At 41.0% G+C, this 72,089-nt stretch overlaps 1 protein-coding gene and 1 pseudogene across 1 annotated transcript; one reads left to right on the top strand and one right to left on the bottom strand.

The window, feature by feature from the left end:
* The first annotated feature begins 33,106 nt into the window (after positions 1-33,106).
* LOC109876226 (protein crumbs homolog 1-like) lies at positions 33,107-37,947 on the top strand (annotated as a pseudogene).
* Positions 37,286-61,107, bottom strand: LOC109876225 (DENN domain-containing protein 1A). Its single transcript, XM_031808712.1, has 8 exons — positions 61,003-61,107; positions 60,326-60,380; positions 60,219-60,242; positions 59,008-59,048; positions 53,275-53,345; positions 41,491-41,785; positions 37,794-41,373; positions 37,286-37,605 (listed from the first exon to the last, which is right to left on the bottom strand). The coding sequence occupies exons 1-7, from the start codon at positions 61,105-61,107 to the stop codon at positions 40,924-40,926; spliced, it is 1,041 nt and encodes a 346-aa protein (XP_031664572.1). The 3' UTR covers positions 37,286-37,605; positions 37,794-40,923.
* Between the last annotated feature and the right edge of the window lie 10,982 nt (positions 61,108-72,089).

Here is a 72,089-nt window from a genome sequence, read left to right as displayed (position 1 = left end):
CCTTACTAAGTGTAACATCTTATTAACTGTACCATCTTACTAAGTGTACCTTTCTAACTGTACCACCTTCTAACTGCACCACCTTACTAACTGCACCACCTTACTAACTGCACCACCTTACTAACTGCACCACCTTACTAACTGCACCACCTTACTAACTTACCACCTTACTAACTGTACCACCTTACTAAGTGTACCACCTTACTAAGTGTACCTTTCTAACTGTACCATCTTACTAACTGTACCACCTTACTAAGTGTACCATCTTACCAACTGTACCACCTTACTAAGTGTACCATCTTACTAAGTGTACCTTACTAACTGTACCACCTTAGTAACTGTACCACCTTAGTAACTGTACCACCTTAGTAACTGTACCACCTTAGTAACTGTACCACCTTAGTAACTGTACCATCTTACTAAGTTTACCTTACTAACTGTACCATCTTAGTAACTGTACCACCTTACTAACTGTACCAACTTACTAACTGTACCAACTTACTAACTGTACCAACTTACTAAGTGTACCATTTTACTAACTGTACCACCTTACTAACTGTACCACCTTACTAACTGTACCACCTTACTAAGTGTACCATCTTACTAAGTGTACCACCTTACTAACTGTACCACCTTACTAACTGTACCACCTTACTAAGTGTACCATCTTACTAAGTGTACCATCTTACTAACTGGACCACCTTACTAAGTTTACCTTTCTAACTGTACTAACTGTACCACCTTACTAAGTGTACCTTACTAACTGTACCATCTTACTAAATGTACCTTTCTAACTGTACCACCTTACTAACTGTCCCACCTTACTAACTGTCCCACCTTACTAACTGTACCTCCTTACTAACACTACCACCTTACTAACTGTACCTCCTTACTAACTGTACCTCCTTACTAACTGTACCTCCTACTAACTGTACCACCTTACTAACTGTACCACCTTACTAACTGTACCATCTTACTAAGTGTACCTTACTAACTGTACCACCTTACTACGTGTACCACCTTACTAACTGTACCACCTTACTAACTGTACCAACTTACTAACTGTACCATCTTATTAAGTGTACCTTTCTAACTGTACCACCTTACTAAGTGTCCCTTACTAACTGTACCATCTTACTAAGTGTACCACCTTACTAACTGTACCACCTTACTAAGTGTACCACCTTACTAACTGTACCACCTTACTAAGTGTACCTTACTAAGTGTACCACCTTACTAAGTGTACCACCTTACTAACTGTCCCACCTTACTAACTGTACCACATTACTAACTGTACCATCTTACTAAGTGTACCTTTCTAAACATACCACCTTACTAACTGTACCACCTTACTAAGTGTACCTTACTAACTGTCCCACCTTACTAACTGTACCTCCTTACTAACTGTACCTCCTTACTAACTGTACCACCTTACTAACTGTACCACCTTACTAACTGTACCACCTTACTAAGTGTACCACCTTACTAAGTGTACCACCTTACTAAGTGTACCACCTTACTAACTGTACCATCTGTACCATATTACTAACTGTACCATCTTACTAACTGTTCCATCTGTACCATCTTACTAACTGTACCACCTTACTAACTGTACCACCTTAACTGTACCACCTTACTAACTGTACCACCTTACTAACTGTACCACCTTACTAAGTGTACCATCTTACTAAGTGTACCATCTTACTAACTGTACCACCTTACTAAGTTTACCTAACTAACTGTACCATCTTAGTAACTGTACCAACTTACTAACTGTATCATCTTACTAAGTGTACCACCTTACTAACTGTACCATCTTATTAACTGTACCACCTTACTAAGTGTACCATCTTACTAACTGTACCACCTTTCTAACTGCACCACCTTACTAACTGCACCACCTTACTAACTGCACCACCTTACTAACTGCACCACCTTACTAACTGCACCACCTTACTAACTGCACCACCTTACTAACTGCACCACCTTACTAACTTACCACCTTACTAACTTACCACCTTACTAACTGTACCACCTTACTAAGTGTACCTTTCTAACTGTACCATCTTACTAACTGTACCACCTTACTAAGTGTACCATCTTACCAACTGTACCACCTTACTAAGTGTACCATCTTACTAAGTGTACCTTACTAACTGTACCACCTTAGTAACTGTACCACCTTAGTAACTGTACCACCTTAGTAACTGTACCATCTTAGTAACTGTACCATCTTACTAAGTTTACCTTACTAACTGTACCATCTTAGTAACTGTACCACCTTACTAACTGTACCAACTTACTAACTGTACCAACTTACTAACTGTACCACCTTACTAACTGTACCACCTTACTAAGTGTACCATCTTACTAAGTGTACCACCTTACTAACTGTACCACCTTACTAACTGTACCACCTTACTAAGTGTACCATCTTACTAAGTGTACCATCTTACTAACTGGACCACCTTACTAAGTTTACCTAACTAACTGTACCATCTTAGTAACTGTACCAACTTACTAAGTGTACCACCTTACTAACTGTAACATCTTATTAACTGTACCATCTTACTAAGTGTACCTTTCTAACTGTACCACCTTTCTAACTGCACCACCTTACTAACTGCACCACCTTACTAACTGCACCACCTTACTAACTGCACCACCTTACTAACTGCACCACCTTACTAACTGCACCACCTTACTAACTGCACCACCTTACTAACTGCACCACCTTACTAACTGCACCACCTTACTAACTGCACCACCTTACTAACTGCACCACCTTACTAACTGCACCACCTTACTAAGTGTACCTTACTAACTGTACCATCTTACTAAATGTACCTTTCTAACTGTACCACCTTACTAAGTGTACCTTTCTAACTGTACCAACTTACTAACTGTCCCAACTTACTAACTGTACCACCTTTCTAACTGTACCATCTTACTAACTGTACCACCTTACTAACTGTACCATCTTAGTAGCTGTACCATCTTAGTAGCTGTACCATCTTAGTAACTGTACCATCTTAGTAACTGTACCATCTTAGTAACTGTACCACCTTACTAACTGTACCACCTTACTAAGTGTACCATCTTACTAACTCTACCACCTTACTAAGTGTACCACCTTACTAAGTGTACCATTTTACTAAGTGTACCACCTTACTAACTGTACCACCTTACTAAATGTACCTTACTAACTATACCACCTTACTAACTGTACCACCTTACTAAGTGTAGCATCTAATCAACTGTACCTTACTAAGTGTACCATCTTACTAAGTGTACCTTACTAAGTGTACCACCTTACTAAGTGTACCACCTTACTAACTGTACCACCTTACTAAGTGTACCTTACTAACTGTACCATCTTAGTAACTGTACCACCTTACTAACTGTACCATCTTACTAAGTTTACCTTTCTAACTGTACCAACTTACTAACTGTACCACCTTAGTAACTGTACCACCTTAGTAACTGTACCACCTTACTAAGTGTACCTTACTAACTGTACCACCTTACTAACTGTAATACCTTACTAACTGTACCACCTTACTAACTGTACCACCTTACTAAATGTACCTTTAACTGTACCACCTTACAAAGTGTACTTTACTAACTGCATCATCTTACTAAGTGTACCACCTTACTAACTGTACCACCTTACAAAGTGTACTTTACTAACTGCATCATCTTACTAAGTGTACCACCTTACTAACTGTACCACCTTACTAAGTGTACTTTACTAACTGCACCATCTTAGTAACTGTACCATCTTACTAAGTGTACCACCTTACTAACTGTACCACCTTACTAAGTGTACTTTACTAACTGCATCATCTTACTAACTGTACCACCTTACTAAGTGTACTTTACTAACTGCATCATCTTACTAACTGTACCACCTTACTAAGTGTACCACCTTACTAACTGTACCACCTTACTAACTGTACCACCTTACTAACTGTACCATCTTACTAACTGTACCATCTTACTAAGTGTACCTTACTAACTTTACCATCTTACTAAATGTACCTTACTAACTGCATCATCTTACTAACTGTACCACTTTATTTACTGTACCACCTTACTAAGTGTACCTTACTAAGTGTACCTTACTAACTGTACCACTTTATTTACTGTACCACCTTACTAAGTGTACCACCTTACTAACTGTACCACCTTACTAACTGTACCACCTTACTAACTGTACCACCTTACTAACTGTACCACCTTACTAAGTGTACCACCTTACTAAGTGTACCACCTTACTAAGTGTACCACCTTACTAACTGTACCACCTAACTAAGTACCACCTTACTAAGTGTACCACCTTACTAAGTGTACCACCTTACTAATTGTACCACCTTACTAACTGTACCACCTTACTAACTGTACCATCTTACTAAGTGTACCTTTCTAACTGTACCACCTTACTAAGTGTACCACTTTACTAAGTGTACCACCTTACTAACTGTACCACCTTACTAAGTGTACCACCTTACTAAGTGTTCCACCTTACTAAGTGTACCACCTTACTAACTGTACCACCTTACTAACTGTACCACCTTACTAACTGTACCACCTTACTAAGTGTACCACCTTACTAAGTGTACCACCTTACTAAGTGTACCACCTTACTAACTGTACCACCTTACTAACTGTACCACCTAACTAAGTACCACCTTACTAAGTGTACCACCTTACTAAGTGTACCACCTTACTAATTGTACCACCTTACTAACTGTACCACCTTACTAACTGTACCACCTTACTAAGTGCACCACCTTACTAAGTGTACCACTTTACTAACTGTACCACCTTACTAACTGTACCACCTTACTAACTGTACCATCTTACTAAGTGTACCTTTCTAACTGTACCACCTTACTAACTGTACCACCTTACTAATGTACTTTACTAACTGCATCATCTTACTAACTGTACCACCTTACTAAGTGTACCACCTTACTAAGTGTACCACATTACTAACTGTACCACCTTACTAAGTGTACCATTTTACTATCTGTACCACCTTACTAACTGTACCATCTTACTAACTGTACCTTACTAGCTGTACCATCTTAGTAACTGTACCACCTTACTAACTACCACCTTACTAAGTGTACCATCTTACTAACTGTACCACCTTACTAAGTGTACCATTTTACTAACTGTACCACCTTACTAACTGTACCACCTTACTAAGTGTACCTTACTAACTGTACCACCTTACTAAGTGTACCTTACAAACTGTACCACCTTACTAACTGTACCACCTTACTAACTGTACCACCTTACTAATTGTACCACCTTACTAATTGTACCACCTTACTAATTGTACCACCTTACTAACTGTACCACCTTACTAACTGTACCACCTTACTAAGTGTACCACCTTACTAAGTGTACCACCTTACTAACTGCACCACCTACTAACTGTACCACCTTACTAACTGTACCACCTTACTAACTGTACCATCTTACTAAGTGTACCTTTCTAACTGTACCACCTTACTAACTGTATCACCTTACTAACTGTACCACCTTACTAAGTGTACCACCTTACTAAGTGTACCACCTTACTAAGTGTACCACCTTACTAAGTGTACCTTACTAAGTGTACCACCTTACTAAGTGTACCACCTTACTAACTGTACCACCTTACTAACTGTACAACCTTACTAACTGTACCACCTTACTAACTGTACCACCTTACTAACTGTACCACTTTACTAACTGTACCACCTTACTAAGTGTACCAACTTACTAACTGTATCATCTTACTAAGTGTACCACCTTACTAACTGTACCATCTTACTAAGTGTACCACCTTACTAAGTGTACCTTTCTAACTGTACCATCTTACTAACTGTACCACCTTACTAAGTGTACCATCTTACCAACTGTACCACTTTACTAACTGTACCATCTTACTAAGTGTACCTTAGTAACTGTACCACCTTAGTAACTGTGCCACCTTAGTAACTGTGCCACCTTAGTAACTGTACCACCTTAGTAACTGTACCACCTTAGTAACTGTACCACCTTACTAAGTGTACCACCTTACTAAGTGTACCATCTTACTAAGTGTACCTTACTAACTGTACCATCTTACTAAGTTTACCTTACTAACTGTACCACCTTACTAACTGTACCACCTTACTAACTGTACCACCTTACTAACTGTACCACCTTACTAAGTGTATCATCTTACTAACTGTACCATCTTACTAACTGGACCACCTTACTAAGTTTACCTTTCTAACTGTACCATCTTACTAAATGTACCTTTCTAACTGTACCACCTTACTAAGTGTACCTTACTAACTGTACCATCTTACTAAGTGTACCTTACTAACTGTACCACATTACTAAGTGTGCCACCTTACTAACTGTACCACCTTACTAAGTGTACCTTACTAACTGTACCATCTTACTAAATGTACCTTTCTAACTGTACCACCTTACTAAGTGTACCTTACTAAGTGTACCACCTTACTAAGTGTACCACCTTAGTAACTGTACCACCTAACTAAGTGTACCACCTTAGTAACTGTACCACCTTACTAAGTTTACCTTTCTAACTGTACCAACTTACTAACTGTCCCAACTTACTAACTGTACCACCTTTCTAACTGTACCATCTTACTAAGTGTACCTTACTAACTGTACCATCTTAGTAGCTGTACCATCTTAGTAGCTGTACCATCTTAGTAACTGTACCATCTTAGTAACTGTACCACCTTACTAACTGTACCACCTTACTAACTGTACCACCTTACTAACTGTACCACCTTACTAACTGTACCACCTTACTAACTGTACCACCTTACTAAGTGTACCATCTTACTAAGTGTACCATCTTACTAACTGTACCACCTTACTAACTGTACCACTTTACTAACTGTACCACCTTACTAACTGTACCACCTTACTAAGTGTACCACCTTACTAAGTGTACCTTTCTAACTGTACCACCTTACTAACTGTACAATCTTACTAAGTGTACCTTTCTAACTGTACCACCTTACTAACTGTACCACCTTACTAACTGTACCACCTTACTAACTGTACCACCTTACTAAGTGTACCATCTTACTAAGTGTACCACCTTACTAACTGTACCACCTTACTAAGTGTACCTTACTAACTGTACCACCTTACTAAGTGTACCTTACAAACTGTACCACCTTACTAACTGTACCACCTTACTAACTGTACCACCTTACTAATTGTACCACCTTACTAATTGTACCACCTTACTAATTGTACCACCTTACTAACTGTACCACCTTACTAACTGTACCACCTTACTAAGTGTACCACCTTACTAAGTGTACCACCTTACTAAGTGTACCACCTTACTAACTGTACCACCTTACTAACTGTACCACCTTACTAACTGTACCATCTTACTAAGTGTACCTTTCTAACTGTACCACCTTACTAACTGTATCACCTTACTAACTGTACCACCTTACTAAGTGTACCACCTTACTAAGTGTACCACCTTACTAAGTGTACCACCTTACTAAGTGTACCTTACTAAGTGTACCACCTTACTAAGTGTACCACCTTACTAACTGTACCACCTTACTAACTGTACAACCTTACTAACTGTACCACCTTACTAACTGTACCACCTTACTAACTGTACCACTTTACTAATTGTACCACCTTACTAAGTGTACCAACTTACTAACTGTATCATCTTACTAAGTGTACCACCTTACTAACTGTACCATCTTACTAAGTGTACCACCTTACTAAGTGTACCTTTCTAACTGTACCATCTTACTAACTGTACCACCTTACTAAGTGTACCATCTTACCAACTGTACCACTTTACTAACTGTACCATCTTACTAAGTGTACCTTAGTAACTGTACCACCTTAGTAACTGTGCCACCTTAGTAACTGTGCCACCTTAGTAACTGTACCACCTTAGTAACTGTACCACCTTAGTAACTGTACCACCTTACTAAGTGTACCACCTTACTAAGTGTACCTTACTAACTGTACCATCTTACTAATTTTACCTTACTAACTGTACCACCTTACTAACTGTACCACCTTACTAACTGTACCACCTTACTAACTGTACCACCTTACTAAGTGTATCATCTTACTAACTGTACCATCTTACTAACTGGACCACCTTACTAAGTTTACCTTTCTAACTGTACCATCTTACTAAATGTACCTTTCTAACTGTACCACCTTACTAAGTGTACCTTACTAACTGTACCATCTTACTAAGTGTACCTTACTAACTGTACCACATTACTAAGTGTGCCACCTTACTAACTGTACCACCTTACTAAGTGTACCTTACTAACTGTACCATCTTACTAAATGTACCTTTCTAACTGTACCACCTTACTAAGTGTACCTTACTAAGTGTACCACCTTACTAAGTGTACCACCTTAGTAACTGTACCACCTAACTAAGTGTACCACCTTAGTAACTGTACCACCTTACTAAGTTTACCTTTCTAACTGTACCAACTTACTAACTGTCCCAACTTACTAACTGTACCACCTTTCTAACTGTACCATCTTACTAAGTGTACCTTACTAACTGTACCATCTTAGTAGCTGTACCATCTTAGTAGCTGTACCATCTTAGTAACTGTACCATCTTAGTAACTGTACCACCTTACTAACTGTACCACCTTACTAACTGTACCACCTTACTAACTGTACCACCTTACTAACTGTACCACCTTACTAAGTGTACCATCTTACTAAGTGTACCATCTTACTAACTGTACCACCTTACTAACTGTACCACTTTACTAACTGTACCACCTTACTAACTGTACCACCTTACTAAGTGTACCACCTTACTAAGTGTACCTTTCTAACTGTACCACCTTACTAACTGTACAATCTTACTAAGTGTACCTTTCTAACTGTACCACCTTACTAACTGTACCACCTTACTAACTGTACCACCTTACTAACTGTACCACCTTACTAAGTGTACCATCTTACTAAGTGTACCATCTTACTAACTGTACCACCTTACTAACTGTACCACTTTACTAACTGTACTACCTTACTAACTGTACCACCTTACTAAGTGTACCTTTCTAACTGTACCACCTTACTAACTGTACCACCTTACTAAGTGTACCTTTCTAACTGTACCACCTTACTAACTGTACCACCTTACTAACTGTACCACCTTACTAACTGTACCACCTTACTAAATGTACCTTACTAACTATACCACCTTACTGACTGTACCACCTTACTAAGTGTACCACCTTACTAACTGTACCACCTTACTAACTGTACCACCTTACTAAATGTACCTTACTAACTGTACCACCTTACTAACTGTACCACCTTACTAACTGTACCACCTTACTAACTGTACCACCTTACTAACTGTACCACCTTACTAAGTGTACCATTTTACTAAGTGTACCACCTTACTAACTGTACCACCTTACTAAGTGTACCTTACTAACTGTACCATCTTAGTAACTGTACCACCTTACTAAGTTTACCTTACTAACTGTTCCACCTTACTAACTGTACCACCTTACTAACTGTACCACCTTACTAAGTGTACCACCTTACTAAGTGTACCACCTTACTAAGTGTACCATCTTACCAACTGTACCTTACTAAGTGTACCATCTTACTAAGTGTACCTTACTAAGTGTACCACCTTACTAAGTGTACCACCTTACTAAGTGTACCACCTTACTAACTGTACCACCTTACTAACTGTACCACCTTACTAAGTGTACCATTTTACTAAGTGTACCACCTTACTAACTGTACCACCTTACTAAGTGTACCTTACTAACTGTACCATCTTAGTAACTGTACCACCTTACTAAGTTTACCTTTCTAACTGTTCCACCTTACTAACTGTACCACCTTACTAAGTGTACCACCTTACTAAGTGTACCACCTTACTAAGTGTACCACCTTACTAACTGTACCACCTTACTATCTGTACCACCTTACTAACTGTACCACCTTACTAACTGTACCACCTTACTAAGTGTATCATCTTAGTAACTGTACCACCTTACTAACTGTACCACCTTACTAACTGTACCACCTTACAAAGTGTATCATCTTACTAACTGTACCAACTTACTAAGTGTACCTTTCTAACTGTATCACCTTACTAAGTGTACCACCTTACTAACTGTACCACCTTACTAACTGTACCATCTTACTAACTGTACCACCTTACTAACTGCACCACCTTACTAACTGTACCACCTTACTAATTGTACCACCTTACTAATTGTACCACCTTACTAATTGTACCACCTTACTAATTGTACCACCTTGCTAATTGTACCACCTTACTAACTGTACCACCTTACTAAGTGTACCACCTTACTAACTGTACCACCTTACTAACTGTACCATCTTACTAAGTGTACCTTTCTAACTGTACCACCTTACTAACTGTATCACCTTACTAACTGTACCACCTTACTAAGTGTACCTTACTAAGTGTACCACCTTACTAAGTGTACCACCTTACTAAGTGTACCACCTTACTAAGTGTAACACCTTACTAAGTGTAACACCTTACTAATTGTACCACCTTACTAAGTGTACCACCTTACTAAGTGTACCACCTTAGTAACTGTACCACCTTAGTAACTGTACCACCTTACTAACTGTACCACCTTACTAACTGTATCATCTTACTAAGTGTACCACCTTACTAAGTGCATCATCTTAGTAACTGTACCACCTTACTAACTGTACCACCTTACTATCTGTACCACCTTACAAAGTGTATCATCTTACTAACTGTACCAACTTACTAAGTGTACCTTTCTAACTGTATCACCTTACTAAGTGTACCACCTTACTAACTGTACCACCTTACTAACTGTACCATCTTACTAACTGTACCACCTTACTAACTGCACCACCTTACTAACTGTACCACCTTACTAATTGTACCACCTTACTAATTGTACCACCTTACTAATTGTACCACCTTACTAATTGTACCACCTTACTAATTGTACCACCTTACTAACTGTACCACCTTACTAACTGTACCACCTTACTAACTGTACCACCTTACTAACTGTACCACCTTACTAACTGTACCATCTTACTAAGTGTACCTTTCTAACTGTACCACCTTACTAACTGTATCACCTTACTAACTGTACCACCTTACTAACTGTACCTTACTAAGTGTACCACCTTACTAAGTGTACCACCTTACTAAGTGTACCACCTTACCAAATGTACCACCTTACTAACTGTACCACCTTACTAAGTGTACCACCTTACTAACTGTACCACCTTACTAACTGTACCACCTTACTAAGTGTACCACCTTACTAAGTGTACCACCTTAGTAACTGTATCATCTTACTAAGTGTACCACCTTACTAACTGTACCATCTTACTAAGTGTACCATCTTACTAAGTGTACCTTTCTAACTGTACCACCTTTCTAACTGTACCACCTTTCTAACTGTACCACCTTACTAACTGCACCACCTTACTAACTGCACCACCTTACTAACTGCACCACCTTACTAACTGCACCACCTTACTAACTGCACCACCTTACTAACTGCACCACCTTACTAAGTGTACCACCTTACTAAGTGTACCACATTACTAACTGTACCATCTTACTAAGTGTACCTTAGTAACTGTACCACCTTAGTAACTGTACCACCTTAGTAACTGTACCACCTTAGTAACTGTACCACCTTAGTAACTGTACCACCTTAGTAACTGTACCACCTTAGTAACTGTACCGCCTTACTAAGTGTACCACCTTACTAAGTGTACCATCTTACTAAGTTTACCTTACTAACTGTACCACCTTACTAACTGGACCACCTTACTAAGTTTACCTTTCTAACTGTACCATCTTACTAAATGTACCTTTCTAACTGTACCACCTTACTAAGTGTACCTTACTAACTGTACCATCTTACTAAATGTACCTTTCTAACTGTACCACCTTACTAAGTGTACCACCTTACTAAGTGTACCACCTTACTAAGTGTACCACCTTACTAAGTGTACCACCTTACTAACTGTACCACCTTACTAAGTGTACCTTACTAACTGTACCATCTTACTAAATGTACCTTTCTAACTGTACCATCTTACTAAATGTACCTTTCTAACTGTACCACCTTACTAAGTGTACCTTACTAAGTGTACCACCTTACTAAGTGTACCACCTTACTAAGTGTACCACCTTACTAAGTGCACCACCTTAGTAACTGTACCACCTAACTAAGTGTACCACCTTAGTAACTGTACCACCTTACTAAGTTTACCTTTCTAACTGTACCAACTTACTAACTGTCCCAACTTACTAACTGTACCACCTTTCTAACTGTACCATCTTACTAAGTGTACCTTAGTAGCTGTACCATCTTAGTACCTGTACCATCTTAGTACCTGTACCATCTTAGTAGCTGTACCATCTTAGTAACTGTACCATCTTAGTAACTGTACCACCTTACTAACTGTACCACCTTACTAAGTGTACCACCTTACTAAGTGTACCATCTTACTAAGTGTACCATCTTACTAACTGTACCACTTTACTAACTGTACCACCTTACTAATTGTACCACCTTACTAAGTGTACCTTTCTAACTGTACCACCTTACTAACTGTACAATCTTACTAAGTGTACCACCTTACTAAGTGTACCACCTTACTAAGTGTACCATCTTACTAAGTGTACCATCTTACTAACTGTACCACTTTACTAACTGTACCACCTTACTAATTGTACCACCTTACTAATTGTACCACCTTACTAAGTGTACCTTACTAACTGTACCACCTTACTAACTGTACCACCTTACTAACTGTACCACCTTACTAAGTGTACCATCTTACTAAGTGTACCATCTTACCAACTGTACCTTACTAAGTGTACCATACTAAGTGTACCACCTTACTAAGTGTACCACCTTACTAAGTGTACCACCTTACTAACTGTACCACCTTACTAACTGTACCACCTTATTAACTGTACCACCTTACTAAGTGTACCATTTTACTAAGTGTACCACCTTACTAACTGTACCACCTTACTAAGTGTACCTTACTAACTGTACCATCTTAGTAACTGTACCACCTTACTAACTGTACCATCTTACTAAGTTTACCTTTCTAACTGTTCCACCTTACTAACTGTACCACCTTACTAAGTGTACCACCTTACTAAGTGTACCACCTTACTAAGTGTACCACCTTACTAAGTGTACCACCTTACTAAGTGTACCATTTTACTATCTGTACCACCTTACTAACTGTACCATCTTACTAACTGTACCAACTTACTAAGTGTACCTTTCTAACTGTATCACCTTACTAAGTGTACCACCTTACTAACTGTACCACCTTACTAACTGTACCATCTTACTAACTGCACCACCTTACTAACTGCACCACCTTACTAACTGCACCACCTTACTAACTGCACCCTACTACTGCACCTAAACTGCACCACCTCACTAACTGTACCACCTTACTAACTGTACCACCTTACTAAGTGGTACACCTTACTAAGTGTACCTTACTAAGTGTACCTTACTAACTGTACCACCTTACTAAGTGTACCACCCTTACTAATTGTACCACCTTACTAATTGTACCACCTTACTAACTGTACCACCTTACTAACTGTACCACCTTACTAAGTGTACCACCTTACTAACTGTACCACCTTACTAACTGTACCACCTTACTAACTGTACCACCTTACTAACTGTACCATCTTACTAAGTGTACCTTTCTAACTGTACCACCTTACTAACTGTATCACCTTACTAACTGTACCACCTTACTAAGTGTACCACCTTACTAAGTGTACCACCTTACTAAGTGTACCACCTTACTAAGTGTACCACCTTACTAAGTGTACCACCTTACTAACTGTACCACCTTACTAACTGTACAACCTTACTAACTGTACCACCTTACTAACTGTACCACCTTACTAACTGTACCTCCTTACTAAGTGTACCACCTTACTAACTGTACCACTTTACTAACTGTACCACCTTACTAAGTGTACCAACTTACTAACTGTATCATCTTACTAAGTGTACCACCTTACTAACTGTACCATCTTACTAAGTGTACCACCTTACTAAGTGTACCTTTCTAACTGTACCATCTTACTAACTGTACCACCTTACTAAGTGTACCATCTTACCAACTGTACCACTTTACTAACTGTACCATCTTACTAAGTGGTACCTTAGTAACTGTACCACCTTAGTAACTGTGCCACCTTAGTAACTGTGCCACCTTAGTAACTGTACCACCTTAGTAACTGTACCACCTTAGTAACTGTACCACCTTACTAAGTGTACCACCTTACTAAGTGTACCATCTTACTAAGTGTACCTTACTAACTGTACCATCTTACTAAGTTTACCTTACTAACTGTACCACCTTACTAACTGTACCACCTTACTAACTGTACCACCTTACTAACTGTACCACCTTACTAAGTGTATCATCTTACTAACTGTACCATCTTACTAACTGGACCACCTTACTAAGTTTACCTTTCTAACTGTACCATCTTACTAAATGTACCTTTCTAACTGTACCACCTTACTAAGTGTACCTTACTAACTGTACCATCTTACTAAGTGTACCTTACTAACTGTACCACATTACTAAGTGTGCCACCTTAGTAACTGTACCACCTTACTAAGTTTACCTTCTAACTGTACCAACTTACTAAACTGTCCCAACTTACTAACTGTACCACCTTTCTAACTGTACCATCTTACTAAGTGTACCTTAGTAGCTGTACCATCTTAGTACCTGTACCATCTTAGTACCCTGTACCATCTTAGTAGCTGTACCATCTTAGTAACTGTACCATCTTAGTAACTGTACCACCTTACTAACTGTACCACCTTACTAAGTGTACCACCTTACTAAGTGTACCATCTTACTAAGTGTACCATCTTACTAACTGTACCACTTTACTAACTGTACCACCTTACTAATTGTACCACCTTACTAAGTGTACCACCTTACTAAGTGTACCTTACTAACTGTACCACCTTACTAACTGTACCACCTTACTAACTGTACCACCTTACTAAGTGTACCATCTTACTAAGTGTACCATCTTACCAACTGTACCTTACTAAGTGTACCATACTAAGTGTACCACCTTACTAAGTGTACCACCTTACTAAGTGTACCACCTTACTAACTGTACCACCTACTAACTGTACCACCTTATTAACTGTACCACCTTACTAAGTGTACCATTTTACTAAGTGTACCACCTTACTAACTGTACCACCTTACTAAGTGTACCTTACTAACTGTACCACCTTACTAACTGTACCATCTTACTAAGTTTACCTTTCTAACTGTTCCACCTTACTAACTGTACCACCTTACTAAGTGTACCACCTTACTAAGTGTACCACCTTACTAAGTGTACCACCTTACTAAGTGTACCACCTTACTAAGTGTACCACTTACTAAGTGTACCATTTTACTATCTGTACCACCTTACTAACTGTACCATCTTACTAACTGTACCAACTTACTAAGTGTACCTTTCTAACTGTATCACCTTACTAAGTGTACCACCTTACTAACTGTACCACCTTACTAACTGTACCATCTTACTAACTGCACCACCTTACTAACTGCACCACCTTACTAACTGCACCACCTTACTAACTGCACCACCTTACTAACTGCACCACCTCACTAACTGCACCACCTCACTAACTGTACCACCTTACTAACTGTACCACCTTACTAAGTGTACCCACCTTACTAAGTGTACCTTACTAAGTGTACCTTACTAACTTGTACCACCTTACTAAGTGTACCACCTTACTAATTGTACCACCTTACTAATTGTACCACCTTACTAACTGTACCACCTTACTACTGTACCACCTACTAAGTGTACCACCTTACTAACTGTACCACCTTACTAACTGTACCACCTTACTAACTGTACCACCTTACTAACTGTACCATCTTACTAAGTGTAACCTTTCTAACTGTACCACCTTACTAACTGTATCACCTTACTAACTGTACCCACCTTACTAAGTGTACCACCTTACTAAGTGTACCACCTTACTAAGTGTACCACCTTACTAAGTGTACCACCTTACTAAGTGTACCTTACTAAGTGTACCACCTTACTAAGTGTACCACCTTACTAACTGTACCACCTTACTAACTGTACAACCTTACTAACTGTACCACCTTACTAACTGTACCTCCTTACTAAGTGTACCACCTTACTAACTGTACCACTTTACTAACTGTACCACCTTACTAAGTGTACCAACTTACTAACTGTATCATCTTACTAAGTGTACCACCTTACTAACTGTACCATCTTACTAAGTGTACCACCTTACTAAGTGTACCTTTCTAACTGTACCATCTTACTAACTGTACCACCTTACTAAGTGTACCATCTTACCAACTGTACCACTTTACTAACTGTACCATCTTACTAAGTGTACCTTAGTAACTGTACCACCTTAGTAACTGTGCCACCTTAGTAACTGTGCCACCTTAGTAACTGTACCACCTTAGTAACTGTACCACCTTACTAACTGTACCACCTTACTAAGTGTACCACCTTACTAAGTGTACCATCTTACTAAGTGTACCTTTACTAACTGTACCATCTTACTAAGTTTACCTTACTAACTGTACCACCTTACTAACTGTACCACCTTACTAACTGTACCACCTTACTAACTGTACCACCTTACTAAGTGTACCACCTTACTAAGTGTACCATCTTACCAACTGTACCTTACTAAGTGTACCATCTTACTAAGTGTACCTTACTAAGTGTACCACCTTACTAAGTGTACCACCTTACTAAGTGTACCACCTTACTAACTGTACCACCTTACTAACTGTACCACCTTACTAAGTGTACCATTTTACTAAGTGTACCACCTTACTAACTGTACCACCTTACTAAGTGTACCTTACTAACTGTACCATCTTAGTAACTGTACCACCTTACTAACTGTACCTTTCTAACTGTACCACCTTACTAACTGTACCACCTTACTAAGTGTACCACCTTACTAAGTGTACCACCTTACTAAGTGTACCACCTTACTAAGTGTACCACCTTACTAAGTGTACCACCTTACTAAGTGTACCACCTTACTAACTGTACCACCTTACTAAGTGTACCATCTTACTAACTGTACCACCTTACTAACTGTACCACCTTACTAACTGTACCACCTTACTAAGTGTACCATCTTACTAACTGTACCACCTTACTAAGTGTACCTTTACTAACTGTACCACCTTACTAACTGTACCACCTTACTAACTGCACCACCTTACTAACTGTACCACCTTACTAACTGTACCACCTTACTAACTGCACCACCTTACTAACTGTACCACCTTACTAACTGTACCACCTTACTAACTGTACCACCTTACTAACTGTACCACCTTACTAAGTGTACCACCTTACTAAGTGTACCCTTACTAACTGTACCACCTTACTAAGTGTACCACCTTACTAACTGTACCACCTTACTAACTGTACCACCTTACTAAGTGTACCACCTTACTAACTGTACCACCTTACTAACTGTACCACCTTACTAACTGTACCACCTTACTAACTGTACCACCTTACTAACTGTACCACCTTACTAACTGTACCACCTTACTAAGTGTACCACCTTACTAAGTGTACCACCTTACTAACTGTACCACCTTACTAACTGTACCACCTTACTAAGTGTACCACCTTACTAAGTGTACCACCTTACTAAGTGTACCACCTTACTAAGTGTACCACCTTACTAAGTGTACCACCTTACTAACTGTACCACCTTACTAACTGTACCACCTTACTAACTGTACCACCTTACTAACTGTACCACCTTACTAACTGTACCACCTTACTAACTGTACCACCTTACTAAGTGTACCACCTTACTAACTGTACCACCTTACTAACTGTACCTTTACTAACTGTACCACCTTACTAACTGTACATCTTACTAAGTGTACCACCTTACTAACTGTACCATCTTACTAAGTGTACCACCTTACTAAGTGTACCTTTTCTAACTGTACCATCTTACTAACTGTACCACCCTTACTAAGTGTACCATCTTACCAACTGTACACACTTTACTAACTGTACCATCTTACTAAGTGTACCTTAGTAACTGTACCACCTTAGTAACTGTGCCACCTTAGTAACTGTGCCACCTTAGTAACTGTACCACCTTAGTAACTGTACCACCTTAGTAACTGTACCACCTTACTAAGTGTACCACCTTACTAAGTGTACCATCTTACTAAGTGTACCTTACTAACTGTACCATCTTACTAAGTTTACCTTACTAACTGTACCACCTTACTAACTGTACCACCTTACTAACTGTACCACCTTACTAACTGTACCACCTTACTAAGTGTATCATCTTACTAACTGTACCATCTTACTAACTGGACCACCTTACTAAGTTTACCTTTCTAACTGTACCATCTTACTAAATGTACCTTTCTAACTGTACCACCTTACTAAGTGTACCTTACTAACTGTACCATCTTACTAAGTGTACCTTACTAACTGTACCACATTACTAAGTGTGCCACCTTAGTAACTGTACCACCTTACTAAGTTTACCTTTCTAACTGTACCAACTTACTAACTGTCCCAACTTACTAACTGTACCACCTTTCTAACTGTACCATCTTACTAAGTGTACCTTAGTAGCTGTACCATCTTAGTACCTGTACCATCTTAGTACCTGTACCATCTTAGTAGCTGTACCATCTTAGTAACTGTACCATCTTAGTAACTGTACCACCTTACTAACTGTACCACCTTACTAAGTGTACCACCTTACTAAGTGTACCATCTTACTAAGTGTACCATCTTACTAACTGTACCACTTTACTAACTGTACCACCTTACTAATTGTACCACCTTACTAAGTGTACCACCTTACTAAGTGTACCTTACTAACTGTACCACCTTACTAACTGTACCACCTTACTAACTGTACCACCTTACTAAGTGTACCATCTTACTAAGTGTACCATCTTACCAACTGTACCTTACTAAGTGTACCATACTAAGTGTACCACCTTACTAAGTGTACCACCTTACTAAGTGTACCACCTTACTAACTGTACCACCTTACTAACTGTACCACCTTATTAACTGTACCACCTTACTAAGTGTACCATTTTACTAAGTGTACCACCTTACTAACTGTACCACCTTACTAAGTGTACCTTACTAACTGTACCATCTTAGTAACTGTACCACCTTACTAACTGTACCATCTTACTAAGTTTACCTTTCTAACTGTTCCACCTTACTAACTGTACCACCTTACTAAGTGTACCACCTTACTAAGTGTACCACCTTACTAAGTGTACCACCTTACTAAGTGTACCACCTTACTAAGTGTACCACCTTACTAAGTGTACCATTTTACTATCTGTACCACCTTACTAACTGTACCATCTTACTAACTGTACCAACTTACTAAGTGTACCTTTCTAACTGTATCACCTTACTAAGTGTACCACCTTACTAACTGTACCACCTTACTAACTGTACCATCTTACTAACTGCACCACCTTACTAACTGCACCACCTTACTAACTGCACCACCTTACTAACTGCACCACCTTACTAACTGCACCACCTCACTACGCACCCCTCACTAACTGTACCACCTTACTAAACTGTACCACCTTACTAAGTGTACCACCTTACTAAGTGTACCTTACTAAGTGTACCTTACTAACTGTACCACCTTACTAAGTGTACCACCTTACTAATTGTACCACCTTACTAATTGTACCACCTTACTAACTGTACCACCTTACTAACTGTACCACCTTACTACTGTACCACCTTACTAACTGTACCACCTTACTAACTGTACCCTACACTGTACCACCCCTACAACTGTACCATCTTACTAAGTGTACCTTTCTAACTGTACCACCTTACTAACTGTATCACCTTACTAACTGTACCACCTTACTAAGTGTACCACCTTACTAAGTGTACCACCTTACTAAGTGTACCACCTTACTAAGTGTACCACCTTACTAAGTGTACCTTACTAAGTGTACCACCTTACTAAGTGTACCACCTTACTAACTGTACCACCTTACTAACTGTACAACCTTACTAACTGTACCACCTTACTAACTGTACCTCCTTACTACGTGTACCACCTTACTAACTGTACCACTTTACTACTGTACCACCTTACTAAGTGTACCAACTTACTAACTGTATCATCTTACTAAGTGTACCACCTTACTAACTGTACCATCTTACTAAGTGTACCACCTTACTAAGTGTACCTTTCTAACTGTACCAATCTTACTAACTGTACCACCTTACTAAGTGTACCATCTTACCAACTGTACCACTTACTAACTGTACCATCTTACTAAGTGTACCTTAGTAACTGTACCACCTTAGTAACTGTGCCACCTTAGTAACTGTGCCACCTTAGTAACTGTACCACCTTAGTAACTGTACCACCTTAGTAACTGTACCACCTTACTAAGTGTACCACCTTACTAAGTGTACCATCTTACTAAGTGTACCTTACTAACTGTACCATCTTACTAAGTTTACCTTACTAACTGTACCACCTTACTAACTGTACCACCTTACTAACTGTACCACCTTACTAACTGTACCACCTTACTAAGTGTATCATCTTACTAACTGTACCATCTTACTAACTGGACCACCTTACTAAGTTTACCTTTCTAACTGTACCATCTTACTAAATGTACCTTCTAACTGTACCACCTTACTAAGTGTACCTTACTAACTGTACCATCTTACTAAGTGTACCTTACTAACTGTACCACATTACTAAGTGTGCCACCTTACTAACTGTACCACCTTACTAAGTGTACCTTACTAACTGTACCATCTTACTAAATGTACCTTTCTAACTGTACCACCTTACTAAGTGTACCTACTAAGTGTACCACCTACTAAGTGTACCACCTTACTAAGTGTACCACCTTAGTAACTGTACCACCTAACTAAGTGTACCACCTTAGTAACTGTACCACCTTACTAAGTTTACCTTTCTAACTGTACCAACTTACTAACTGTCCCAACTTACTAACTGTACCATCTTACTAAGTGTACCTTACTAACTGTACCATCTTAGTAGCTGTACCATCTTAGTAGCTGTACCATCTTAGTAACTGTACCATCTTAGTAACTGTACCACCTTACTAACTGTACCACCTTACTAACTGTACCACCTTACTAACTGTACCACCTTACTAAGTGTACCATCTTACTAAGTGTACCATCTTACTAACTGTACCACCTTACTAACTGTACCACTTTACTAACTGTACCACCTTACTAACTGTACCACCTTACTAAGTGTACCACCTTACTAAGTGTACCTTTCTAACTGTACCACCTTACTAACTGTACAATCTTACTAAGTGTACCTTTCTAACTGTACCACCTTACTAACTGTACCACCTTACTAACTGTACCACCTTACTAACTGTACCACCTTACTAAGTGTACCATCTTACTAAGTGTACCATCTTACTAAGTGTACCATCTTACTAACTGTACCACCTTACTAACTGTACCACTTTACTAACTGTACCACCTTACTAACTGTACCACCTTACTAAGTGTACCTTTCTAACTGTACCACCTTACTAACTGTACCACCTTACTAAGTGTACCTTTCTAACTGTACCACCTTACTAACTGTACCACCTTACTAACTGTACCACCTTACTAACTGTACCACCTTACTAAATGTACCTTACTAACTATACCACCTTACTGACTGTACCACCTTACTAAGTGTACCACCTTACTAACTGTACCACCTTACTAACTGTACCACCTTACTAAATGTACCTTACTAACTGTACCACCTTACTAACTGTACCACCTTACTAACTGTACCACCTTACTAACTGTACCACCTTACTAACTGTACCATTTTACTAAGTGTACCACCTTACTAACTGTACCACCTTACTAAGTGTACCTTACTAACTGTACCATCTTAGTAACTGTACCACCTTACTAAGTTTACCTTACTAACTGTTCCACCTTACTAACTGTACCACCTTACTAACTGTACCACCTTACTAAGTGTACCACCTTACTAAGTGTACCACCTTACTAAGTGTACCATCTTACCAACTGTACCTTACTAAGTGTACCATCTTACTAAGTGTACCTTACTAAGTGTACCACCTTACTAAGTGTACCACCTTACTAAGTGTACCACCTTACTAACTGTACCACCTTACTAACTGTACCACCTTACTAAGTGTACCATTTTACTAAGTGTACCACCTTACTAACTGTACCACCTTACTAAGTGTACCTTACTAACTGTACCATCTTAGTAACTGTACCACCTTACTAAGTTTACCTTTCTAACTGTTCCACCTTACTAACTGTACCACCTTACTAAGTGTACCACCTTACTAAGTGTACCACCTTACTAAGTGTACCACCTTACTAACTGTACCACCTTACTATCTGTACCACCTTACTAACTGTACCACCTTACTAACTGTACCCCTTACTAAGTGTATCATCTTAGTAACTGTACCACCTTACTAACTGTACCACCTTACTAACTGTACCACCTTACAAAGTGTATCATCTTACTAACTGTACCAACTTACTAAGTGTACCTTTCTAACTGTATCACCTTACTAAGTGTACCACCTTACTAACTGTACCACCTTACTAACTGTACCATCTTACTAACTGTACCACCTTACTAACTGCACCACCTTACTAACTGTACCACCTTACTAATTGTACCACCTTACTAATTGTACCACCTTACTAATTGTACCACCTTACTAATTGTACCACCTTGCTAATTGTACCACCTTACTAACTGTACCACCTTACTAAGTGTACCACCTTACTAACTGTACCACCTTACTAACTGTACCATCTTACTAAGTGTACCTTTCTAACTGTACCACCTTACTAACTGTATCACCTTACTAACTGTACCACCTTACTAAGTGTACCTTACTAAGTGTACCACCTTACTAAGTGTACCACCTTACTAAGTGTACCACCTTACTAAGTGTACCACCTTACTAAGTGTAACACCTTACTAAGTGTAACACCTTACTAAGTGTACCACCTTACTAAGTGTACCACCTTAGTAACTGTACCACCTTAGTAACTGTACCACCTTACTAACTGTACCACCTTACTAACTGTATCATCTTACTAAGTGTACCACCTTACTAAGTGCATCATCTTAGTAACTGTACCACCTTACTAACTGTACCACCTTACAAAGTGTATCATCTTACTAACTGTACCAACTTACTAAGTGTACCTTTCTAACTGTATCACCTTACTAAGTGTACCACCTTACTAACTGTACCACCTTACTAACTGTACCATCTTACTAACTGTACCACCTTACTAACTGCACCACCTTACTAACTGTACCACCTTACTAATTGTACCACCTTACTAATTGTACCACCTTACTAATTGTACCACCTTACTAATTGTACCACCTTACTAATTGTACCACCTTACTAACTGTACCACCTTACTAACTGTACCACCTTACTAACTGTACCACCTTACTAACTGTACCACCTTACTAACTGTACCACCTTACTAACTGTACCACCTTACTAACTGTACCATCTTACTAAGTGTACCTTTCTAACTGTACCACCTTACTAACTGTATCACCTTACTAACTGTACCACCTTACTAACTGTACCTTACTAAGTGTACCACCTTACTAAGTGTACCACCTTACTAAGTGTACCACCTTACTAAGTGTACCACCTTACTAAGTGTAACACCTTACTAAGTGTACCACCTTACTAAGTGTACCACCTTACTAAGTGTACCACCTTAGTAACTGTACCACCTTAGTAAGTGTACCTTACTAAGTGTACCACCTTACTAAGTGTACCACCTTACTAAGTGTACCACCTTACCAAATGTACCACCTTACTAACTGTACCACCTTACTAAGTGTACCACCTTACTAACTGTACCACCTTACTAACTGTACCACCTTACTAAGTGTACCACCTTACTAAGTGTACCACCTTAGTAACTGTACCAACTTACTAACTGTATCATCTTACTAAGTGTACCACCTTACTAACTGTACCACCTTACTAACTGTACCACCTTACTAACTGTACCACCTTACTAACTGTACCACCTTACTAACTGTACCACCTTACTAACTGTACCACCTTACTAACTGTACCATCTTACTAAGTGTACCTTTCTAACTGTACCACCTTACTAACTGTATCACCTTACTAACTGTACCACCTTACTAACTGTACCTTACTAAGTGTACCACCTTACTAAGTGTACCACCTTACTAAGTGTACCACCTTACTAAGTGTACCACCTTACTAAGTGTAACACCTTACTAAGTGTACCACCTTACTAAGTGTACCACCTTACTAAGTGTACCACCTTAGTAACTGTACCACCTTAGTAAGTGTACCTTACTAAGTGTACCACCTTACTAAGTGTACCACCTTACTAAGTGTACCACCTTACCAAATGTACCACCTTACTAACTGTACCACCTTACTAAGTGTACCACCTTACTAACTGTACCACCTTACTAACTGTACCACCTTACTAAGTGTACCACCTTACTAAGTGTACCACCTTAGTAACTGTACCAACTTACTAACTGTATCATCTTACTAAGTGTACCACCTTACTAACTGTACCATCTTACTAAGTGTACCATCTTACTAAGTGTACCTTTCTAACTGTACCACCTTTCTAACTGTACCACCTTTCTAACTGTACCACCTTACTAACTGCACCACCTTACTAACTGCACCACCTTACTAACTGCACCACCTTACTAACTGCACCACCTACTAAGTGTACCACCTTACTAAGTGTACCACATTACTAACTGTACCATCTTACTAAGTGTACCTAGTAACTGTACCACCTTAGTAACTGTACCACCTTAGTAACTGTACCACCTTAGTAACTGTACCACCTTAGTAACTGTACCACCTTACTAAGTGTACCATCTTACTAGTTTACCTTACTAACTGTACCACCTTACTAACTGGACCACCTTACTAAGTTTACCTTCTAACTGTACCATCTTACTAAATGTACCTTTCTAACTGTACCACCTTACTAAGTGTACCTTACTAACTGTACCATCTTACTAAGAGTACCTTACTAACTGTACCACCTTACTAATGTGCCACCTTACTAACTGTACCACCTTACTAAGTGTACCTTACTAACTGTACCATCTTACTAAATGTACCTTTCTAACTGTACCACCTTACTAAGTGTACCTTACTAAGTGTACCACCTTACTAAGTGTACCACCTTACTAAGTGTACCACCTTACTAAGTGTACCACCTTACTAACTGTACCACCTTACTAAGTGTACCTTACTAACTGTACCATCTTACTAAATGTACCTTTCTAACTGTACCATCTTACTAAATGTACCTTTCTAACTGTACCACCTTACTAAGTGTACCTTACTAAGTGTACCACCTTACTAAGTGTACCACCTTACTAAGTGTACCACCTTACTAAGTGCACCACCTTAGTAACTGTACCACCTAACTAAGTGTACCACCTTAGTAACTGTACCACCTTACTAAGTTTACCTTTCTAACTGTACCAACTTACTAACTGTCCCAACTTACTAACTGTACCACCTTTCTAACTGTACCATCTTACTAAGTGTACCTTAGTAGCTGTACCATCTTAGTACCTGTACCATCTTAGTACCTGTACCATCTTAGTAGCTGTACCATCTTAGTAACTGTACCATCTTAGTAACTGTACCACCTTACTAACTGTACCACCTTACTAAGTGTACCTTTCTAACTGTACCACCTTACTAACTGTACAATCTTACTAAGTGTACCACCTTACTAAGTGTACCACCTTACTAAGTGTACCATCTTACTAAGTGTACCATCTTACTAACTGTACCACTTTACTAACTGTACCACCTTACTAATTGTACCACCTTACTAAGTGTACCTTACTAACTGTACCACCTTACTAACTGTACCACCTTACTAACTGTACCACCTTACTAAGTGTACCATCTTACTAAGTGTACCATCTTACCAACTGTACCTTACTAAGTGTACCATACTAAGTGTACCACCTTACTAAGTGTACCACCTTACTAACTGTACCACCTTACTAACTGTACCACCTTATTAACTGTACCACCTTACTAAGTGTACCATTTTACTAAGTGTACCACCTTACTAACTGTACCACCTTACTAAGTGTACCTTACTAACTGTACCATCTTAGTAACTGTACCACCTTACTAACTGTACCATCTTACTAAGTTTACCTTTCTAACTGTTCCACCTTACTAACTGTACCACCTTACTAAGTGTACCACCTTACTAAGTGTACCACCTTACTAAGTGTACCACCTTACTAAGTGTACCACTTTACTAAGTGTACCATTTTACTATCTGTACCACCTTACTATCTGTACCATCTTACTAACTGTACCACCTTACTAACTGTACCACCTTACAAAGTGTATCATCTTACTAACTGTACCAACTTACTAAGTGTACCTTTCTAACTGTATCACCTTACTAAGTGTACCACCTTACTAACTGTACCACCTTACTAACTGTACCATCTTACTAACTGCACCACCTTACTAACTGCACCACCTTACTAACTGCACCACCTTACTAACTGCACCACCTCACTAACTGCACCACCTCACTAACTGCACCACCTCACTAACTGTACCACCTTTCTAACTGTACCACCTTACTAAGTGTACCACCTTACTAAGTGTACCTTACTAAGTGGACCACCTTACTAAGTGTACCACCTTACTAAGTGTACCACCTTAGTAACTGTACCACCTTAGTAACTGTACCACCTTACTAACTGTACCATCTAACTAAGTGTATCTTACTAACTGTACCACATTACTAAGTGTACCACCTAACTAAGTGTACCTTACTAACTCTACCACCTTACTAACTGTACCACCTTACTAACTGTACCACCTTACTAACTGTACCACCTTACTAAGTGTACCACTTTACTAAGTGTACCTTACTAACTGTACCATCTTACTAAGTGTACCTTACTAACTGCATCATCTTACTAAGTGTACCACCTTACTAACTGTACCACCTTACTAAGTGTACTTTACTAACTGCACCATCTTAGTAACTTTACCATCTTAGTAACTGTACCATCTTAGTAACTGTACCATCTTAGTAACTGTACCACCTTACTAACTGTACCATCTTACTAACTGTACCACCTTACTAACTGTACCACCTTACTAACTGTACCACCTTACTAACTGTACCACCTTACTAACTGTACCACCTTACTAAGTGTACCACTTTACTAAGTGTACCATTTTACTATCTGTACCACCTTACTAACTGTACCATCTTACTAAGTGTACCTTACTAACTGTACCATCTTACTAAGTGTACCTTACTAACTGTACCACCTTACTAACTGTACCACCTTACTAACTGTACCACCTTACTAACTGTACCACCTTACTAAGTGTACCACTTTACTAAGTGTACCATTTTACTTTCTGTACCACCTTACTAACTGTACCATCTTACTAAGTGTACCTTTCTAACTGTACCAACTTACTAAGTGTACCACCTTACTAAGTGTACCACCTTACTAAGTGTACCACCTTACTAAGTGTACAATCTTACTAAATGTACCTTTCTAACTGTACCACCTTACTAAGTGTACCATCTTACTAACTGTACCACCTTACTAACTGTACCACTTTACTAACTGTACCACCTTACTAACTGTACCACCTTACTAACTGTACCACCTTACTAAGTGTACCTTTCTAACTGTACCATCTTACTAACTGTACCACCTTACTAACTGTACCACCTTACTAACTGTACCACCTTACTAACTGTACCACCTTACTAAATGTACCTTACTAACTATACCACCTTACTAACTGTACCACCTTACTAAGTGTACCACCTTACTAACTGTACCACCTTACTAACTGTACCATCTTACTAAGTTACCTTACTAACTGTACCATCTTAGTAACTGTACCATCTTAGTAACTGTACCACCTTACTAAGTGTTCCATCTTACTAAGTGTACCACCTTACTAAGTGTACCACCTTACTAAGTGTACCATTTTACTAACTGTACCACCTTACTAACTGTACCACCTTACTAAGTGTATCATCTTACTAACTGTACCATCTTACTAAGTGTACCACCTTACTAAGTGTACCATTTTACTAACTGCACCACCTTACTAACTGCACCACCTTACTAACTGCACCACCTTTCTAACTGTACCAACTTACTAACTGTACCTTACTAAGTGTACCACCTTACTAAGTGTACCACCTTACTAAGTGTACCACCTTAGTAACTGTACCACCTTAGTAACTGTACCACCTTAGTAACTGTACCACCTTAGTAACTGTACCACCTTAGTAACTGTACCATCTAACTAAGTGTACCTTACTAACTGTACCACATTACTAAGTGTACCACCTTACTAACTGCACCACCTTACTAACTGTACCATCTTACTAACTGTACCACTTTACTAACTGCACCACCTTACTAACTGCACCACCTTACTAACTGCACCACCTCACTAACTGTACCACCTTACTAACTGTACCACCTTACTAACTGTACCACCTTACTAAGTGTACCACCTTACTAAGTGTACCATCTTACTAACTGTACCATCTTACTAACTGTACCACCTTACTAAGTGTACCTTTCTAACTGTACCACCTTACTAACTGTACCAGCTTACTAAGTGTACCACCTTACTAAGTGTACCATCTTAGTAACTGTACCACCTTACTAAGTGTACCACCTTACTAAGTGCACCACCTTACTAAGTGTACCTTTCTAACTGTACCATCTTACTAACTGTACCACCTTACTAAGTGTACCTTTCTAACTGTACCATCTTACTAACTGTACCATCTTACTAACTGTACCATTTTACTAACTGTACCATTTTACTAACTGTACCACCTTACTAACTGCACCACCTTACTAAGTGTACCACCTTACTAAGTGTACCACCTTACTAAGTGTACCTTTCTAACTGTACCAACTTACTAACTGTACCATCTTAGTAACTGTACCATCTTAGTAACTGTACCATCTTAGTAACTGTACCACCTTACTAACTGTACCACCTTACTAACTGTACCACCTTACTAACTGTACCACCTTACTAACTGTACCACCTTACTAAGTGTACCATTTTACTAACTGTACCACCTTACTAACTGTACCATCTTACTAACTGTACCATCTTACTAACTGTATCATCTTACTAACTGTACCACCTTACTAACTGTACCACCTTACTAACTGTACCACCTTACTAAGTGTACCTTTCTAACTGTATCACCTTACTAAGTGTACCATCTTACTAACTGTACCATCTTACTAAGTGTACCATCTTACTAACTGTACCATCTTACTAACTGCACCACCTTACTAAGTACCATCTTACTAAGTGTACCTTTCTAACTGTACCATCTTACTAACTGTACCATCTTACTAACTGTACCATCTTACTAACTGCACCACCTTACTAAGTGTACCATCTTACTAAGTGTACCATCTTACTAACTGTACCACCTTATTAACTGTACCACCTTACTAAGTGTATCATCTTACTAACTGTACCAACTTACAAACTGTACCACCTTACTAAGTGTACCTTTCTAACTGTACCAACTTACTAAGAGTACCAACTTACTAACTGTACCACCTTACTAAGTGTACCACCTTACTAAGTGTACCACCTTACTAAGTGTACCACCTTACTAACTGTACCAACCTTAGTAACTGTACCACCTTTGTAACTGTACCACCTTAGTAAGTGTACCACCTAACTAAGTGTACCTTACTAACTGTACCATCTTAGTAACTGTACCACCTTACTAAGTGTATAATCATACTAACTGTACCATCTTACTAAGTTACCTTACTAACTGTACCATCTTAGTAACTGTACCATCTTAGTAACTGTACCACCTTACTAAGTGTTCCATCTTACTAACTGTACCACCTTACTAAGTGTACCACCTTACTAAGTGTACCATTTTACTAACTGTACCACCTTACTAACTGTACCACCTTACTAAGTGTATCATCTTACTAACTGTACCATCTTACTAAGTGTACCACCTTACTAAGTGTACCATTTTACTAACTGCACCACCTTACTAACTGCACCACCTTACTAACTGCACCACCTTACTAACTGTACCACCTTACTAACTGTACCACCTTACTAAGTGTACCACCTTACTAACTGTACCACCTTACTAACTGTACCACCTTACTAACTGTACCACCTTAGTAACTGTACCATCTTACTAAGTGTACCACCTTACTAAGTTTACCTTACTAACTGTACCACCTTACTAACTGTACCACCTTACTAACTGTACCACCTTACTAACTGTACCACCTTACTAACTGTACCACCTTACTAACTGTACCACCTTACTAAGTGTACCATTTTACTAACTGTACCACCTTACTAACTGTACCACCTTACTAAATGTACCTTTAACTGTACCACCTTACTAAGTGTACCACCTTACTAACTGTACCACCTTACTAAGTTTACCTTTCTAACTGTACCATCTTACTAAGTGTACCACCTTACTAACTGTACCACCTTACTAAGTGTACCTTACTAACTGTACCATCTTACTAACTGTACCACCTTACTAACTGTACCATCTTACTAACTGTACCACCTTACTAAGTGTACTTTACTAACTGTATCATCTTACTAAGTGTACCACCTTACTAACTGTATCATCTTACTAAGTGTACCACCTTACTAACTGTACCATCTTACTAACTGTACCACCTTTCTAACTGTACCTTTCTAACTGTACCATCTTTCCTAAGTGTACCTTCCTAACTGTACCACCTTACAAACTGTACCACCTTACTAACTGTACCATCTTACTAAGTGTGCCATCGTTCTAACTGTACCACCTTTCTAACTGTACCTTTCTAACTGTACCATCTTACTAAGTGTACCTTCCTAACTGTACCACCTTACAAACTGTACCACCTTACTAACTGTACCATCTTACTAAGTGTGCCATCGTTCTAACTGTACCACCTTTCTAACTGTACCACCTTACTAACTGTACCACCTTACTAACTGTACCACCTTACTAACTGTACCACCTTACTAACTGTACCACCTTACTAAGTGTACCTTACTAACTGTACCATCTTACTAACTGTACCACCTTACTAAATGTACCATCTTACTAAGTGTACCACCTTACAAACTGTACCACCTTTCTAACTGTACCATCTTACTAACTGTACCACCTTACTAACTGTACCACCTTACTAACTGTACCACCTTACTAAGTGTACCTTACTAACTGTACCACCTTACTAACTGTACCACCTTACTAAATGTACCATCTTACTAAGTGTGCCATCGTTCTAACTGTACCACTTTACTAACTGTACCACCTTACTAACTGTACCACCTTACTAACTGTACCACCTTACTAACTGTACCACCTTACTAACTGTACCACCTTAATAAGTGTTTGGTTTAAGTTTAAGCCTTAGCTTCAGTTTGGCTCCTGTGGATACGTCTCTCGCTGTGTAAGAGAAAACACTCCACCTCTTGTGTACTTATTTTCTTACACTCCTTTATTTTCTCAGCAGGCCTGGTCTGTCTAGGGGTTCATCCTTATCTCTAATGGGTTGGGAAAGGTCAGCAGTAAAGCATTCCTTTGTCAGCATGACAGTGCTGATGGAGATTTTCAAGGAACTGGTTAAAATGATGAACTAGGCATCTTTATATTAGCAACTGTGCTCTCTAGAGGCATCCACAAATAGTCTCCATGCTACTGCCTTTTTCTAGTTAGACAAACAAACACCAGAGAGTACAAATGGACCACTCTTGTATTTACTGTCCACTATACTTTCTTTCAGTATTATCCTAAGAGCAGAGATGAGTTATTGACAAACAGATGAAGTGCTGGGATTTAAATGCTTTCAAGTCTGTCGAAGATAGAGAGCCTAGTAAACGTGTGCACACCCCTTGCACAGTTGTCACATTTTGTTGCCTTAAAATGTAATCTAAAAAGGGATTACAATTTAAAAAATCCTACAGATCTATGAAGGCTGTCTCATCGTTGTCGGTGATCAGGCCTATCACTCTTGTGTCGTCAGCGGAGTCGTGTTCGGCAACGCAGTCGTGGGTGAACAAGGAGTACAGGAGGGGGGCTAAGTACATACCCCTTGAAGGGCCCCAGTGTTGAGGATCAGCGTGGCTGTCACACCTGCTCCCGCTCTTCCTCCCTCTGGTGCTCGAGGGCGCCAGACTCCCCAAAATTACGCACTCAAGCCACCTTCAATAAGCACACTTGCCTTTCCGCGTCACGCGCTCATTGGACTCATGTGGACTCAATTGCTTGTGTAATTTCCTTCCATATACCTGTCTGTTTCCTAGCTCTGTTCAATGCTTCGGGATTGTTTGTCATTTGTCCTTGTTTACCCATGTGCTGGCGCTGTCGTGTTCTATGTCTGTTCCTGAATAAATGTTTGACTCCCCGTACCTGCTTCTCATCCCTGGAGTCAGGTCCTGCGGTGGCAGACGTGTTGTTGCCTACCCTTGCTACCTGGGGGCTGCCTGTCAGGAAGTCCAGGATCCAGTTGCAGAGGGAGGTGTTTAGTCCCAGAGTCCTTAGCTTAGTCATGAGCTTTGTGGGCATTATGATGTTAAACGTTGAGCTGTAGTCAATGAACAGCATTCTCACATAGGTGTTCCTTTTGTCCAGGTGGGAAAGTGCAAAGTGGAACCACACTTGCAATTTTGTTTGAGGGCTGTGGTTGGGTTTGTCAAAGCATTTTTCTTTGTCAAATATTTTTGTCTTCACTGCTAGATTAGTGATTTACCCTGTTTGAAATAGGTACACATGACTGCTTGATTGTCATCCATAGTATTGCTTTCCTTCTATAACAACTCCATCTCCACTCTGACAGAGGTCCCCTCCTGGATGTACCGTCATAAGAAAACTGTGACCTACAGTGCCTACGACATCGGGAGCTTCCACGGCACCAACTTCAGTATCTCCTTTTTTCCTGCTCTCACTGAAGCCCAAAGGCCCTCTCTTCCACCTGAGGCGACCCAGGGAGGACGGAGAAGTAGGCAAGGGGAGAGTCCTTCCCTGACCGAAAGCCATGCACTGACGTTGCCCATCGTCGTGACCACGGGCAAGAAGCAACTTCTCCAAATCGAGGTCCAGTATGGACGAGTGTTCTTTGAGCACACCGGCCTGCGCTACGGAATAAGCGAGGTGCCTGAGGTGGAGGTGCACAATGGAGACCTGGCCTATGTAGGTGTCTCCCCGGGGAGGAAAAGGAGACGCAGGCATGGGCATTATGGACATGGATGTGTGGAACAGCACACTAAATAACTGTACATCCCCACCAATGCTGAGAATTAACCTATTAACATATTAACCTCTCTGCGCACAGAACCCAGTGATCGCTACATAAATAGTCATATTAAACATTCATGAAAATACAAGTGTCTCACATGTTTCAAAAGCCTAGAATCTTGCTAATCCAACTGCGTTGTCAGATTGAAAAAATGATTTACTGCGAAAGAATACGATGCGATTATCTGAGGATAGAGCCCCATAAAAACAACTATTTCAACCAGCACAGGCGTAACAAAATCACAAACTGCAATAAAATAAATTGTTTACCTTTGACGATCTTCCTCTGTTTGCAATCCCAATGCTCATTGTTATACAATTAATGGTCTTTTGTTTGATAAAATCCAATTTTATAGCCGAACACGAAACATTTTGTGAACCGCTTGTGTCGTGAATTCCATCTCATTCTATTTTCGACGACACATTAGAGGTAAATACACACACAAAACGTGACATTTCCAGCAATGTTTGGTTTCATTGCAATCAACTGGTTTGTTTGTAACACAACCAAACCTGATGGGTCATTTCGCGGGATGTATTGACTGAAAGAAACCGATTTGAAGACAACAAGTAATGACATCATTGTGCACCAATGATAAGACCGCTGTTTCGTTGATTGACTGTATTTTAACCCAATGACCACTGATCGTCTTAAAATCTAGCTGGGTAGATAGCCAATGAGCTGAGGTAAATGGCAATATGTAATGTTTATGTGTTGGAAGACCAACCCATGTAGTAAACTCCAGTGTAAAGAGGTTCATTCGCCATTGACGATTCATACCGGAAGGACCAACGCTTGTTACGCACAGCATTGTTTTGGTAAAGCGCATATTCAGCTGTTTATATATCAATCAGTATGGCGACTAAGTCAGGGAAAGCTAAATCTAAGTCTAGATATACAGATGTACACACAAATTGATCGAGGACGATTCATTTAGCGATTCCCAAATGGAGGAATATAATATAATATTTTTGAACGGAGAGGACATCGTTTTGGACTGGTAAGTTCTTCTCATGCTAATGCTAACAATGAGTTTTTTGTTGTCTAATGTCTAACCTGTCTGTTAACCCTCAGGTGTGACCAACACCACCTTCGAGATCAACCCAGTGCAGCTCAGTGCAGAGGGTTCCCTGGGCTTGCCGCTGACCCAAGTACCTGGAGCTCTGCACCCGCTCAGAGAAGACTGTGCTGTTCTGAAGCTCCTGCTGATGGTACTGCTGGACTCCTCGATCCTTGTTGAGATCCATGGGAGGCTCAGTGTGGAGGTGCTGACCTTCTCTGACGTGCGCCATGGGGTCGATGGCACCGCTTGCACATATCCATGCCCGACCCGGACAGCGAGACTTCCCACTGGGTTATCACCGTGGATGGCATCACCGACTCCAGGAGCACCCCTGAGGCGGGTGTCCTGCACTTCCTCAACGAGGTAGGGGCAGAGGTTGCTATCGGCGAGAGCTTCTTGGGCTGCCTGGGCGCCATGCGAGTCGCTGGGGTCTATCTACCATTTGTGGATGCCCAACACCCGCTGCAGCCTAACCGCTTCCACAGAACAGGCAACAAGGATATCCAAACGGATTGTATGAGTGCTGATGTATGCCATTCGGACCGCTGCCGGAACGGAGCTTCTTGCAAGGATCTCTTTAACAAGTTTGACTGAGTATGCAAGCCGGGTTGGGAGGGAGTGCAGTGCGAGGTGGACACAGATGAGTGCGTGTCCGGGCCCTGCGTCTACGGCATCTGCACTGATGAGTTGGCAGGTTTCAAGTGCGCATGTGACCCGGGGTTCGGGGGTGATACCTGCGAGGAGGACCTGAATAAGTGCGAGGAACACAGCTGTGAAAACGGGGGCACCTGTGTGGATGTGAGTGCACAGATTACTTTCCCGGCCAACTCTACCAGTGAGGAGCCTCTTTATGCCAACCAATTAGTGTCACAGTAAGTGGTCAGGGACCATTGTCATGTGGAATAATAGATTCTCACATCATTTGTATCTAGCTAGCACATATTTAGGTTTTATACCAAGTTTTATATTGAGTTGCTTAACCCATCATATCAAATACAGCATACCTAATTGAAGTGAAAAACAGATATTATAAATATAAGTTGCGTGATTCAATATTTTTTGATGAACAGGAACCCTTCACTCGAACACCTATTGTGGTCATTGGGTAGTTTTCAAGGCTTTGAGTCACCATTGTGAAGAGTGTGTAATTCTGGACATTACCCACAGGTGGACCTACCTGCCATTGATGTGCGAAGAGGATATTCAGTGTGAAAATGGAATCTGCCATGACGGGCTGTGGGGGGCCAAATGTTTCTGTGTGCCCGGTTTCGCAGGGGAGAGGTAAGTTCTCGAAGCTCCTCTCAATAGAGAGCGACACATTTTAAATTTGTATGCACAAAATAACACAGCTGTTTACAAATCAGCCATTACAGTGTACCACAGTTTGGGAAACACTGCTTGGTATGGTACTGTAGGGATGGATACCAGAATATATATATATATATATTTATTATTGGCACCTTTGATAAAGATTAGCAAAAAATACTGTAAAATAAATAATACAAATACTGAGCTATATGGTATGCTCAAAATAATGGGGAAATTATTTTATACTAATACAATTTCTTAGAGAAAGACATTTTTTATATATTTTTTTTACCCAATTTAGTGGGATCCAATTGGTAGTTACAGTCTCGTCTCATCGCTGCAGCTCCCGTACGGACTCGGGAGAGGTGAAGGTCGAGAGCCGTGTGTCCTCCGAAACCCAACCAAGCCGCACTGCTTCTTGACACAATGCCCACTTAACCCGGAAGCCAGCCGCACCAATGTGTCGGAGGAAACGCTGTACACCTGGCGACCTTGTCAGTGTGCGCTGCGCCCGGCCAAACCCTCCCCTAACCCGGACGACACTGGCCAATTGTGTGCCGCTCCATGGGTCTCCCGGTCGCGGCCGGCTGCGACAGAGCCTGGACTCGAACCCAGAATATCTAGTGGCACAGCTAGCACTAACAAAATAAAAATAAAATTGTGGTCAAAATTATTGGCACCCTTTCCTTGTGAGGATAACAACACTGAAACTTTTTCTAAAATGTTTTATGACATTGGAGATTGAGAGGGATGCTAGACCCTTCCTCCATACAGAATCTTTCCAGATCCTTGATATCCTTTGTCTGCTCTTATGTTCCCGTACGTGGAAATGGTTTAAACAGCCACTACAAACTTCAGCTAACTTTAGTCTCTGCTATCAAAAAATATACCCCACAATGCACTGCCCTCTTCAATTCAAACCATACGTTTTCAATGGGGTTCAAGTCTGGAGACTGAGATGGCCATAGAAAAATATTATTTTCTTTGCGGATTTTGATTAGTGCTTGCGGTTATTGTCTTGCTAGATGATTTTCATGTCATGTCATCGGGAGTTTAATAAACGGCATTGGCACTTCCAGCACAGACAAATTATATCAAGGATCTAGAAAGATTCTGTATGGAGGAATGGTCTAAGATCCCTCCCAACGTGTTCTCCAATCTCATACAACATTTTAGAAAAAGGTTCAGTGCCATTATCATTGAAAGGCATTGAAAATTATGACCCCCTACAGTACCTTTTATCTCGTTCTCTGAGCAATTGTATTAGAATAAAATAATTTCCCAACAATATACAAAAGGTACTTGAATCATTTATTTTATATAGTAATTTTCACACATTTTTATCAAGGGTGTCAATCATTTCAGACCCCACTGTATATCATGCTTGTTATGTCTGTTTACAATGTCCTCATTGTGTTTTCCTCCTCAGGCGTGAAACAGAGATAAATGAGTGTGAGTCTAACCCCTGTCGGAATGGTGGATCCTGTATCGATCGACTCAATAGGTTCTGGTGTGTGTGCCTACCTGGCTACAGTGGCCCATTCTGCCATACAAAAGTAAGAACTATTGACTTCTTCATTCTTCTCCTCCTCTTCCAAGTCATTTTGCATTCATCGTCTATGTATACACAATAAAAAAAATATGTAATTATTAGTAAACAACAAATATTATTGTCTTTCCAATGCATTTATAGTTATTCATTCAAATCTCTGGATTTATATTGGTTTATTCATGAAGACTATTAAGATATGTAATGTATATTTTTAGCATTACGGTAATTTAAAAATTAGTCACTCATCACTGACATTTCTCCCTTGGTTCCTTGCTTGTTTCCTCCTTGCAGTAACAGCCCCAGAAAGAGCGGGTGCCGTGGCTGGTGATAGCCATCCCCCTGGTGTGCCTTGGTGCTCTGCTAGCAGTCATCGCCTCACCTTGATGGTGTTCACAGCCCGCAAGAAGCGCCAGTCGGGGGGATCCTACAGCCCCAGCGCTCAGGAGGTGGCCGGGGGGCGCCTGGAAACGGACAGCATATTTAACGTCCCCCCTGAGGGGCAACTCATCTGATCAGTCTAGATCTGATCCAAGAACTGTGCTCGGGACATGTGGCTAGGCTGCGTCACGCAAAAATCTGCAAAAGCTCATCTGAGAGCACAGCACTGCTGGCAGGTGCGCAAGACTCACTGAGACAATAGACTCTAAAGTCGGTCTAGCTCGCTGGAGGGAGACACAGGGGAGACGACATGAGCTGCTGCCCCCTGCTGGATGTATATGTTACTGGCCCAGTGGTGCCGTATTTTTGTGTTTTGTTTGCCCTAATCTTGTGTGAGTAGTTTGGAGGATCTTGGTGAGGGAGTACAGGTTGGAGTAGTGGGGGTGGGCAGTGCAGGGTGGTTGGTAAAGAATTGAGTTGCATGTCTGAAGGAGCATCCCGGTTGGTGGTGGGGGCGTTCCAAAGTCATTGAAAGACTGGGCGGGAAGTCAAAGGTCCAAGGACAACCTTTGGTCTCCGATAGACAGAGGAGGCTCCAGTGTAACACCGGCATATGCCATTCGATCGAGCATTGAAGATGGACTGGATGGACTTTATTTTTTAAGAAATACATGAACAGTGGGCACCCACTACCCCCACCCTTCCACTTTTTGGTTCATGTTTTTAAAAACATTTTTACTCTAGGTAGGGCAACAATCTTAAAGGGGAGGTTCAGTATTTTCCAGTCTATGGTTCAAGAGAAACTGTAATCCATGGTTTGGTTTTCTTTAAACAGCCACTACAAACGTCAGCTAACTTTAGTCTCTGCTAGCAAACAATATACCCCACGATGCACTGCCTGGTAAGGACATGTTTCCTCCCCCCAAAACTCTGCTCCTAAGACTCATTTATCCTCAATATGTGAAAGTGTGGTATCGCTATGCACTCAAAGTTACACAGTTCTACAACCAGTGCAAAAATGGCAGAGTATGCATTTTGTAGAATAAATGAAGCCTTACGAGAAATCGTTCTCTCACTCTACAATCAACACATTTTGGTTGTTTGATTATAGGTTGACTTTTTAAGTACCTCACAGAGAGAGCTCTTCCACCCAATTTTGGTTAGACGTCTTAACGCGGCATGCTCACTTTTGTTTCCAAACAGAGGATAAGACAACCGTGTATCTGAGCAGCTAGATAACTTGATGAAAGTTTCTGATTTTGAATAAAAAAAATGTATGGCACTCAAACCGGTGCTGTAGATATCTGTGATAAAGCCTGCGATGGTACAGTAAATTCATCTGTCCTTATTTGGAGTTTGGCTTAAAATGGATCCTTTCACCAAAATATAGGGTACTGTATGTGACTGGAAATGACAAAAGTAAGCCAAACTCCACTATGCCTTTATCTTCTTGTCCCATTCTCAAACATTGTCATACTCGGACTGTCTCGTATGAAACATGTTTCCTTCACTGTTTCTTAATGCAAACATCAAATCTCAGCAAGACCAATTGAAGAATAACAGGCATGAGTTCCATCAAATCTCTTAGAGAAAAGCGTGATACAAATATGAACTGTAAACAGAAAATACTACTGCACATATTTCCGGCAGATTTGCTTCAGTGAATGAGTACGGTCCATTAGTTTGTACAGAGGTGAGTCCAGACAAACAAAATCATGTATCGTTTGAGTGTTTCCTCTAAAATAAATTGTTTAGCATGACACAGCTGAAGACAACGAGGGTAGACTGACTGCATGCTTGGAATGCGCTGTTAACCTGGGCAATCCACAAATGCGGACTACTGGCTACTCTAATGATTAGCTATTTCATTGCAGTGACAGACACGGCTCTGACAGTTTCTGAGACGTGCTGGAATTTTGGTGCTTGGTCTCAGGATGGAGTCAAGATGCGTTTTAGTGGCCACACAATTTACTGTTTGAGCTAAGCAAAGCTATAGGCTAAGCTAAAAGACAATGTGCAAGAGCGCGCTAGCATGGGCTCTGCACGGTTGATGCATCAGCATACTGAAATAAGTAAAGCCAGGTTTAGAGTCCCATTCCTGGCTAATGGACGAAAGAGAGAGATAGAGGGTGAGAGACAGACAAAGAGAAAAAGAAAGAGGCTCGAACTCCAACGCTCAGCAGAGGGGGAACGGACTTGTCCAAGTGACTGGGGGAGGGGACCGTGTGGAAACCAGTCTCTCGATTTGTCACCTGACACACAGACTCTGTTCCTCATTGATCAGCAGCATAAGCTGGTGCAGGGAAGGGGTAAATAAGACAATGTCACTAAGTGGAAAGTCACTTATTGGCGTTGGGGGGGTTAGTCAAAAGTCTCCCACTTCCCCCGAAGGTCCCTCTTTTTAGGTAGTGCGACGGCCGGCGTGGCCATGGCCAGTAGTTCCCCAAAGGGATCCTGAGTCTCAGAGTCCTCTGTAGTGTTGGGAGGATTAGGGCTGGGGGCTGAGGGTGAGTTCAACAGGCTGTCTGAAGAGGTGGGGGGAGGACCGCCATGATTGGGGAAGGCAGGCCACATAGAGCCATTGCCAGGGGGGAGGGTCGACCCTACAGGGGAGGACAGTCTGTAGAGCCCCGGAATTGTGGAGAGAAGGTGAGGAGGATGACCATGGGGGGTGGCATGGAAATAGGCAGAGGCAGGAGGCCTGCATGTGCCTCCACTGAAGGGATTCCCCGCCATGGTGGGCAAGTAGGGTCTGTGGGTAGGGTAGCCGAGGGGAGTGGTGAAGGGGTTGAGCGTCATGTGTTGGTGGAAGGGGGGCAGGCTCTGGGGATAGGACCGTGACGGGAAAATGGTCCTGGAGGATGGAGGGGCAGTACCGGACAGGGAGTCTGCTCCTTCCCCTGCTGGGGTGATGGTGGTTTGGGCTGGGTTGTTCAGGGGGTCAAGGAGGCTGAGCAGATCCACGTCCTCACCTTCGCTGAAGTCTATCTAGGTGGGCTGCAGCATCAGGTTACCCCCCATCCCAAGGGCCTGCCGGAACTCCTGACCCCCTGCCGTGGTGGTCCCACCCTCCCCCGCCACTCCTGGCTTGTTTTGTGGCTCGTGCACTGGTGGCGCAGCCAAGACCTTCCCTGGCTCTGGGGTTTTCCTCCCCTGGGGGCGGGGATGGTTATGCACCCCCCTTGGCTAGGGGTGGTGGAGGGATCCGGCAGCTCAGAGACCCCGGGACCGAAGCTTTCTCGGCTGGGGTGCAGTGGCTCCTCAAGCTCAGGTGGGGGCACCGACAGGGGTCCATCCCAGTTCGGCGACAACCGGCTGGCCACGGCCATGTGATCTTGCCCATGCACACTCCACATCTTGTTGTAAGGGTTGGGGTCTTTGAGGCCTGGGAGGGTGCACGGGTGTTTGAGGCCTGGGAGGGTGCACGTGTGCTCGCTGCCACTCAGGTCCATGCGCTACAGAGGGAAGACACAAGAAAACAAAACAGCTGATAACCAGTACTATCAAGAGCTGTGTAACATCACAAGTATAGATATTGGACAACAGAAGTGGACCGTGACCCGGTTTCAGACCCTGAAATAGATATTTGAACCAGGTCTGTAGCCTCCGAGTGCCACGTGCACTCTGCTATCTGGTAGGTGAATTTCTGCTGCTCCTGGTGGTCTTTGGGAATGCGGAGGTCCTCCAGGCTCCTGGCAAGGCTGAGCTGCTGGCCCTCGGGTCTCATCCAAGCAGCTGAACATGTCCCCTAGCAGGTTGATGTCCGCAAACTTCTCCGTCGCCGGGCTGGGTGGGGCCGTGTAGGAGGGGCCACTGCTGGGTTCCTCTGCAAATTCTGCCTCCTTCAGGGAGTGGTAAGGCTGCGGCCTGTTGGAAATATTGTTCCGTCAGTTACATGCATGTGTGCACAACATAATTAATATTGTCACATACAGTACAATAAACTGTTGACAGGACGCTCTAGCAATTACATTATTATAGTCCCAGCACAGAGATACAATCAACTTAAATTCTGTATCTACACTTGCATGACAGAGGCCTGCTTTTTTTTAAAGCTACATTATAAGCTACTATTGCAGCAGATAAAACCATTTGCTTGCAAAGGGGTGAAAAAAACATTTGAGAGATGGACCTCCAATCATTATGCCGACAGCAGAAAGAGATGTCTTTAGCCAATTGGAAATCAATCAAAGAGAAAAGGAAGAGGAAGAGGAAGGAAGAGTGGCAGATCAGCCACATCATGCTTCCCACTGGGCCGAGATAAGTCAATTAACGAAGTACTATAATGAAGCAAATGCATTATCATTGGTAGGAGTGCAGCGTACAGGGGTGACCATTCAAACGGGACGGAGAAGAAAAAGCTTTCAGGGAAGCCAGTGATGGAGTCGCCTTCATGCTGCAGCTCGTCGCCTGAGGAGTCCTCGGACAGAAAGACTGTGTAGTGACGTGTGGGATGGACACAACTGGGGGAGGTAGATAAGTAGAGAGAGAGAGAGAGAGAGATAGAGAGAGAGAGAGAGAGAGAGAGAGAATGACAGAGATAGAAAAGGAAGTAGAGGAAGAGAGATCCCATATCACACACAGATCAGAGAGAGAGAAGAGGGGGAGAAGGAAAGGCAGACAGACCGAAAGAAAGTTGTAGCTGGATCATTTCCAGATGATTTTGTCTGATATTTGATCTTTAAAAAATCCTCTTTGTTCATTCATGTATGTACAACTGATAGATATGGAATAGAACAGTATACTGATCAAACAATTACTTTGTTTTTCAATGAGGTGAGAGAAAGGGAGAGATGATTGAATAAGTGGAAAGGAGAGATGGTTTCAGAAAGGCCACGCTCAGTCTTAGTTGGTGACATATTTTTCTTCATTGATAAATACTGAACAATACAACAACTTACTTTCAGTCTGCAGCTCTACTTATTAGACCACAAGAGGGCATCAAACATCTGTAGATTTAGCAACCCGAGGGCTCCATTTTAACAGACCTAACGCAATGGCACATCTTAGCGCTGGCATTAGCGCTATAGATCCGGGGGTGTGTCCGAAATAGGGCTGGGATTTGATGACTAAATAAATTGTAAGCGTGACGAGGGCTTGACCATTCACTGTCCAATCAACGTGTACTTCTGTATTTATTAAATTAAATCAAACTTTATTAGTCACATGCGCCGAATACAACGTGTAGACCTTACAGTGAAATGCTCACTTACAAACCCTTAACCAACAGTGCAGTTCAAGAAGAGGATATTTACCAAATAAACTGAAGTAAAAAGAATATAAAAAGTAACACAATAACATAACAATAAAGAGACTATATACAGGGGGCACCGGTACTGAGAAAGTGTGTGGGGGTACATGCTAGTTGAGGTAATTTGTACATGTAGGTAGGGGTGAAGTGACTATGCAAAGATAACAAACAGCGAGTAGCAGCAGTGTACAAAACAAATGGAGGGGGGGTCAATGTAATATTCCGGTGGCCATTTTATTTATTGTTCAGCAGTCTTATGGCTTGAGGGGAAAACTGTTAAAGAGCCTTTTGGCCCTAGATTTGGCTCTCCGGTACCACTTGCCGTGCAGTAGCAGAGAAAACTGTCTATGACTTGGGTGACTGGAGTCTCTGGTAATGTTATGGGCTTTCCTCTGGATTGCAGGAAGCTTGGCCCCCATGATTTACTGGGCAGTACGCACTACCCTCTGTAGCGCCTTACGGTCAGATGCCGAGCAATTGCCATACCAGGCGGTGATGCCACCGGTCAGGATGCTCTCAATGGTGCAGCTGTAGAATATTTTGAGGATCTGGGGGCACATGCCAAATCTTTTCAGTCTCCTTAGGGGGGAAAGGTTGTCGTGCCCTCTTCACGACTGTCTTACTATGTTTGGACCATGATAGATCGTTGGTGATGTGGACACCAAGGAACTTGAAACTCTCGACCCACTCTACAGCTGCATTGATGTTAATGGGGCCTGTCTGGCCCGCCTTTTCCTGTAGTCCACAATCAGCTCCTTTGTCTTGCTCACACTGAAGGAGAGGTTGTTGTCCTGGCACCACACTGCCAGTTCTTTGACCTCCTCCCTTTAGGCTGTCTCATCGTTGTCGGTGATCAGGCCTACCACTGTTGTGTCGTCAGCAAACTTAACGATGGCGTTGGAGTCGTGTTTGGCCACACAGTCGTTGTTGAACAGGGAGTACAGGAGGGGACTAAGTACACACTCCTGAGGGGCCCCAGTGTTGAGGACCAGCGTGGCAGATGTGTTGTTGCCTACACTTACCACCTGGGAGCAGTCTGTCAGAAAGTCCAGGATCCAGTTGCAGAGGGAGGTGATTAGCCCCAGGGTCCTTAGCTTAGTCATGAGCTTTGTGGGCACTATGGTTTTGAGCTGTAGTAATGAACAGCATTCTCAGATACAGTGGGAGAACAATTATTTGATACACTGCTGATTTTGCAGGTTTTCCTACTTACAAAGCATGTAGAGGTCTGTAATTCTTATCATTGGTACACTTCAACTGTGAGAGACGGAATCTAAAACAAAAATCAAGAAATTCACATGGTATGATTTTTTAAGTATTGAATTTGCATTTTATTGCATGACAAATATTTGATACATTAGAAAAGCAGAACTTAATATTTGGTAGAGAAACCTTTGTTTGCAATTACAGAGATCATATGTACATCATTTCAAATGGGGGTACGAACAAAGGATTTGATTCGGGAAAGTCATTTCCCTGGTCGTAATGCTGGTAGTGCTGGTGAGTTACCGCCACTCTGATATCCATAAGTTCTTCCCAGCTGTAAGTAATAACACAAAACATTTTCTGGGCTAATAATGTAAGAAAGAACACAAAAAAGCTAAATACTGCTAGTTTCCTAAGAGCTAGAAGCACGGCAGTCCTCTCTGTCAGTGCCATGTTATGTACACACCGCTGACCAGCAAACATCTTCAACTAGGAATCACTACAAAATCTCTTGTATGATCTCTTATATGCAAATCAACCTATTGTGTGCAAGTCAATATTAGGAAGGTGTTTCTAATGTTTGGTATACTCTGTATGTTAACCTCTCTGGGATCGTTTGGGAAGCTAGCGTCCCACCTCGCCAACAGCCAGTGAAATTGCAGGGCGCCAAATTCAAAACAACAGAAATCTCATAATTAAAATTCCTCAACCATACAAGTATTTTACACCAGTTTAAAGATACACTTCTCGTTAATCCAACCACAGTGTCCGATTTCAAAAAGGCTTTTCGGGCGAAAGCCACATCAAATAACAGAAATACTCATCATAAACTTTGATGAAAGATACATGTTTTACATAGAATTAAAGATAAACTTGTTCTTAATGCAACCACTGTGTCAGATTTCAAAAACGCTTTACGGCAAATGCACAATATTCAATCATCTGAGAACAGCCTTCAGCCACAAAAGCAAGCCATACAGTTACCCGCCAAATTGTGGAGTCAACAGAAGTCATAAATAGCATTATAAATCTTCCCTTACCTTTGCTGATCTTTGTCGGAATGCACTCCCAGAACTCCCACAAGAAATTGTTCGATTACGTCCATGTTTATGTCCAAATACCATTTTGTTTGCGCGTTTAGTTCAGTATTTCAAAGGCACAATGTGCGAGCGCAAAATCCAGACGAAAAGTCAAAAGAGTTCCATTACAGTTTGTAGAAACATGTCAAATGATGTTAACAATGAATCCTTGGGGTCTTTTTATAATAAATCTTCAATAATATTCCAACCGGGCAATAGCGTATTCATTACAGAGGAAAAAGAAGGAACGGCAGGCCCGCGTGACCGCACAGTAAACAACTGATTGGCCTCAGCCTAGTCCACTTGTTGAAACAGCTCTTATTCGTCACCCTTCCACAATAGAATCCTCAAACAACTTTCTAAAGATTGTTGACATCTGCTGGAATCCTTGGGAAGTGCAATCTGGCCCCATAGACACAGCATATTGGATAGGCATATTGGATAGGCAATCACTTAAATTAAACTACAAACCTCAGATTTCCCACTTCCTGGTTGGATTTGTCTCAGGTTTTCACCTGCCATATGAGTTCTGTTATACTCAGACATCATTCAAACAGTTTTAGAAACTTCAGAGTGTTTTCTATCCAATACTACTAATAATATGCATATATTAGCATCTGGTACAGAGTAGCAGGCAGTTTACTCTGGGCACATTATTCATCCAAGTTACTCAATACTGCCCTCTGTCACCAAGAAGTTAATGTGGGCTATGTTTAGCGCTTTTCTGGGATGCTTGATTGTTTTTATTGCTTTTCTGGGATGCTTGATTGTTTTTATTGCTTTACTGGGATGCTTGATTGTTTTTATTGCTTTACTGGGATGCTTGATTGTTTTTATTGCTTTACTGGGATGCTTGATTGTTTTTATTGCTTTACTGGGATGCTTGATTGTTTTTATTGCTTTACTGGGATGCTTGATTGTTTTTATTGCTTTACTGGGATGCTTGATTGTTTTTATTGCTTTACTGGGATGCTTGATTGTTTTTATTGCTTTACTGGGATGCTTGATTGTTTTTATTGCTTTACTGGGATGCTTGATTGTTTTTATTGCTTTACTGGGATGCTTGATTGTTTACTGGAGGCTTATGGCTTATTATTTATATTATATGTAGACATGATGTTTATGTTTGAGCTGATAGTGGAGGGTGAACTGCACACAGTGGGCTTCATACTAGTGCAAACCGCCTCAGTGTAGGATTGAAAGAGGCATTCAGGAGAGTTAGAGGAACATCAATTCTGTTATTTACAACAAGCCTACACTCCTGGGACAATGTTCGCTGAACAAAAATATGAACATAACATGTAAAGTGTAGGTCCAATGTTTCATGCTCTGAAATAAAAGATCAGAGAAATATTCCATATGCACAAAAAGCTTTATTTCTCTCAAATTGTGTGCCAATTTGTTTACATCCCTGTAAACAAATGGATTATCTTGGCAGACAGGTGTGGCATATCAAGAATCTGATTAAACAGCATGATCATTACACAAGTGAAACTTGTGCATGGGGACAATAAAAGGCCAGTACAATGTGCAGTTTTGTCACACAAAACAATGCCACAGATGTCTCAAGTTGAGGGAGCGTGCAATTGGCATGCTGACTGCAGGAATGTCCACCAGAGCTGTTTCCAGATAATCTTATGTTAATTTCTCTACCTTAAGCCGCCTCCAATGTTGTTTTAGAGAATTTAGCAGTACGTACAACCAGCCTCATAACTGCAGACCACATGTATGGCATCGTGTGGGCAAGAGGTTTGCTGATGTCAATGTTGTGAACAGAGTGACCCATGGTGGCAGTGGGGTTATGGTATAAGTATAAGCTATGGACAACAAGCACAATTGCATTTTATCGATGGCAATTTGAAATGCGCAAAAATGTTTTGATGAGATCCTGAGGGACATTCTGAGGCCCATATTTGTTAAGGTATCTGTGACCAACAGATGCATGTCTGTATTCCCAGGGGTTTCCAGGGCTTGAGTCACTGATAAGTCATTGTTTCAAGGTGAAATGCGTAGACAGGGTCTAGGCACCAAGAGGATTTGGATGGACTCTGTCATTCCTGTAGAGCATCTTTCGCCAAAAGGTATCCAAGTTGTCTATGAAAGTTATGCCAAAAGAGTTACAGCAGTCTTTTAGCCAGATGTGTAATGCCAGTAGTCTGCTGAATCTTCTGCAGCCGTGGCCCAGTGATGGTACATGGCCTGAATTAATCGGTTGCTTTTTAGAGTCTTTCAGAGCTAGAATCAGTTAGTCGGCCCTGTTCCATTTTCCACAAGTGGGGAGAAGCACTAGTCAGTCAGTCACAGAGTGGTGACATGGCTGTGATACTCTTAGCATATCAGAACGAAGTCCAGCCTGAGGTGTAGAGAAGGAGAAGGTAGGCGGCCGTGGTTTCACCAGCAAATTGTGCAATGCCGAGATTTGTTTGCTTAGGGTAGACAGTTCGGTCCTATAGTCCTCCGCAAATCGGCAGTTGTTGCATTGAAAATCTGGTCGTCCAGTGTCCCGGAAAAGAGCATAGTAAACACAACTCCTACAACGCAGGAAGCACTCATCTCTTCCTCATGAGAAGAGGCAGTCCCAAATCAGGAAGATCCAAGCAGCTATCTTAGTTAGCTTGATGGCTACCAGCTTAGCTAGCAGCTCATAGCAAGCTAGCCAACTTTAGAGGCTTTGTCAAGCAGGCATCAAACTGTCAGTTTGCGGGACTTCTGGGACACGAAATAGTGGTCCTACCTGATAAAAGCTAAAGTCTTTACAGAATCCATGCAAAAACAAGTGCAGTATTTATACTCAAACTTAGTCAAAAACAACAAACCGAGTAGCCGAGTGTTTCTAGCATTCAGCTGCACACTCTGATGAGAAAGATATAGGCCTATCCACCGTTGATTTTGCAATATAGGACATAAACATTTGAATATGTTTGGAGCAGTGCGTCTTTGGTAATGGGAATTGATACAAGCAAAATGGAGTATGCAGGCCTATGTGAATTATGAATAACGATTATGAATAACACCAAAGCATGTCAGCAAAAGCCTCACGAGGAGACCATTTAGAAACATTTTATGGATAGGCTACATGGCTAATGCATGGCCAGGATAAGAAAGACACCCAACACAATGCTGTTGAACCAGCTTCAGTTATAGTAGGGTAAGTGTTGCCTACTGGGGGCTACATTTTTTTATCAGATAAAAAGGAAAACAAGCATTTGTTACAGGAAAATAACAAATGTTTTATAAATCCGATGGTCACTGGCATCATCTCATTTCTCATTCCATGATGGACATGTAGCCTACATGGAGGGGTTTTTACGCACATCCAAAGTATTAACAGGAGTTAAAATAATGTACAATACAGAGATAAAAAGGTGCTCTGCTCACTGTTTTGCTGATTCCAAATTTGATCTTTTAATAAAGATTTATTTCAAAGCGATCCCACGAGCTAAACCCATTAAAATCAGATCAACAAGTGTAGACTTTACAGTGAAATGCTTCCTTACAAGCCCTTAGCCAACAATGCTTTAAGAAGTTAAGAGGAAAAAAAGTGCTAAGTAAAAAATAGATAAGTAAAAAATTGTCTTGGCTACTTGGCAAATGCATTGGGCAGGACAAAAAACCAGCCTTCATTATGGAGAGGGGAGGCTATGCTTGGTTTTTAATCAAATGAAACTAAATCGGAAAAAACATTAGTTTCCCTTGTTCCATGTGCATATGGGCACTGTGCGTCATGGTTGGATAGACTGCCCTTTCGCTGTCAAAATTCATGCCATAAGCAACAGCGTTACCGCTACGACCTGCTTTTGGTTAGTCTTAAATCACCCTATTTGTGCTGAATGAAATGCTCTCTTTTGTGCTAGTTTTTAACCTTTTACACTCATGGGAATTGGCCTATATGGATAGGGCTAAATTTGAATGTTTCTTATAGATGAAACATGAAAAGCATATGCATAAGCATGGTAGCAATTGAAAGGGAACAGAAAATTATTCAAAGTTTACCTCTCCAAAGTGTATACAGTTCCTAAGTAATTTTAATGGACTTTTATGACTCCAGAGTCGCTCTGGATAAAACCCTGCATTCCCGCCATCACACAATTACTATTGTTGTAATCCAAAAACAGGTCAGGTGGGCATCATTTGAAAGCTTGTTCTATTGCCAACAAGTTATAAAATATGATCATGCAGTGTTAGGCAATTCAAAGAAACAGATCGTAATTTTGGTCTGCGTGGAAAGGAGTGCATTCAGGTGTGTGTTCCACTGCAAATGTTCTTCACAATAGACAAACATAAGCTCATTCTGTTCAGAACAAACCAGGGTATGACACCATGCCATCTTGTACCTGTACAGCAAACATAGTGATCATAATCGTTGACACTGTATAAGACATGAGTTTTATGATATGGAAATGTGAAGTTCACATTTGGATGGGTGTTTGGATTGCTAGCATGACATCAAAGTGGTATTTATTACAATCCTCAACATCTCATCTTAATTTAAAGCATTTCCCTCACTCAGACAACAAAACATAAGCAAAAGTTGCCTAATTAGCGGGAGGGATGGGGCAATTTCTTGTTCAGTGCAGTGCTCAAGTTCAGTACGTCTGTCATTCAAAACCCATACAGAGCCTGAGCTCTGAGGTAATTTATCAATGGCCAAATCTGCTTTTTTCATCCCGTATATGGGTACGAGTGTAAAGGGCTATGGACACACCTCAAATATTGCCACCTCTCCCACCTCAACGCAAGCGAGCTGATGATAAGACGGTAAAATGTCAACCCCGGTGCAAGGGGTGGAAAATGACAGAGCCCTAGTTTTTACATGATGAAATTGCCAACTAACATTTCACACTTGCGTGCCCTAGCACAAGTCAACAATAAATCCCAGAGTCTGAGTATGTAGAGTCTATGGGTCTTCAGAGACTGTGGTACTGGCTAACTCAGAATGGTTAGTTTCATGCTACGCTACTCCTCAGGAGACTGTGGTAATGGCTAACTCAGAATGGTTAGTTTCATGCTACGCTACTCCTCAGGAGACTGTGGTAATGGCTAACTCAGAATGGTTAGTTTCATGCTACGCTACTCCTCAGGAGACTGTGGTAATGGCTAACTCAGAATGGTTAGTTTCATGCTACGCTACTCCTCAGGAGACTGTGGTAATGGCTAACTCAGAATGGTTAGTTTCATGCTACGCTACTCTTCAGGAGACTGTGGTAATGGCTAACTCAGAATGGTTAGTTTCATGCTACGCTACTCCTCAGGAGACTGTGGTAATGGCTAACTCAAAGTAGTTTTCTTCATGCTACACAACCCCTCAGGAACGCTGATGAGTACCAACATAAATACTGGACTTCCAGGTATCATGGTGTCTATCTGTATATTTACAGTACCAGTCAAAAGTTTGGACAGACACACTCATTCAAGTGTTTTTCTTTATTTGTACTATTTTCTACATTGTAGAATAATAGTGAAGACATCAAAATTATGAAATAACACCTATGGAATCACAAAGTAACCAAAAAAAGAGTTACAAATAATTTTGCCTTGATGACAGCTTTGCACACTCTTGGCATTCTCTCATGTAGAATGCAGAATGCCATGGTATCCATGCTGGTTAAGTGTGCCTTGAATTCTAAATAAATCACAGACACTGTCACCAGCAAAGCACCCCCACACCATCACACCTCCTCCTGCATGCTTCACGATGGGAACTACACATGCGGATATTGTCTGTTCACCTACTCTGCGTCTCACAAAGACACGGCGGTAGGAACCAAAAATTGTAAATTTGGACTCCTCAGACCAAAGGGCCGATTTCCACCAGTCTAATGTCCGTAGTTTGTGTTTCTTGGCCCAAGCAAGTCTCTTATTATTGGGGGTTTCTTTGCAGCAATTCAACAATGAAGACAATGATTCATGCAGTGTGCTGCAATTTCTGAGGCTGGTAACTTTAATGAACTTATCCTCTGCAGCAGAAGAAACTCTGGGTCTTCCTTTCCTGTGGCGGTCCTCATGAGAGCCAGTTTCATCATAGCGCTTGATGGTTTTTGCGACTGCATTTGAAGAAACTTTCAAAGTTGTTGACATTTTCGGGATTGACTGAGCATCATTTCTTGAAGTAATGATAGACTGTCGTTTCTCCTTGCTTGTTTGAGCTGTTCTTCCCATAATATGGACTTGGTCTTTTACCAAATAGGGCTATCTTCTGTATACCAACCCTACCTTGTCACAACACCACTGATTGTCTCAAACACATTTTTAAGCCTACGGGGGCGCTATTTCATTTTGGATAAAAAGACGTTCCCGTTTTAAGCGCAATATATCGTCACAAAAAGATGCTCGACTATGCATGGAATTGGTAGCTTTGGAAAGAAGACACTCTGACGTTTCCAGAACTGCAAAGATTTTCACTGTGAGTGCCCCAGAACTCATGCTACAGGCGAAACCAAGATGTTTCTGCAACCAGGAAATGAACAGGATTTCTGAGGCACCGATTTGCATAATCTCCTTATATGGCTGTGAATGGGACAGGAATGAGCCTGCCCTTTCTATCGTTTCCCCAAGGGGTCTGGAGCATTGTGACGTATTTGCAGGCATATCATTGGAAGATTGACCATAAGAGACTACATTTTCCAAGTGTCCGCACGGTGTCCTGCGTGGAAATTGATGCGCAAAACTCAGGTGCTGGTATTTTTCCATGGAATTCAGAGACAAACCATGCTTCCACGAACGGCATATCAATGAAGAGATATGTGAAAAAACACCTTGGGGATTGATTCAAACAACGTTTGCCATGTTTCGGTCAATATTATGGAGTTAATTCGGAAAAAAGTTTGACGTTTTGGTGACTGAATTTTCGTTTCGGTAGCCAAATGTGTAGTAACAAAACGGAGCGATTTGTCCTACACAAAGAATCTTTCAGGAAAAACTGGACATCTGCTATGTAACTGAGAGTCTCCTCATTGAAACATCTGAAGTTCTTCAAAGGTAAATTATTTGATTTGATTACTTTGCTGGTTTTTGTGAAAATGTTATGTGCTAAATGCTACGCTAATGCTACGCTAAATGCTACGGCAGCCATTATCACTCTTACACAAATGATTGATTTGCTATGGTTCAAAAGCATATTTTGAAAATCTGAGATGACAGTGTTGTTAAGAAAAGGCTAAGCTTGAGAGCAGGCATATTTATTTAATTTCATTTGCGATTTTGAGAAATCGTTAACGTTGCGTTATGGTAATGAGCCTGAGGGTGTAGTCACGCTCCCGGATACGGGATCAGTAGTTCAGAGAGGAAGGAAAGAAATTCCACAAATGAACTTTCAACAAGGCACACCTTTTAATTGAAATGCATTCCAGATGTCTAACTCAAGAAGCTTGTTGAGAGAATGCCAAGAGTGTGCAAAGCTGTCATCAAGGCAAAGGGTGGCTACTTTGACAACCTAAAATATATTTTGATTTATTTAACACTGTTTTGGTTACTACATGATCCCATATGTGTTATTTCATAGTGTTGATGTCTTCACTATTATTCTACAATGTAGAAAATAGTAAAAACAAAGAAAAACCCTTGAATGAGTAGGTGTTTCCAAACTTTTGACTGGTACTGTATATATTTTAGATTACGGCAAGGATTTGAGCAAAAGCCTGCACACCCAGTATATATCCAGGAATGGAGTCGGGGAACCCTGTACTAATGCAAACTAAAACAGTGTGTTATAGTTGGTGAGCTCTAGTATAGGAGTTGGTGAGACTGTAGCTTAAGTTGAGCTCAGTGATGATGATGATTAGTGTTTTCAGTGTGTGTATTATGTAGCTAGGTGGTCTTACTGTTCAGGGCTGCTCTCCAGGCCCACGTTGCTGCGAGGTCTCTTGGCCACCAGTAGCCTGGATGGACGGGCCTGTGGGAATATCCAAAATAAATATCACAAAAAATATATATCAAACAACCTATTCTCATCCAGCCTGAGGCAAGTTACACAAACAGGCATAAAAACCTTGTGCACATATGTTAGTACATATGCACGTTCATATGCCAATTCACATGCATAAACATTGGCCCGTATGTCAATATCAGTTGAGAGACAGATAAAAAGTCCTTCACATACAGAATATAGTGATCTAACACCAAAGACATTCCACAAAAACGTAGTGAACCGTAAGCAGTAAAACTTTGATGGGGGAGGACGTGTCATGACAGCGCGACCCTACAGCTACCACCTGAGACCAGTTGGGGTCAGCGGAGTTCATGGGCTAGCTGCCTGTACCCAGGGGGGTCAAACTCAGGTAGGTAGAGGGAGAAGTAAAGGGGTAATTAAAGGGAGGTAGGTGGGTGTGTGGCCATCAGCTGGCCCTATTAAGAGTCTGGGGAACAATAGTGAGGAAGGGAGTGAGGAGAGGAAAAAGGGAGGACAGGAAGAGAGGGGTGTGAAAAGTGAAAGGCTTGCTTAATTAATCCTGAGCATGGGGAGTCATGGAGGGGAGTTGGTGTGTGTGTGTTCATATGTGTGTGTGTATATGTATTAGGGGGAGCTAGCTTGTTTGTCATTGCACCACGAATGATGTCCACTTTTCTTAATAAAGGTCCTTAGAACTAGGAGTGAACACTCCATTGTGGAGAGAATACACACCACCACAACTGATTGGTTAATATGATGTGCTTCACTGTGGAAGCTCTAAGACTTACATTTAGGTATTAAACAACATAATGTGTCTTTCTAATCAATACCTCATATCCCTCCTATATAGAAGTATGTATGGGCTCCTGAGTGGCGCAGTGGTCTAAGGCACTGCATCTCAGTGCTAGAGGTGTCACTACAGACCCTGTATCACAACCGGCTGTGATTGGGAGTCAACATAGGGCGGCGCATAATTGGGCCAGCGTCGTCCAGGTTCGGGTTTGGCCGGGGTAGGCAGTCAATGTAAATAAGAGACAATAACACATTTTTCTATACTGACTTGCCTAGTTAAATAAAGGTTAAAAAATATGTATTGATAGATAACATTCTGGTGCCTCAGACAGAAATATAAATATTCATTTTATTAGTTTTACATAACTTTGCACAAGTGACAAGTCATGCCCCCGAGTGAGGTCAGAGAGCGTCAGTCTGACGGAAACGCCCCTCTCGAACAAACTGCATAAATGATGGGTAACAAAGTTAACATACCAGACCAGGGAGACGTAGAGCTGCAGCTCACATTTAAAGTCGTTGGAACTCTGAATCTCAACACAAGGTAGAGACGATAAAGTCAACTCCGGGACAATCACTGGTACGGATGATTAGCTGTCTTCTTGCGACTAGCAATCCCGGATCCGGGAGCGTAATCATAGCCTCGAACGAATTAGCATAAAGCAGCCGACATAAATACCCCTAGAAACTTTTCCTATTCATGAAAATCGCAAATGAAATATATTCAAACACAAGCTTAGCCTTTTGTTAATCACAGTCATCTCAGATTTTCAAAATATGCGTTACAGCCAATGCTAGACAAACATTTATGTAAGTTTATCATGGCATAATGCTATGCTAGGCTCTGCTGGCAGCAGGCAACATTTTCACGAAAATAGAAAAAGTAACCAAATTAAATCATTTACCTTTGAAGAACTTCAGATGTTTTCACTCAGGAGACTCCCAGTTAGATAGCAAATGTTCCTTTTTTCCAAAAATATTATTTTTGTAGGCGAAATAGCTCCCGTTTGTTCATCATGCTTGGCTGAGAAATCGACCGGAAAATGCTACCACTACAACGCCAAACTCTTTTCCAAATTAGCTCCATAATATCAACAGAAACACGGCAAACGTTGTTTAGGATCCATCCTCAAGGTGTTTTTAACATATATATTCGATAATATATCCGTCGAGGCAATTGGTTTCTCATAAGAAGCGATTGGAAAAATGACTACCTCAGTATTTTACGCAAGATTTTCTGTGGGAGCCACCATGTGACCACTTGCTAAATATGGTCCCTTACGGCTATTCTTTAACGGAAATGCGTAAAAAGACGTCACAGTGCTGTAGACACCTTGGGGAATACGTGGAAAACTTAAGCTCATTCGTAGCTCATTCACAGCCATATAAGAAAATGTTTCTATGGGATTGAGGTCAGGGCTTTGTGATGGCCACTCCAATACCTTGACCTTGTTGTCCTTAACTTCTCTAGGGTAGGGGGCAGCATTTGGAATTTTGGATGAAAAGCATGACCAAATTAAACTGCCTTCTACTCAGGCCCAGAAGATAGGATATTCATAAAATTAGTAGATCTGGATAGAAAACACTCTAAAGTTTCCTAAACTGTTAAAATAATATCTGTGAGTATAGCAGAACTGATTTGGCAGGCAAAAACCTGAAAAATATGATTTTTTTTGTTGTTGTAGTTTTCTATTCAATGCCATTACAGTATCCACTGAATTAGGACTCAATTTGCAGTTCCACTAGATGTCAACAGTCTTTAGAAATTGTTTCAGGAGTAAGAGGGAGTAAGAGCAGTCTGAATGAGTGCACCCTGCCGTGTCACAGAGTTTTTTCATGCGCGCGACCGAGAGAGTGCCTTTCTTGTTTACCTTTCATATTGACAACGTTATTGTCCGGTTGAAATATTATTGATTATTTAGGCTAAAAACAATCTGAGGATTGAATATAAACATTGTTTGATTCTATGAACTTTACGGATACAATTTTGATTTTATTGTCTGCCTGTTGTGACTGCGTTTGAGCCTGTGGATTACTTTTTATTGAATAAATGAACGTCTTTTGAGTGCAACCATATGAAGATCATCAAAGGTAAGTGATTAATTTAATCTCTATTTCTGACTCATCTACTTGGTTGGTTACTGTTTTTAATGATTTGTCTGCTGTGTTCTCAAATAATTGTAAGGTATGCTTTCGCCGTAAAGCATTTTGAAATCTGACACAGTGGTTGGATTCACATGAAGTTCATCTTTAAACCTATGTAAAATAGTTGTACCTTGTACCTGTACTAGAGAGGTTAATGAGAGAACGGTTTGTCATAGAGTAAACTCTATCAACTCAGTGGCCCCGCCCATGTGAACAGACAGTGGTTGTAAACTATATATATAACACGGCCCTCTCTTCCAATCCTATATAAGCCCCTTGATGAAAATGTAACTTTCTGTTCCGAGGACGTTAGGGCGACGGTCCTACGTTAAAAGGGCTCAGATAATAACCTGTTCCAAGGACGTGCGGACTGGCAGTCCCCACGTTGGAATGACAAACACCACCTATAGAACTAAGCCAACATCAGCAAGGACCTAACGAAATTGGCATTGAATGTCAATGTGAAGGTGACGACCTACACACAGGAAGGATGAATTTTGACTATACCAGCCAGATTATAGCATGAGCATATAGCATGGCAACTTGGTATGAAGTTTGAACTCTTATTCACTAAAGAAGTGATACCTCCTAGCCGTCGCATTAGCGCAGCAACTGTGGATGTGGGCTAGGAGAGAATGGACAGAGTATGTGTTCTACCACAAGATGACTGTACTACCAAGTATCCATTCTACCATCAGACATTCTTCAAAGGACAACCCGGCCTCCCGTCTACGACCAACCGATCGAAGCGCAGCTCAGAGTGAATATTTATTGCATTTTCCTTTTCCAAATGGGCGGTAATTTAGAATGCATAAGATACTGTATTTACGATAGCATAGCATCTCCCTTTGTTCCTCAGTCTTCCTGCTCTTTCACTCAAATCCCCCCTTTTCTTTGTGTAACCAGCCGCTATATCGGCTCCGTTCACCAGGTCCATCAATGTATGATTCATTCTGTGTAGATGTCATTCTGTGTGATTAGTTAGATATTTAGTAAATCAATAATTAAACCAAATTTTGTATTGCTGATTCAACTTGTTAGCCAGGGTTCGTGAAGAATTTATAACTTTTAGAGGAGACTAAATAAAGTGACAAATAAATATTGACGGCTATTGAGGTAAAATATTTCTAGGTTAAGAGTTTATTCTGAAGATAACAGGTCTATAAACATTATTTCATGGTGCCCTGACTTTCTAGTTCATTATTTACCTGATTAGCTTAATCAGGTAATATTAATTACAGAAAAATTATTTTATAGAATAGCATGTCATATCACTTAAGCCAGCATAGCCAAAGACATGACAAATGCATGTCACAAGGATCTGTACACAATTCTTGAAGGTGAAAATGTCTCAATCTTCCATGGACTGCAACCTCACCAGACATATCATCCATTGAGCATGTTTGGGATGCTCTGGATCGATGTGTACGACAGCGTGTCCCAGTTCCCACCAAAATCCAGCAACTTTGCACAGCCATTGAAGAGGAGTGGGACCATATTCCACAGGCCACAATCAACTCTATGAAACTGATCAACTCTATGCAAAGGAGATGTGTCACGCAGCATGAGGCTTTTGGGGGTCACACCAGATATTGACTGGTCTTTTTTAAGGTATCTGTGACCAACAGATGCATATCTGTATTCCCAGTCATGTGAAATAGATCATTACACAGGTGAATGTTTAATAATATATAATATAATAATAACTAATTTCCTCATATGAACTGTAATTCAGTAAAATCCTTGAAATTGTTACATGTTGCGTTTCTATTTTTGTTCAGTATAGTTGAACATGTTTTTTGGGGAGATAGATATCACAAAAATAATTGTCAAGTGAGGTTGGAGGAACTTTTTGTTAAAATATTTTACTTCCTCTTTCAAAATCTCCTTTGGTGAGAAAAGGATTTCTCCATAGTTTGTAAAACTATATATTTGGTTGCGTTTCTATATTGAATGTTTAGGAAAACCTTTGCTCTTATCCATCCAATTTTTAGGTATGAAAACCCATTCTTTCATAAATAAGTTCCTCAAACTTGTTTTGAGTGAAGATTATTCAGTGCATCTGTAGGACATTCCTCAACTCCACTGGCATGTAATATTACATTTTCTATTTCTGGTCTATTCTCTGTAGATCTCTGTAGACCAATACTTGTAATTGAATGGCCTCTAAACGCACATTAAAAGGCATCACATACGATAAGTGGGTCCGCTGAACATGTATTGTGTCAGAACAAGTCTTACGAATTCCATCGTTTTTGTTTATAAAATAGTGTCAGTCAATAAACCCTGGTTAAATGTCCAATATCCCCGTCCAGCAGCTATGAGGTTAAATAACTGTTAAAATAAGCTGTGTGGCAGTGGTTGGTGGACACGACAAACCCACCATACGCAGTAACGCGCATGCGTACGTGCACACACAGGTATAAACATACGTGGACAGCCATCCACACACTCAAAGGAGGTAATACACACACAGGTATAAACATAAGTGGACACCCATCCACACATTCAAAGAAGGTAATACACACACAGGTATAAACATAAGTGGACACCCATCCACACACTCAAAGGAGGTAATACACACACAGTCAAACAGAAGAAAGTTTCAGGATAATGAGTGTGCGTGGATTAGTCCCGCCAGTCAATGTAATGTGATCCTGGTCATCCTGTATGTCTGAGAGAACAGTCTGAAAGATGGGACATATCCACAGCGCATAGTCAGACCTACCTTGACAGTGAATAGCCACTGGTGGTAGTTGTTGTCGCTGCCTGTGGAGTTAACACAGAGGTGAGGTCACAGGGGTGAAAGGCACAGGCAGCTCACAGGCAGCTCACAGGCAGCTCACAGGCAGCTCACAGGCAGCTCACAGGCAGCTCACAGGCAGCTCACAGGCAGCTCACAGGCAGCTCACAGGCAGCTCTAAAGCTTTAATAGTACTTTATGTTTTGGAGGTCGACTGTATAGTATTACGCTCTCTTCACTCCAGCTTAGGGTTGATAGACACAAATTAGTGGAGTGGTGTAACTGAGAAGCAATCCTATTATTATTACTTTTAGAAATGTCCATGTGATTTCATACTAGATAAACTGAACAAAGACATGTGCAAGGCAGAAATGAAAAGCAGGAACAAAGGAAGGAAAGGAACAATGACAGATAAGAGCGGAGTGGAGACAAAGCGTGTGAAACAACATGACAAGGAATGAGTGCAACAGAAGAGATAGAATGATAGAGATGGAATGACAATGACAGAGTGATAGTGACAGTGAGAGAATGATAGAGATGGAATGACAATGACAGAGTGATAGTGACAGTGAGGGAATGATAGAGATGGAATGACAATGATAGAGATGGAATGACAATGACAGAGTGATAGTGACAGTGAGGGAATGATAGAGATGGAATGACAATGACAGAGTGATAGTGACAGTGAGGGAATGATAGAGATGGAATGACAATGACAGAGTGATAGTGACAGTGAGGGAATGATAGAGATGGAATGACAATGACAGAGTGATAGTGACAGTGAGGGAATGATAGAGATGGAATGACAATGACAGAGTGATAATGACAGTGAGGGAATGATAGAGATGGAATGACAATGACAGAGTGATAATGACAGTGAGGGAATGATAGAGATGGAATGACAATGACAAAGTGATAGTGACAGTGAGGGAATGATAGAGATGGAATGACAATGACAGAGTGATAGTGATAGTGAGGGCATGATAGAGATGGAATGACAATGACAGAGTGATAGTGACAGTGAGGGAATGATAGAGATGGAATGACAATGACAGAGTGATAGTGACACAGTGTGAATGATAGAGATGGAATGATTGAACAGACAGCACAGTAGCATAAGGGGGACATCACATCCTCAGAGTCCTCAGAAACTCATCCCCCCCTTCTTTCCCTCCCTCCCGTCCCTCTCGGGCCACCTGTCCAAAGTGCGCTGTGATGGGCTCCCGTTCATCCCAGGTGCGGACACTGTCCTTTCTGCAGGTGGAGGGGGGCGACCCGGTCGTATTGTCTTCCTCCCCGGTACCCGCTCCTGTGCCACCTGTGTCTGCTGTCGAGGAGTAGCCATTCTCTGCCAGCTCCTGGAGAGGGGAAAAAGAAGACGGAGGAGGTTGGCATGGCCAGAGGGGGTAGTGGTGGTGATGGTCTCTGTGGAGGGAAAGGGGGAGGTCAAGGGAGGAGGCCCTACAGGGCTATAGTGGAGGGGGGGTCAGTGCCAGGGGGGCATAGGTGAGGGGTATGGGGTAAGTGGATGGCCAAAGGAGGGTGAAAATAGAACAAATAAAGTGCCAAAAAAGGATTTAAGGAACAGAATAGGGCCAGATATGGAAAAAGAGTTTGAGTGAGTGAGCGAGCGAGCGTGAAAAGAGAGTGAATGAGTGCACTGGAGTGAGCATTAAAAGGAGAAAAAAAAGAGTGAGAGATTTGAGGAGTAAAAAGGGTCAGGTTGAGAGGTCAACAGAGGGTTAGTTTGAAAGGTGAACACACAGTGGAGGGAAGAGTGAGTGACAGCCTGGTGTGGGAGAGGAAAAACCATCAGTGAGTGACTAATTCCTCCTATTGACGCAGCGTGTGTTTGCATGCGTGTCTGCTTGTGCATGTGTGTGTGTGACAGTTGTGTTCTGTAAAGTTATTATTCAGCCTGCAATTTGGGCAAAATAAAAATTTCAATTTTATTTAGATCAAATTTAACACACAACGTACCTTTTGTTTTAGCCGACTCTTGACTTCCTTTATCCCCATCCTGGCATGACTCTTGACTTCCTTTATCCCCATCCTGGCATGACTCTTGACTTCCTTTATCCTCATCCTGGCTCTTTAGCCTTCGGAGGAAAAACACAGACGGGTTTACTAAACAGATTTAGTTTCTGTTGTTGTTGATGTAGGGAGTCTTGTAGAGTCTACCTTTAATTTTTTTTTTAATTTTACCTTTATTTAACCAGGCAAGTCAGTTAAGAACACATTCTTATTTTCAATGACGGTCTGGGAACAGTGGGTTAACTGCCTGTTCAAGGGCAGAACGACAGATTTGTACCTTGTAGAGTCTACCTTTAAAGTGGCATCAATATGAGACTAAGTGAACAGTAGTGAAATATTTTGGGAGTGTCATGGTGTAATAGTCATGATAGGAGGACACTTACAAACTTATAGACCGTTTTCATGGCAGGGTTAGCCTTGGTCCTCACTGTGTTGAAGATAGCGCCGCCCCCTTTCTTTTGGAGACAAAACCATTGTTAGTGGCACGGTTGTACCCCAACAACAGTGTTAGCCCAGAGAGCACAACCAAAAATAAGCTGTTTCAACATCTCATAGGGAGACGGGTTGTTTGATGAAAATCCAACAAGTTTGAAATATTAGCATGAATGTGATAAAGGAAACATGTATAATTTGAACAGCATGAAAGATGGGTTAAAATGCAACACTCGTCTTTGAAGACCTAACTTGACAGTGAATAGCCACTGGTGGTAGTTGTTGTCGCTGCCTGTGGAGTTAACACAGAGGTGAGGTCACAGGGGTGAAAGGCACAGGCAGCTCATGAGGGGAGACCAGCTCAAAATAATGTCTGTAACGGAGCAAATGGAATCGCATCAAACACATGGAAACCATGTGTTTGATGTATTTGATACATTACACTTATTCCGCTCCAGCCATTGCCACGAGCCTGTTCTCCCCAAATAAGGTGCCACCAGCCTCCTGTGGTGAAAGGTCAATGCCTCAACACAGTGGGCATTCTATATAGGTTAGTCATGGGACATGGGTTAGCATTAGGGCCATTGACACCCCCACTGCGGTCACAAGACGCAGGCCTCCTAATTGTCCCTAGAATTTCTAAGCAAACAGCTGGAGGCAGGGCTTTCTCCTATAGAGCTCCATTTTTATGGAACGGTCTGCCTACCCATGTCAGAGACGCAAACTCGGTCTCAACCTTTAAGTCTTTACTGAAGACTCATCTCTTCAGTGGGTCATATGATTGAGTGTAGTCTGGCCCAGGAGTGGGAAGGTGAACGGAAAGGCTCTGGAGCAACGAACCGCCCTTGCTGTCTCTGCCTGGCCGGTTCCCCTCTTTCCACTGGGATTCTCTGCCTCTAACCCTATTACAGGGGCTGAGTCACTGGCTTGCTGGGGCTCTCTCATGCCGTCCCTGGAGGGGGTGCGTCACCTCAGTGGGTTGATTCACTGTTGTGGTCATCCTGTCTGGGTTGGTGCCCCCCCCCTTGGGTTGTGCCGTGGCGGAGATCTTTGTGGGCTATACTCAGCCTTGTCTCAGGATGGTAAGTTGGTGGTTGAAGATATCCCTCTAGTGGTGTGGGGGCTGTGCTTTGGCAAAGTGGGTGGGGTTATATCCTTCCTGTTTGGCCCTGTCCGGGGGTGTCCTCGGATGGGGCCACAGTGTCTCCTGACCCCTCCTGTCTCAGCCTCCAGTATTTATGCTGCAGTAGTTTATGTGTCGGGGGGCTGGGGTCAGTTTGTTATATCTGGAGTACTTCTCCTGTCCTATTCGGTGTCCTGTGTGAATCTAAGTGTGCGTTCTCTAATTCTCTCCTTCTCTCTTTCTTTCTCTCTCTCGGAGGACCTGAGCCCTAGGACCATGCCCCAGGACTACCTGACATGATGACTCCTTGCTGTCCCCAGTCCACCTGGCCATGCTGCTGCTCCAGTTTCAACTTCCACCTGACTGTGCTGCTGCTCCAGTTTCAACTGTTCTGCCTTATTATTATTCGACCATGCTGGTCATTTATGAACATTTGAACATCTTGGCCATGTTCTGTTATAATCTCCACCCGGCACAGCCAGAAGAGGACTGGCCACCCCACATAGCCTGGTTCCTCTCTAGGTTTCTTCCTAGGTTTTGGTCTTTCTAGGGAGTTTTTCCTAGCCACCGTGCTTCTACACCTGCATTGCTTGCTGTTTGGGGTTTTAGGCTGGGTTTCTGTACAGCACTTTGAGATATCAGCTGATGTACAAAGGGCTATATAAATAAATTTGATTTGATTTGAACTGGTTTGTGGTCAGTAGGCTCGAAAAATGTGTCATTTCAAAACGGAGATTGTCAATGAGCATTCTTGTTGGACCAGTTTCAAGACGCTGTTCCAAAGACGTAGCCTACCTCAGTTTCAAGACGCCGACTACAGTTTCTTGCCTATTGAACATGACTGTGGTTTGTGGTAAGCGTGCATGGTGGCACACCAAACGTCTGCCATTCCCCAACGATTAACTAAAGTGCTTGGAGACCAAGTGAAATTACCTAGTAGAAATGTTTTATATGGTTGTATTCAATGTGTGCTGAACACAGCTGCATACTCTCCCATGTTGATCTCATCCTCGAAAATATCCCTGAAGCCCTCACCGGCATTCAGAAGGTCCAAGCGGCCATCGATGAACTACAGAGAGGGAGAAAGGTTTATCCCAGTTATACACGGAATGTTTCTTTCATCAATATTAATTAACTTATTCTATTGCATCACACTTATTCTGTGTGTGTGTGTGCCTGTTATCATCATGTATATGTGTGTGTGTACCTGTTATCGTGTATGTATGTGTGGGTGTGTGCCTGTTATCGTCATGTATATGTGTGTGTGTACCTGTTATCGTGTATGTATGTGTGTGGGTGTGTGCCTGTTATCGTCATGTATATGTGTGTGTGTGCCTGTTATCGTGCATGTATATGTGTGTGTGTGTGTGCCTGTTATCGTCATGTATATGTGTGTGTGTGTACCTGTTATCGTGCATGTATATGTGTGTGTGTGCCTGTTATCGTCATGTATATGTGTGTGTGTACCTGTTATCGTGCATGCATATGTGTGTGTGTACCTGTTATCGTGCATGTATATGTGTGTGTGCACCTGTTATCGTCATGTATATGTGTGTGTGTACCTGTTATCGTATATGTGTGTGTGTACCTGTTATCGTCATGTATATGTGTGTGTACCTGTTATCGTGCACGTATATGTGTGTGTACCTGTTATCGTCATGTATATGTGTGTGTGTACCTGTTATCGTCATGTATATGTGTGTGTGCCTGTTATCGTGCATGTATATGTGTGTGTACCTGTTATCGTATATGTGTGTGTGTACCTGTTATCGTCATGTATATGTGTGTGTACCTGTTATCGTGCATGTATATGTGTGTGTACCTGTTATCGTGCATGTATATGTGTGTGTACCTGTTATCGTGTATGTATATGTGTGTGTGTACCTGTTATCGTCATGTATATGTGTGTGTACCTGTTATCGTGTATGTATATGTGTGTGTGTACCTGTTATCGTCATGTATATGTGTGTGTGTACCTGTTATCGTGCATGTATATGTGTGTGTACCTGTTTTCGTGTATGTATATGTGTGTGTGTACTTGTTATCGTCATGTATATGTGTGTGTGTACCTGTTATCGTCATGTATATGTGTGTGTGTACCTGTTATTGTGTATGTATATGTGTGTGTGCCTGTTATCGTGCACGTATATGTGTGTGTACCTGTTATCGTGCACGTATATGTGTGTGTACCTGTTATCGTGCACGTATATGTGTGTGTACCTGTTATCGTCATGTATATGTGTGTGTACCTGTTATCATGTATGTATATGTGTGTGTGTACCTGTTATCGTCATGTATATGTGTGTGTACCTGTTATCGCCATGTATATGTGTGTGTGTACCTGTTATCGTCATGTATATGTGGGTGTACCTGTTATCGTGTATGTATGTATATATGTGTGTGTACCTGTTATCGTCATGTATATGTGTGTGTGTACCTGTTATCGTCATGTATATGTGTGTGTACCTGTTATCGTCATGTATATGTGTGTGTACCTGTTATCGTCATGTATATGTGTGTGTACCTGTTATCGTCATGTATATGTGTGTGTACCTGTTATCGTCATGTATATGTGTGTGTACCTGTTATCGTGTATGTATATGTGTGTGTACCTGTTATCGTGTATGTATATGTGTGTGTACCTGTTATCGTGTATGTATATGTGTGTGTACCTGTTATCGTCATGTATATGTGTGTGTGTGTACCTGTTATCGTCATGTATATGTGTGTGTGTGTGTACCTGTTATCGTCATGTATATGTGTGTGTACCTGTTATCGTCATGTATATGTGTGTGTACCTGTTATCGTGTATGTATATGTGTGTACCTGTTATCGTCATGTATATGTGTGTGTACCTGTTATCGTCATGTATGTGTGTGTACCTGTTATCGTCATGTATGTGTGTGTGTGTACCTGTTATCGTCATGTATGTGTGTGTGTGTGTACCTGTTATCGTATATGTATATGTGTGTGTACCTGTTATCGTGTATGTATATGTGTGGGTGTGTACCTGTTATCGTGTATGTATATGTGTGTGTACCTGTTATCGTCATGTATATGTGTGTGTGTGTACCTGTTATCGTCATGTATATGTGTGTGTGTGTGTACCTGTTATCGTCATGTATATGTGTGTGTACCTGTTATCGTCATGTATATGTGTGTGTACCTGTTATCGTGTATGTATATGTGTGTACCTGTTATCGTCATGTATATGTGTGTGTACCTGTTATCGTCATGTATGTGTGTGTACCTGTTATCGTCATGTATGTGTGTGTGTGTACCTGTTATCGTCATGTATGTGTGTGTGTGTGTACCTGTTATCGTATATGTATATGTGTGTGTACCTGTTATCGTGTATGTATATGTGTGGGTGTGTACCTGTTATCGTGTATGTATATGGGTGTGTACCCGTTATCGTGTATGTATATGTGTGTGTGTGTACCTGTTATCGTCATGTATATGTGTGTGTACCTGTTATCGTGTATGTATATGTGTGTGTGTACCTGTTATCGTCATGTATATGTGTGTGTACCTGTTATTGTCATGTATGTGTGTGTACCTGTTATCGTCATGTATGTGTGTGTGTGTACCTGTTATCGTCATGTATATGTGTGTGTACCTGTTATCGTGTATGTATATGTGTGTGTACCTGTTATCGTCATGTATATGTGTGTGTACCTGTTATCGTGTATGTATATGTGTGTGTACCTGTTATCGTCATGTATATGTGTGTGTACCTGTTATCGTGTATGTATATGTGTGTGTACCTGTTATCGTCATGTGTGTGTGTGTGTACCTGTTATCGTCATGTATATGTGTGTGTGTACCTGTTATCGTCATGTGTATGTGTACCTGTTATCGTCATGTGTATGTGTGTGTACCTGTTATCGTCATGTATATGTGTGTGTGTACCTGTTATCGTCATGTATGTGTGTGTACCTGTTATCGTCATGTATGTGTGTGTGTACCTGTTTGAAGAGCTGCAGCTGGATGGCGTTCCGCAGGAACTGTCTCATGGCACTGGAGCGGTGGGTCACGAAGACCTCCTCACTGAAGGTGATTGTACCTTCAGGGAGAGCCACAAAACATGGAACAATCAGAAGGAAGTAGAACTGGTGGCATCCGGGATATGGTTTGCCAATCTACATATTTTTACAATGAACATAACTAAAGTGTGTGTTTGACATATCAAGAGATATCTTGCTCAAATATTATAATTGTTTTACCTTTATTAAAATTAAACTAGGCAAGTCAGTTAAGAACAAATTCTTATTTACAATGACGGCCTATCCCGGCCAAACCTTAATCCGGACTATGCTGGGCCAGCTGTGCGCTGCCCTATGGGACTCCCAATCATGGCCATTTGTGACACCGCCTGGAATTGAACCAGGGTTTGATGCCTCAAGCACTGAGATGCAGTGCCTTAGACCGCTGCGCCACTCGGGAGCCCAAATTATTGAACACAGGAAAGGTGTATAGATACTTTGTAGAAAAGTATGCACTTATTATATAAACATAAAATAGCAGACAGATATAGAAAGACCCAGAGTTCTAGGTAAAAAACTAACAAAAAACTATACAAAATAAGATAAACAGAACAGGGACAGGGTAAACAGAAAGAGGAGGGCAGATGTCACCCCCCATATCCATCCTGACATCAACCCCAACCTTTGATCAAATAAGATGAATTGGAAACAGAACTACAGTAAATGCAATAAAGATAGTGTTATTTAGTGGTAGAGCCTATTTTCACCTCTAGATGGCAGTGCTGTGAAAGTCAACAGACAGCAGGAGAGGAACTAGACCAGTGGTTCTCAAACATTTTGGGGCCAGGACCCCTTTTGGGATAGCAAATTCACCAGGGACCATAATCAGAACACATAAAAATAGCATAGAAGGAGTTTTACCATGACTTCGACAGCGCATGGCTGGACAAACCTATTCTCGGGCCCTGGGAAGGAAGATTTCAAAGGCCCACACATCTTGCCATGGGTCAGAGAAATGTGTTGTTGCATCTTTAAAGCTAATATCCTGCAATTCAACACATTTTGCCTAGGCAGAGAGAATACCTTTATATTTAAAAGGTAACTGTCCAGTGTTTTTATTTTATTTGTAAAATATTACAAAAAATGAAATGATATGCATACAATTGTTTTCCTTCCAAAAAATTGTAATTAAGTACTTTAATGGCCAGCTCATCCTCCTCGGGAGAATGACATCCTCCTCAATGAGGAAACTGCATGCATTTTTCTAAAGGTATGTTGAAGATACAAGTTTGAGGTGTGTTTTGTTTTTACGTCCCGCACAGTAATCCTATTTCCCAGGTAAAAATACACTTTGAATGACCAATAATGTGACCGACCGGGTCGTTTCGGTCTGAGGTGCTTTTTTACATAGGATAAAAGTAGAGACTCAGAGCTAGAAAATTGTATATCATACACTACAGTTAAGGAACAATGGGAAAGTAATTCTGCTTTGAAAGTTGATAAACTAGTAACCTCACTTTTGAGAAATGGCCCTTGAATCTTTTGGTACCTATTGGAGAGCTCTTCTTTGTCCACACCCATTCAGCATCATTCACACCCTTTTAAAATTTTAGCCCAACCCATCTCTTTAAGGATTCACATGTGATGCGATGCATTAAAAAACCAAAGATTTCAAGACTAAAGGCTGGCTTATACTACGGCTGTGTCTGTACATTTAGGCGTTCGTAAACTCAGAGGGTTGTCAGATTGGACAATCATAATTTCAGAGCATTTTGCTCTCGGGGGCGTTCAGAGTGCACACTGGACACTCTGGCTGGAAAGTAGGGTTGATCCGAGCGTTCTGAACCAACAGCAGTCAAGCACCCAAGCTAACAGGCTAACGTTGGCTAGATTGCTAGCTACTTCCAGACAAAAATGAAAGAACAGCTCACTCTGACCATTTTACTCACCCTAGCAGAGCTGGCTAGTTATGTTATCCAGAGCATTGCTGACTGCAACTGTGTTTCTGGCAACAATTTAAATAAGCTTTTTTGCAAACGTTTACTGGCACTGGCCATATTCAGGGTTCGTCAATTCGTCGGTTATTCTACACTCTTGCACAATCAGGTGAGCGTGCTCTGAAATCGGAGTAGATAGCCAAAGCAAATTTACCAGCTACGTCTATCGACAGTTGTCGCAGTGACATCATAAACATTCCATTGAAATAGTTACTTACATAGTGAAGTATTTTGTTTCGACATGTAGTTAGCTCGCTAGCTAAACAATTAACCATAATCCCAACTCATAACGTTACTACCCTGCATGAATCTGCAGGTAGCTAACCAACCAGGTTCAATGTTAGCTAACATCAGGCTATAACTAGCATTGCAAATGGCTCTGAGATACGAATAATAACACAGATCATACAGGTAACGTTAGCTAGCGAGCCATTCAGCTAACGTTAGCTAGCTAACTAACAGTACACGTGAAATGAAAACGATCGACAAAATTAGAAACGTGTAATATCTGAAAATGTAGCTAGCTAGACTCTCTTACCTATACATGTATGGACGCTTCTCCATGGATGCCATGGTTGCCCTTAGTTTGAATATGTAATCCGGAGACAGGTGTTTTATACAATAGCCTTCTTTCTGTGTGTTCTCTTTTTGACTCTATCTGCATATTTGCAATCAAACGCCAGAATTTCTCCATCTCCTTAGCTGTCATTCTCTAATTCCACTGGTTTCAAAACTCGGTCCTCCAGAAAGTGGAGAGCAACACATATGCAGTTCTACTATGTGGTATCTCTGAAAAAAGCCACAGAAGTGTGCTACATGGCAGACCAATCCGAACGAATCTCTTGGCATGTCCAGCCCACTCATTATCTCAGTCGATCATGGCTTGGCTAGCGGGAAGGTTGGTTGCTTTTTCTGTGGCTAAACCAACTAGGCTCATAATTTAAAAAATGATATTTGTATTTACAGATGGCATACACGTTTGTGATTAAGGCACATGAAAGTTTACATGTTCCAGAAGGCATTCCTGCCCAATGTTATGTTCAAACAGCTCCCCTGTGAAGTCGTGACTTGCGACAGTTTCCTGAATCAGGTCACATATGTGCAGTGGTGTAAAGTACTTAAGTGAAAATACTTTAAAAGTACAGCTTCCGTACTATTTGTTTTTGACAACTTTTACTTTTACTCCACTACATTCCTAAAGAAAATAATGTACTTTTCACTCCATCCATTTTTCCTGACACCTAAAAGTACTCATTACATTTCAAATGCCTAATAGCAGGACAGGACAATTCACACACTGAATTCCAATTCACACACTTATCAAGAGAACATCCCAACTGTTTCTAACCTGGCGGACTCACTAAACACAAATGGTTCCTTTGTAAATTATGTCTTGTTGGAGTGTGCCCCTGGCTATCAATACATTTTAAATTAATAATTGTGGAGTCTGGTTTGCTAAATATAAGGAATTTTTAATTATTTATACATGTATTTTTGATACTTAAGTATATTTAAAGTATATTTTAGTATATTTTACTCAAGTAGTATTTTACTGGATGACTTTCACTTTTGCTTGAGTCGATTCATATTAAGGTATCTTTACTTTTACTCAAGTTTGAGAATTGGGTACTTTTTCCACCACTGTATATGCACACATATTCTGGCCTAAAAATAGCTACAAAAATATATTTGAGGACCCAACTTAGAATTTATTGTGGCAAAACTTAAGAAACATTCTTGTGTTCTGTTCATAAATATGGATTCCCCCTGTGAAGAAACCGTCTAGAATTGTTTAAATGTAGCCTATTTCCCAAATATTGTAATAGCCTAAGGTGTCCAAAAGTTGCTGCTTTCAAAAAGAATAAATGTCAGACTATAGGCCTAGGCTATTCTCAATCACAGCTTTATGAGACATTGAACAGACAATATTAATGTCATGTGCGCGCCACACAGATAGACACAAGGGTCAATATCACATAACATTTGGAACACGCAACATTTTACATTTTTATTTCAGAATTTGTATTCCTTTTATGATTTACTATAAAAAATAAAATATTCGACTTTTAGAAAAACATGTTGGCCAAGCTCCAGCACTTAGAGTTATATAATTATAAACCCATTTTCAGTGAATCAGCCATAAAATATGTCCTCCCTGTTACAGACATGCACTTACCTGGCTTTAATTACTTTCATATGACTATTTTAATCATATTTACATTTTCATAAAGCTATTGTGTCCCCTTGTCAACCCTGTTCATTTGTTCTGGTCGAATTATAAAGAAATAACAGATTTTGTATACAATGTGTGGTTTTATACTGAACTTCATCTAATTTGCACCATATCTTTCTAAATGAAGACAGGTATCAATGATATTTGATCCAGGTTTATAATTGTCTGGTGTTGGCCATGTCTCACCCTTTAAAATACATGAATTCTTGATGTTTGACAATGTAACTGAATTCATTTGAAAAAGATGCCAAGATAACAGGGTGGACCAAGGTATAACAGGGTGGACCAAGGTATAACAGAGTGGACAGAACATAAATTAAACCCTGAAACCTGAATACTGAACACTGAGGAGATATCTACATAGTAATACATGTAGTAACAACATTGGAACTGCTATTTAGTTATATATTCATTGTGAAAACAACAATTAAAAAATACATTGCAGGTACAAAATCATTGGAATTAGCATTAAAACACATTCCTGTCCCTCTCTTCCTCTCCCCCTCGCTCTCCTCTTTCACCCCAAATGCTCTTCCACATACTTCCAGGTGGAGTTTTCCCTCTGCAAAGAGCGTTTATTGACAGCCAGTGGCTCTGGCATCAGACAAATTATCTGTCCATCAAAGTACCAACAAATATCTTCCTTTGGACTTGGCCAGAAGAATTTGTTGATGTCATTCAGTTCACCTTAATGTTATGTTAGCATATGATATGATAGCATATGATAAGATATAAAGAGTAACAAACACATTAAACATTTCAATACTCAACCAATACTCAATGTATGTACTGTATGTGTGGGAGGAAGGAGGGTTACCTCTGCTCTTGCCTCAACATCACTCTCAGTAATGAAGAACATCTCCACAGAGGAGTTAAGACCCTTTAGGACATTGTACAGGGCCTGTGTATCCGGGATATCCTTTCCATGGTGCACTGCTCTATCTGCAGATCTCTTGAGAGCATCTCCAATACCATCTGGTGCCCCCTTGTAGAAGTTTCCTTTTTGCTTGTATTGTGTAGCCGGCCCGTCAGTAAAGAAATGAAGCTGACTTCAGGGTACTTCTGCTTCAACATGGCAAGAACCGGATCAAGGTGTTCCCAAATGGCAGGTGGATCATGTCTCTGGGATGGTGAAATGGAGCAAAAAGCAATTGGTGGATGGTCTGCAGCAGTGTAGATCACTCCAGTGTGGAGAGTGGCTTGCTGGTGAGATCCTCCAAAATGCAAGAACTGGATCTCTTGACTGTATTTGCATGAATAGT

Source organism: Oncorhynchus kisutch, linkage group LG29 (assembly GCF_002021735.2).
Source record: "Oncorhynchus kisutch isolate 150728-3 linkage group LG29, Okis_V2, whole genome shotgun sequence".
Lineage (NCBI taxonomy): Eukaryota > Metazoa > Chordata > Actinopteri > Salmoniformes > Salmonidae > Oncorhynchus > Oncorhynchus kisutch.
This window is presented reverse-complemented; position numbering and strand designations above follow the sequence as displayed.

Excerpts from the sequence above, each read along its gene's own strand:
- LOC109876225 (XM_031808712.1), bottom strand. The coding sequence starts at position 61,107 with ATGAGGATAAAGGAAGTCAAGAGTCATGCCAGGATGGGGATAAAGGAA. Across the intron at positions 60,381-61,002 it reads AGAGTCGGCTAAAACAAAAG|GAGCTGGCAGAGAATGGCTA; the intron begins GTACGTTGTGTG and ends TCCCCTCTCCAG. Across the intron at positions 59,049-60,218 it reads TCACAGCGCACTTTGGACAG|GCAGCGACAACAACTACCAC; the intron begins GTGGCCCGAGAG and ends TTAACTCCACAG.